We start from the raw sequence: 72,089 nt of genomic DNA, 5'->3' as shown, positions 1-72,089 counted from the left end.
CATACCTATCGAGCTCCATCGAGCTCACATAGAGCTAATCTCAAATAGTAAACAACAACCCTATTTTATCATCCCTATCGAACTATTATCGAGCTCACATCGAGCTAATCTCAACAGTAAACAACAACCCTATTTTAACATCCATATCGAACTATTATCGAGCTCACATCGAGCTAATCTCAACAGTAAACAACAACCCTATTTTAAAATCCCTATCAAACTCCTATCAAGCTCCATCGAGCTCACATCGAGCTAATCTCAACAGTAAACAACAACCTTATTTTAACATCCCTATCGAACTCCTATCGAGCTCCATCGAACTCACATCAAGCTAATCTCAACAGTAAACAACAACCCTATATTAACATCCCTATCGAACTCCTATCGAGCTCCATCGAGCTAATTTCAAACAGTAAACAACAACCCTATTTTAACATCCCTATCGAACTCCTATCGAGCTCCATCGAGCTCACATCGATCCTGGAAACTCCCATCAAGCTCCTATCGAGCTCATATTGAGCTATCATCAAGCTCATATCGAGTCAGTAAAAATAGAACATGTATAAATGGCTTACCCCATCATTGAGCCACGACTGGGGTGTCTTCCACTTCAGAAACCACATTGGATCGTGATTCACAGTCTTTACATCCCTCGGGGTCTTGTTGGGGATGTCTCCAAGAAGCCATTTGCACATTGTCCTATACTGTTTGGGATCTGGCTTCTTGAGAGGGTCCAGCACCTGTGTAGCCTCCTCTGCTGGTGCAGCTGCATCAGTGCGAGGTCTTTTCCTCGTGGGATCATTGTAGTCCTCAAATCAATCTGGCTTGCATCTTTGGCGTCTAGTCCTCTGAAACTGAACCCCAACAACATCCTCAGGGTTGACAATAATGACTCCCGGAGTCCCAACATCAGGTGTCACAATGATGGTAAGAGGCGTGGTTGGATCATCAACATAGTCTAGAGGAATATCCAATGACTCTGAGTCTGAATCTTCATTGGAGCCCCTCGGTTTCTCCTTAATAAATGTCAGGATCTGACTGACTACGTCCAAGATAACTGACTGGTTCTTCAGGAGGGTCTCCTGTCGACCCTCGACTCTGTCCAACCGCTCAATCAAGTCGGTGAGCTCAGGGGCTGAGGCTGAGGCTGGTGTTGGGGTTGGTGTTGGGGCTGACACTGAGGCTGGGGCTGATGTTGGGGCAAAGGCTGTGTTGGTTTTTATAGATCAAATCAGAGATTATACGCAGCGGAACAACAATCAAAATTGTTAATTTAATCCCACAAGATTTCAAGATCTACTTCTTCACATGCATATATATATATATTGAATCAAAGACATGAATAGAAAATTACCTCAGGTCCTTCCTTGCTGCTATCTTTTTGTATGGAAAAATCATTGAGATCTCACACCAAGATCTTCCAAAATGTTCTCAACACACAAAGAACGAATGTGGGCTCGCTATACAAAATAATAGGCAAAATCTATTTATCAGATATTCTCAACACATGAGATCTGATAAAGTTTGGACCTAAGTTTGTGAAGAACAGTGACCTATGCTTGTATCACTATTCTCTTTCTCTCAGAGAGATTTCAAGATATTTTTCTATCCCTGAAAAGTTACGTTCTGAAAAAACTGATATCCTATATTTAATATATCCAATATATTAAAAATAAAATATTAGTTATTTTAAAAAATTTGAAAATAACTAATCAGTTATCAAATTTTGATTAAATAATAATATTTTAATTATATTACAATATCTCATTATTTATTTAATATTTAAATAACTAAAATTGTGGAACCAAGAAACTACTCAGAGTGACTGTGCACAGTGACTTATGCGTGTAGCACAGTGACTGTGCACTGTGCTACACGTGTACGACATGCCAGGGATGACATGTGATTTTTCTCAATTTTTTTTCTTATTATTTAAATCCCAAAAATAAATTAATACAAAATTAATTATATTTTTGTTAAATCAAATAATTAATTAATTACACATAATTATACAATAATTATATTTGATGCATAGAAAAATATTTTACTTATCAAATAAGTCTTTTTGCCCATTTTTGTATTTACCTTTGTCAGTGTTTGTTTGAGCCATTTCAGGGACCATGGACCTATAACATTAAGTTCCAATAAATTGAAACTAAATAATTAAACTCTTTAATTATAATAGTTAATTTATTAATTATGATATTTCTCCACTATAAATTCAGAATTGCATTATTTATGTTATAGATATACTTTTACAGAAATCTTATCTTAAGTCGTCCATTGATATAACCATCTTACAATAATTCAACCCTCTAATTAATTAGTTCATAAATTAGAATGGAACAATTACCGTTTTACCTTTCTAATTCACTTCTTATTCCTTAAGTACCATTAATTCACTAGTGAATAATTAATCTATAATCTAATTATAGATTTGAGCTCAAAATCATTCAGTTCCATAATTAACCCTTAAGGGAACTAATATACGATCCGTTAGGAAAGATTAGATTCCGTATTGTTGATACATGTTCCCAGCCATCCATGATATTAAATCTCCAAAACAAAAGTCATTAGCCTCATTCTATGAAGAGACCTTAACGAATGAATCAAAAGATTTAATAAACATGAACAAGAGTTCATGAACACTCAGGATTTAGGTTGATCTATAAATGATCATCAGTTATGATATGAATTACAAGTCTTTATTGTTAAATGATTTTTGGATAAAGACTTTTATTCATATCGGTCCATGTCATATATAATCATATTATATAAAGCACCTTTATTGAGATGTCTTACCACATCAATAATCCGAATCTAGATTATTTGTATCAACATGATACTCAGCAAGCCGTACTTACAATCCCAATTAAAGAATTCCATAACTTTAATTTGTTGTTGTTGACTATTTTTATTTATTCATGTGATCTTAATTCTCTCGTACTAATACAAGATCACATCCTCAATAATGAATATGGAATTTTTCTGATATTTACAAAATTATTCAAACAATAATTTAATAATCTAAATATAACAATAATAATAAATCATTGTATTTATTTATTCACAGAAATAACAAATGTCTTTTACATGCTTTTAGGACACACTCCTAACAATCTCCCACTTGTACTTAAAGCAAGTGAGGCATTTCTCTCAATCCCATATTACGTACATGACCCTCGAATCGCTTTTCAGGAAGCGTCTTCATAAACAGGTCTGCCAGGATGTTTTCTAATATGACTTCAGAATGGACACATATCCTCTATGTACGATTTCTCTGATTAAGTGGTATTTGCGCTCTATATGCTTTTCCCTCTTGTGGCATCTAGGTTCTTTAGAATTAGCCAATGCTCCACTGTTGTCACAGTAAAGAACAAGTGGTTTCTCCACTTCTGGAACCACTTCCAGATCTGTGTAGAACATTTTCAGCCAAACTGCTTTCTTAGGTGCTTCACAAGCTGCTTTGTATTCAGCTTCCATGGTTGAATCAGCTATACTGGATTGATTAATGCTTCTCCAGACAACTGCTCCACCACCAAGAGTGAATACTGATCCAGAAGTAGACTTTCTACTATCCTTGTCAGATTGAAAATCCGAGTCAGTGTATCCAGTAGGTTCGAGGTCACTACCCGAATATACTAGCATATAGTCTCTCGTTCTCCTGAGATACTTGAGAATATGTTTCACCGCAATCCAGTGTTCCAAACTTGGATTTGATTGATAACGACTGACAATCCCTACTGCATAACATATGTCAGGTCTAGTACATAACATTGCATACATTAGGCTCCCTACTGCTGAGGCATAGGGATACTGTCTCATGTCTTCCTTTTCCTGAGGTGTTTTGGGACACTGCTCCTTGGAAAGGAATACTCCAGAACGGGTTGGCATATCACCCTTTTTGAAGTTTTGCATATTAAAGCATTCTAGCACCTTATAAGTATAAGGTACTTGAGACAGTGCCTAAGTATTTGTTCTGTCTATCTCTAAGAATCTTAATGCCCAGAACATACCTTGCTTCTCCCAAATCTTACATTTGGAATTGTTCAGCTAACTAGTTCTTTACCTTGATAATGATGTTACGTCATTTCCAATCAGTAATATATCATCAACGTAAAGAATGAGGAATACTACTATACCATCTTTGATTTGTATATAGACACAAGGTTCGTCAACATTTTGTTCAACAACCAAATGTTTTACTTGTGTCATCAAATCTAAGATTCCAAGATCTAGAAGCTTGTTTGAGTCAATGAATGGACCTAAGAAGCTCGCAAACATTTTGCTCTTGACCTTTTAATTCGAACCCTTCTGGTTGAGACATGTAAATGATTTTGTCAAGGTAGCCATTCAGAAAAGCTGTTTTGACATCCATTTGCCAGATCTCGTAATCCATGCACGCAGCTATGGACAAGAGTATACAAATGGATTTTTAGCATGGCTAATGGAGAAAAGGTTTCTTCATAGTCAACCCCTTCTTACAGGAAGTAACCTTTGGCTACAAGCCTTGCTTTGTAAGTCTCTACTTTCCCATCCGCTCCTCTTTTCTTCTTGAATATCCACTTGCAACCAATGGGTTTGATATTCTCAGGTCGATCTTCAAGAACCTAGACAGAATTGGAATACATCGATTCCATTTCTTGGTTCATGGCATCTTTCCATTTTTCCTTGTTAGAATGATTCATTGCATCTTCAAATGTCAATGGATCGTCTTTGTTTGTGTCAAACACAAGCATTTGAACTTCGTGTTCATAGTGCGTGGGTTACTTACTAACCCTCCCACTACGACGAAGTTCTCTACTATTCTGACTAGAACTAGCAGTTTCCTTTTTCCATTTTTCATTGGTTATTGCTGGTGACTTTGCAACTTCATTCGAGACCATCTCCTCCAGTACAACCTTACTGCGAGGTTTATGGTTTATAACATAGTTGTACGCCCTAAATATCCGCGAGTTATTAGCGAGCTGGAAAAGGGTATAATTCAATCCGCCACGTGTACATCGTCCACCCGGAGCTATTGTCACGAGTTTCCACCTCTCCAGCACGAGTTGATTAGAGAGTTAGCCGTTTACTAGAAGGCAGTGGGTCGGCAGTACGGATATCATGAGCTGGGGCTATATCAAGCTCGAGGTGCGGCATAGATCTGACACCCGAATCCTTGTAAAGGCTACGACGCAATGTAAACGTGCACATATCAGACATCACGTGTCTATTCCATTCCTGAATTCTTGGACACGCAGTATAAACGTGCGTGTTTAGACACCCGATGACTGGTTTGGGCCATACGACCCATTATCCCCCTTACTATTGATTAGACCACACCTCACTGTCAGGTTTTAGGAATTAATCATCAGTGTCACAGAGATGACATGATGGGTAAGAAGGTCACGGGATGACCCTCTTTACCAACGCCCAGGTATCCTCTCCCTATAAATACCAAGACCCTGGGCGTTGCAAGGGGTTGGCATATTTTTGTAAAGAAACACCCTGTAAGGAATAGTCAAGAGAGATCGATAATATTGACTAGTGCACTAGAGGGATTTTAACCTTCGAACCACCTAAAAGGAAAGAAGTGATAACCTTCCCACGATGCTAATTTTGCCAATTTAGAGTTACGTTATTTTCATATTACGGTTCACTATTTAGCACTAATCCATCCTATTTATTCGTATAATTATTTGTTGGCGAAGAACCGCCTCAACAGTTTGGTGCTTTCATTGAGAGGATTTAGATTGGTGCTATCGCAGAAACCTGATCATGGTGGTTACTCGTTCGAGACATGGTAACGAGGCGGATCAACATGATGGGTAGGAGGCCCACCATGCTGCCACATTCGATGAACAAAACCCCGAGGTCCAGCAGCGACCGAGAAAGCAGCTTATGGGTCAGGGCGACACCGGGAGTTCGGCACCCCAGCCACCGAATCCGAACCCAGATTTCCTAACGACGATAGAGATGGAGAACATACAGTTGAGGAGTCAGCTGTCAAGAGCAAACAAGAAAATCGAAGAAGTCTTGGCCCGGTTACCCCCTCTTACAACCAACGCTAACGTCGGAAAGAGGCAAAGTGAGACTCATAAGTCCCGCGGGGATAATCGGTCCAGGCCCAGCCGATCAGTCAGAGCCTCGACTCCGATTTCTACCCTCACATCACACCACCACCAGGAAATTGTGTTTGAGGAGTTTCCTAGGGCCAATTAGCAATTCAGTCGATCAGTTCGAACCTCAACTACTAGCTCGATTCCACCATCGAACGCACCCAGAAGGGCCCGAGGCAGCTCGCGGAGGAGATCCGGGGAGGGCTCGCGAAGACAGCCTGCTCCAGCCAGCCATCCCGCACCACGGTCAGACCACCGAGCGCAGGACGCGGGGGATGGTAGAGTGGAGCGGTCACGACCTAGCTTGATCTGCCCGGACGGGACTAGGATCGCATCACCAGTTAGGCATCCCCCATCGCCAATAAGATACCCATCTCCTCCCCGTCCAGTTCGGGGCATTCCGGCTCATGGGAGCAGCAGGAGAAATCCTCCTTCCACCGGTCCCTCCCGTCCCAGCCGAGCGCGCGGGGAAGTCCAGGCCCTTCACCCTCAGCAGCGGGCTCCAAGTTTTTCAAACGGGAGTTACTGGACTGGGAGCCACCAAAGTGGCTGGTCCGGTGAAGACCTGCGCAATCGTTTGAGTTCGGCGCAAAGCCCTCGGGCCACCCCGAGGGCCGACCTTCAAGATCGCCTCAACTCACAGAGGGGAGATCCAGCTAGAAATGGTAATCATGCCCGTCGAGGGGATGGGCTTTCGGAAGTACGTGACAGCGGGAGTGTCCCACCTAACCAAGCTCAAGCTTGGAGGGACAATAACCCGCCTAACATTTGCAATGGAACTGGAGGTGTTGAACAGCCCCAGAACAACCAAGGAAGTAAAGACCAAACCCTAGAGCGTTTAGCTCAGATGGAGGAGCTGATGAAGAAGCTCTTGTCAGACAAGGAAAAAGACAAATACGACTCGGGGGACAAACTCGAGCTCTTCGCCCCCAGCATAGTGGCCACGACGTATCCACTGGGTTTCCGGATGCCTCACTTGTCCAAGTTCGATGGAGACGGAGACCCGTCAGATTATTTGGGTATGTTCAACACCTTGATGATGGCCCACAACATCGGCCCCGAGCTAAGGTGTTTGATATTTCCTTCCACCTTGACTGGGCCGGGCAGCCAATGGTTCAAGCAGAGTAAAAAGCAGTCCATCAGCTCGTGGAAGACCTTTTCTGCTGACTTCAAGAGGGCATTCTAAGCTTCTCAAGCTGCCCGCGTCAAAGCCAGCACCCTGGCAAACGTGAAGCAGTAGCTCGAGGAACCCTTGAAAGCTTACCTGAGCAGGTTCGCGAATGTCGTGGCTCGAGCCAGGGACGCAGATGATAGTTCCAAGCTTATGGCCTTGAGGACCAGAATCCTCGTTGGAGGCGGACTATGGAAAGAGATACTGAGAAAAGGTGTCAGCACCGTGGATGAATTCCTAAACAAGGCCCAGGGATGGATAAACCTGGAAGAGGCGCAAGCATCGGTTGTGGGAACCAGCCAAGCCCCTAATTAGCCCATTGGAGTGGGAACGGATGTCGTGAAAATGACTCAAATCGTTACACAGAATAACCAAGGGGGTGGAGGCAAGAGAAAAGGGAGCAGCGAGGGCGGCCAGCACGGTCCGAAGAAGAATAAGCCCGTGGAAAAATTTAAGCCAGTCTACGCGACTTATACCGAGCTCACAAACACTAGGGAACACATTTTCCTATCCAACTCTGCCCGCCTCCCCTGGAAGAAACTGGAGCCTTTGAAGCACCAGAAGGCCAAGAGGGACCCTTCCAAGTTCTGTCGATTCCACAACGACATTGGCCACAACACTGACGATTGTAGGCATCTGAAGGATGAGATCGAGACTCTCATTAGAGCCGGACCTTTGGCTCAATATGCACAGAACAGAGTTCCCACCAGTCAACTGGCTCCGGAAGCTCCGGTGAATCAGGACACCCCTCCTCATGTGATAGGAGGAGAGATATCCACAATCTCCGGAGGCCCCCTTTTGGCCGGCACGAGTAGAGGTGCCCAGAAGAGATATGTCAATGAGTTGAAGGCTCATAACGGAGTGGAGTTCATCCCAGAGCAGCATCTACCCAAACAACAACAACTAGAGAGGCAACCAATCATATTCACCGAGGAAGATGCTAGTCACGTCTAGTTCCCCCATAACGATCCTCTGGTCATAACCACCCAGTTCGCCAACCAGAGAGTTAGGAGGATACTGGTCGATAATGGGAGTTCGGTGAACCTGCTGTTCCGGTCTACGCTGGAGAATATGGGGTTATCTGTCACAGAGTTGAAAGCCACCTCCATGATGCTGTATGGATTTTCCGAAGAAGGATTAGAGGCGATAGGGACAATCGAGCTGGTAATTACCTTGGGAGAGGGGCCCCGGACTGTCTCTAAACTCCTTGAATTCGTGGTCATCGATTGTCCCGCCTCCTACAACGCCATTCTGGGTCGGCCTACGTTGATAGCATTTGAGGTCGTAACCTCCATTCGCCACCTCGCAGTCAAATTCCCCTCTTCCACGGGGATATGCACGGTCCAAGGTGATCAGCTCGCTGCCAGGGAATGCTATAGCATTTCCATGAAGGGAAAGTCATAACCCGGGCATCAAACAATGACCATCCAGGGCGGGGACGAGAAATCTCAGGAAGTAGGATTTAGTCCGGAGATAGAAAAACCTCAGAATGCCAGTGGGGAGAGTATCATCTTGAATAATGATATCTACCCCATAATCGACGAGGATAGATCCGAGCTCCAGGCCATTGAAGAGCTCGAGGAGGTGAATATCGACCCACAAGACCCCTCGAAGGTGGTAAAGCTCGGGAAAAACCTGTGTAGCGAAAGGAAGGCAAACCTGCTTAGATTTCTACAAGAAAATCTAGATGTGTTCGCCTGGTCTCATGGGGACATGGTAGGGATCAACCCGAGCGTCATCATGCACACCCTCAACTTGGACAAGAACGTGCCTATGAAGTCCCAGAAACAAAGGCGCCTGGGCATCACCCGAGCTGAGGCCCTAGAGGAGGAAGTAGCTCGGCTCTTAAAGTGCGGCTTTATCCGCGAGGCAAAGTACCCGATCTGGGTCGCTAATCCTGTTTTGGTCCTGAAGCCCAACGGGAAGTGGCGGACCTGCATCGACTTTTCCGATCTAAATAAAGCCTGCCCCAAAGATTGCTTCCGTTTGCCAAGGATTGACCAATTGGTAGATGCCATGGCGGGGCACGAGCTCATGTCTTTTATGGATGCATACTCAGGCTATAACCAGATCGCCATGAATCCGGCGGACCAGGAGCACACTAGCTTCATGACCCCAACTAACATTTATTGCTACAAGGTCATGCCTTTCGGGCTGAAAAACGCAGGAGCTACATACCAGAGGTTGGTAAATAGGATGTTTACTAATCAGATCGGGAAAAATATGGAAGTGTATGTTGACGACATGTTGGTCGAGTCAAAAACTGCCGATAACCATGTCTCTGATCTGAAGGAATGCTTTAAGATTTTAAGAGAATACGACATGAGGCTAAATCCCCAAAAGTGTACTTTCAGGGTTGTGTCAGGAAAATTTCTGGATTTCATTGTCAACACCAGAGGAATAGACGCGAACCCCGATAAGATCAGGTCGCTACTCGAGATCATCACCCCGGTCGCGAAAAGACGTTCAAAGTCTGACAGGAAGGGTGGCAGCCCTTAATTGGTTCATTTCCAAATCTACCGACAAGTGTTTGCCATTCTATAACCTACTCCGGGGAAATAAAAAATTCGAGTGGACCGAAGAGTGCGAACGTGCCTTCCTCGACCTGAAAGCACATTTAGCCGAGCTGCCCGTGTTGTCCAAACAAACAGTAGGAGAGCCTCTTTTCCTTTACCTGGCTGTCATGGAAGATGCGGCTAGCGCTGTACTGGTCCGGGAAGAAGACCGGTTTCAGAAGCCAGTCTATTACATCAGCAAGAGGCTTCTCAGAGCTGAATCCCGATACCTGTTGATGGAAAAGATGGCTTTCTGCCTTATTACGGCCTCCTAAAAGCTCAGGCCGTATTTCCAGTCCCATTCAATACACGTCATAACCGATTAGCCTTTAAGGCAGGTTTTGCATAAACCTGAGGCATCGGGACGTCTATTGAAATGGGCTATCAAGCTTAGCCAATTTGAGATACTGTACGTGCCGCGAACTGCTGTGAAAAGCCAAGCCCTGGCTGATTTTGTGGCAGAGTGCATAGGATTCCGAGAAGAACCAGTGGAAGAACCGGTTTGGGCCTCGTGGAAAGTCTTCGTAGATGGCTCGTCTAACGAGAACGGTCCGGGGCTGGAATCATATTGATATCCCTGGATGGACATCAATTCCACTCCGCGTTGCGATTCAGATTCAAAGCATCCAACAACGAAGCCAAATACGAAGCTTTATTGGCTGGGCTAAGGGTGGCCCAGGAGCTGAAGGCCAGCTCCATCCAGTGCTACAGCGATTCCCAGCTCGTGGTAAACCAAGTATTAGGAGAATACCAAGCACAGGGAACCAAGATGGCTGCTTACTTGGCCAAGGTAAAGAAGGAGCTATCCGCATTTGAGCACGACTTAATTGAACAGATACCTCGGGGGCAGAATGCCAATGTTGATGCCCTGGCAAAGCTCGCCACCTCCGGGGAGGCAGAAACTTTGGGCCTGGTACCGGTAGAGTTCTTGGAAAGACCAAGCATAGAGGAAGTCGGGGCGGAGGTCGAGATGATCAACACCAGACCGACCTGGATGACTCCCGTAATCGAGTACCTCACAACAGGGAAGCTACCCGAGGAGCGAAACGACGCAAGGAGGGTACTTTACCAGGCTCTGAGGTATATAATGATAGACGGGATATTGTACCGGCGTGGCCTCTCTTCACCTCTTCTGCGGTGTGTTCTGCCAGGCGAGGCGAAGATCATTTTGCAGGAGGTGCATGAGGGATTTTGCGGAGATCACACTGGGGGGCAATCCCTGGCCTTAAAGGTGTTGAGGCAAGGGTATTATTGGCCCACTCTATCAAAGGACTCGATCTCTTATGTCAAAAGTTGCGACAGGTGCCAGCGGTTCGCCACGGTCGCCCAAGCCCCTCCAGTCGAGCTAAAGATGATCTCATCCCCGTGGCCGTTCATGGTCTGGGGGATTGATTTAGTTGGTGCCCTTCCCACGAGAAAGGGAGGAGTTTGCTATGTTGTGGTGGCTATAGACTACTTCACAAAATGGGCAGAGGTAGGAGCCCTGGCGACGATTACTTCAAAGTGGGTCCTCGACTTCGTGGTCAAGAATATTGTTTGCCGATTCGGGCTGCCAAAGAAGATCATGTTGGATAATGGAACACAGTTCGATAGCGACCTCTTCACCGAATTTTGCGAGAGGCACGACATAGTTAAAAGATTATCCTCCGTAGCCTACCCCCAGGCTAATGGGCAGGTCGAGGCTATGAATAAGACATTGAAAGCGAGCCTTAAGAAGAGGTTGGATGAAGCCAAGGGAGTTTGGCCTGAACAGCTCCCCCAGGTGCTGTGGGCGTACCGAACCTCGCACCAAGCTTCGATGGGTCACACTCCTTTCTCCCTGATTTTCGGGAGTGAGGCTGTCCTTCCCATCGAAGCAAAGATAGCCTCGCACAGAGTCTGAACATTTGACCAAGTCCAGAACGACAAATTGCTCTGCGCGTCCCTCGACCTAATTGACGAAAAACGAGAAGCTTCGTAGCTGCAGCTCGCGCATTATCAACAGAAGATCACTCGTTATTTCAACTCAAAGGTCAAGAAACGCATCTTTAGCATAGGCGACCTGATGCTCAGAAGAGTCTTCTTAGCCGGTAAGGATCCCAAGGACGGAGTGTTGGGGCCAAACTAGGAAGGACCCTATCAAATAATAGAGGTTGTGAAAGAAGGAACCTTTAAGCTAGCTCAGCTTAATGGAGAAGCAGTCCCACGAAATTGGAACGCTATACACCTGAAGAAATATTATCAGTAATACTTTTGTAAGGCTTAGTTAGAAAATCCGCCTTGCTTTATTAAATAATGAGATAGTTTCTTCGTATTATTGTATATTTTTGTGGACGTAATGTTAAAAGAGCACGTTTCAAGTAACCACGAAAGGTCCTTTCCTGGTTACTTGGGGAGCATACATCCTGGAAATAACCAGGTCCTAAAACTTAGAAGTTGATTCAAATTGGTTAATCGATGTTTTTCTTAAAAAGCACGAGATATCAATAAAGAATTAACGCGAACTAATCTTTTAAAATCAACGTCCTGGAAATAACCAGCTCCTAAAACTTAGAAGTTGATTCAAATTGGTTAATCGATGTTTTTCTTAAAAAGCACGAGATATCAATAAAGAATTAACGCGAACTAAGCTTTTAAAATCAACGTCCTGGAAATAACCATGTCCTAAAACTTAGAAGTTGATTCAAATTGGTTAATCGATGTTTTTCTTAAAAAGCATGAGATATCAATAAAGAATTAACGCGAACTAAGATTTTAAAATCAACGTCCTGGATACAACCAGGTCCTAAACTTAGAAGTTGATTCAAATTGATTAATCGATGTTTTTCTTAAAAAGCAAGAAATATCAATAAAGAATTAACGCGAACTAAGTTTTTAAAATCAACGTCCTGGATACAACCAGGTCCTAAAACTTAGAAGTTGATTTAAATTGGTTAATCGATGTTTTTCTTAGAAAGCACGAGATATCAATAAAAAATTAACGCAAACTAAGTTTTTACCAAATGCGCTAAAAATAAATAACAATAATGGTAAAAGTATATTAAAATGAAACTCGGGAAAACCAATTGTCTCAAGGAGAAAAACCTCGTGGTAAAAGATTACAAATAAATAAAAATAAAAATTCTAGGCCCCCCCAGGCCGTTCCGTTGAGGTCACCCCTTCGGTCTCCTGCTCGCCTGCAGCGGAAGTCTCCCTGGTCTCAGAGGGTGCCTCCTGTTGAAGATGAGCCTTGAACTTCTCGAGGAAGGGCTCCCACACCTCTGGCACCAGGAAGGAGAAATCGCCATCCTGGTTGAAGGCCCAGCAATGATAGAGCATGGCTTCCATGGAGGAGCTGGAAGATGCCCTCTCTGCAACAAGGGCGGCCTTGGCCTCCTCAAGCTCGGCCTTCGCAGCGGCCAAGGCAGCCTATGCAGCCTCGAGATCGGTTTTTGCCGCAGCCAAGGCGCCCTGTGCGGCTTCCAGATCGGCCTTCGCAGCGGCCAATGCGACCTGTGCGACCTTTTCGCTTTCCTTGACAGCCGTCAGGGCAGCCTTGGCATCTCGCTCTTGCTGTAGTGCAGACACGAGAGTGGCCTGAGCAGTCTAGAACTCTCCCTTGATCTTGTCAAACCTGGCCCTGGACCGAGCTATGCTACGGTGTAGAGTCAAAGCCGCCTGAAAAGGAAAAGATAGTAAGGCATGTGCTAAAGAGAAAGCAAAGAAAATTGACTAAGTTAACTAGGTAACCTTACCATGAGGTTCATCCCCAATGAAGACTCCATGACATTCTCGGGGCTCCTCGTCTCGATCTCCCGCAAGTCCCTCGGGGTGGCGTTGTAGTAATGCTCCACCGTATAGCTCGCGGTCTCGTAGACCGTCCCTCGGAAGGCCTCGGGGAGTTTCTCCAAAGCTTGAGTGCTAACCGGTATACGCACGTTGGGAGTGGGAGCTGGCGGGGTTCCATTTGGTGCCTCCTGATCCCGAGCAGGGACCAGAGGTCGTGGAGGAGGTGGAGGCATGTTCTCCATTGTTGCAGGGGCCTGGCTCCTCCCCTTAGAGGGAGACTTGGAGACGGGCCCGGAAGGAGTCTTCTTGGTAAACTGGGGCTTCTTGAACAGTGGCCCGGACGATCCGGAGGGAGGATTCCCCCCCTGGAAGATGGACCGCAAGACGTTGTCTCCGGGCTGTGCCATCTCTTCACCTGAAACAAAAAGAAGGAAGCGTTAGGACACATGTAAGGTTATTCGATTATAAGAAAAATCTAAGGATGTATTGAAAAGGTCCTACCCTCTGAGCTAGAGGAGGAATCTATTGCCATGACCTCCGGCCGCAGAGCTTCTATGGGGGACTCTAGGTTTATAACTTCGCTAATGAGAGGGGGCTCGGGGTCCAGATCAGCCTCAGGACTAGACTCCTCTACATACTGCCTAAGCCCCAGAGCGACTACACCCTCCAGAAGGGAGGGCCATGAACTAAGGTTGGTCCCATACTCCTCGAAAAAGGCTGACCTAAAAGTCAGGGTGTTGTCTACTGCTACAGTGCCCCTAGGGCGGCTCATGTCATAGGGTAGCACCAGTTGATCTACACACTGGAGTAGGGTTGTGTTAAGGTCTGGGTCATCTTGGTGACGATGTATGAGCTAGCTTGGGTTAAACCTAGCGAGCCGAAGGTCTATGGCAGCCCTGTCTAAGTCCCTAAATAGGTATGGGTTCCCTTGGCCAGAGGGGTCGGCTGCTGCCCCGGATTAGATCCGATTCGCGTCAAGGCCCTGGGCAACCTCGAGGGCCCGCTTCCGGCGCATGAGCGGCACCTCGTCTTCCTCGTCCTGCTCGTCATTCACCGTAGCACCCCCTTCGGGGATGGGCACCAACTCACGAGCTACTGGGATAGCCCGCGACCTCCTCAAGGCCAGGGTCTGGCCCAGAGAAATTAACTTGCACGCCAGCATCGTCTCATTAGACACGAGCTGGCGGTAGTCTTTTTCACTTGGTGGGATCCCCGCCAAGGTCTCATATTGACCCCTGAGGGTCACCGATTTGGCCATCCTCGCAAAAATGGCTGTGCGATGGTATTTAAGTCAATACACATGGAAAAAAACAAATCATTGTGATGATTTTTCAAGCTGAGGATAGAAAGAACTTACGAGGACGGTTGAAGTAGTGGTGATCGCAGTTGCGAAACCCCGTCGACATAAAGAACTGGTCCTTGAAGTCGTTGGGGTGGTTGGACAGCTTGATGACTGCAGCAGAGTTGGGAAAATGGGTCAGGTAGTAGAACTCATCACCTCGCCCCTGTTGATCCGGGCTGGCTTTGAGGCAAAGAAAATAAAGGATGTCCGCTGGTTTAGGGACCTCCCACTCATGCTTCAGGAAGAGGTACCTCAGCCCCGCCAACAGACGGTAAGATTTAGGGGGCGGTTGGAAAGGAGCCAGCCTCACGTAGTTTAGAAAGTCCACGAAGTACTGGTCCAAAGGAAGGAAGGCCCCGACCTTGAGGTGTTCGTCGCTCTAGGCCGCGAACTCCTCGTCGAGAGGCGTGCAGCTCCTCTTGCCCTTGAGGGGAGGTCGGGCAACAAGAGCGCCTATCCCAATTTTGATGTTATGGGACAGCAAGATCTCGTCGACCTTCCCTTGAGTCGTAACCTTCGAGACTATCCTCTCTTCCTCGAAGAAGGCGCAGGTCCCACCTCGACCTCTTTCTCCGGGTGGGACCAAAGTGGGGGATTGGAGATTCAGTGACTATCTCTTTCCCCTTGCTGGCCTGCTGGGATGACGAGCCGGCGGCGCTCTTTTTGGGCATGTTCTTCCTGGGCCCCATCTGGTCGCCTAGCGAACAAAGATGAAGAAAGTTTAGATAGGCGACCTAAAAATAGAAAAGGGAATCTAGCGCGAGAAATGATTTTCGTACACGGGTTGAGGTAATCTCAGCCCGCGGTGCGTGAGGCCACGCGATGCTGTGATCACGTGCCTATGTTCCCAATGGATCCCCGATTGCTCGGGATCTGTGTGTCAGGAGGGTTAGGATAATGCTTGCCTTGGAGGGAAAGTCTCAAAAAGCAAAACCACCTAGGAAGCGTGACCCCTAAGCTACCCGGTTTTGCACCCCAGAAACCTATCGCCTTCCCCTCTCCAAACAAGCATTCCGTAAGGCTACCCAGAAAAGCTACCCAGAAAAGTTACCCAGAAATTATCTTGTCCTATACATCACATTCCTAAACATGTTCTCATATGATCGATACCCCTAGGATAAAAACCTACGCACAAAACACCAGCCAAAAACAACCTACAGTGTGCGACTAAGAAAGAAGTTTACCTAACAAGAGAAATGGAAATATCAAAACGTGCAACAAGCAGAGGACTTACAGTGTTTTTGCCGTGTGAAAGTCGCAAGAAGCATAGGAGTCGGAGTCCTGGTGGAGCCTTTAGAACTGGAGTCATGGAGGAACTCTTGTGGCAAGAGCGTAGGGATCTCTGGGACGATAACCGGAAGAAGAAAGACTTCTGAGGCTAAAGAGGAGAGAAGATGAGGAAATTTTTTTCAAATAAAGGGTGGCTCATGGGAAAGGTGGCCAACCTTATATATACGCAAGAGGCAAAGGAACGAGGACCGTTCGATCGCATTAATGCGAGATACGAGGGTCATAACTCAAGAGGCAAAATGATGGCCGAAGATAGGCTAGGCCATTTAATGCAATTCTCAGAAGCCGGACCGTCGCCAACTGTGGTGCTCCACGTTTCCGATACCTGCACAGTGGACGGGACATGAAGAGTTGAAAAAGAAACCTAAAAGCCCCCGTTGTGGTAACAGATGATGTCATGTATCACGAGTAGGGGCTTGGGGGGCAAATGTACGCCCTAAATATCCACGAGTTATTAGCGAGCTGGAAAAGGACATAATTCAGTCTGCCACATGTACATCGTCCACCTGGAGCTGCTGTCATGAGTTTCCACCTCTCCAGCATGAGCTGATTAGAGAGTTAGTCGTCTACTCGAAGGCAGTGGGTCGGCAATACGGATATCACGAGCTAGCGCTATATCAAGCTCGAGGTGCAGCATAGATCTAACACTCGAATCCTTGTAAAGGCTACCACGCAATGTAAACGTGCACATATCAGACATCACGTGTCTATTCCATTCCTGAATTCTCGGACACGTAGTATAAACGTGCGTGTTCAGACACCCCACAACTGGTTTGGGCCATGCGGCCCATTATCCCCCCTTACCTATTGATTAGACTACACCTCACTGTTAGGTTTTAGGAATTAATCATCAGTGTCACAAAGATGACATGATGGGTAAGAAGGTCACGGGATGACCCCCTTTACCAATGCCCATGTATCCTCTCCCTATAAATACCAAGACCCTGGGCGTTGCAAGGGGTTGGCATATTTTTGTAAAGAAACACCCTGTAAGGAATAGTCAAGAGAGATCAATAATATTGACTGGTGGACTAGAGGGATTTTAACCTTCGAACCACCTTAAAGGAAAGGAGTGATAACATTCCCACGATACTAATTTCGCCAGTTTAGAGTTACGTTATTTTCATATTACGGTTCACTATTTAGCACTAATCCATCCTGTTTATTCGTATAACTATCCGTTGGCGAAGAACCGCGTCAACAATAGTCATATTCAAGAAAAGTTGCATTTGTCAATACAAATGTTTTATTTTCTTTTGGACTATAGAAAATTCCACCTCTAGTCTCTTTGGAATATCCCACAAACATGCACACTTTAGAGTGTGATTCCAACTTCCCGGTCTTTCCTTTTAAGCACGTGTGCAGGACATCCCCAAATTTGAAAATGGTGTAAACTAGGTTTACAAACATTCCATAGATCTATGGGTGTCTTTTGGATAGACTTATATGGAACGTCATTCAATATGTATAGAGCACATTGAATCGCATAGCCCCTGAATGACAGTGGTATTGATGAGAAACTCATCATTCATCTAATCATATCTAATAACGTTCTATTCCGTCTTACTGAAACACCATTTTACTGTGGCGTTTCAGGTGTAATGAGTTGGGATTGAATGCCATGCTCACATAGATGGTCCTCGAATTCAAAATCCAAGTACTCTCCTCCTCGATCAAATCGAAGAGCTTTTAGTGATTTACCTAATTGTTTTCAGCTTCTGCTTGAAATTCTTTGAACTTTCTAAAAGTTTAAGATTTTCTTTACATTAAGTGTAGGTAACCATATCTTGAATAATCGTCAATGAAAGTGACGAAATATTCATAACCTCCTCTTGCTTGTACATTAAGTGGATTGCAAACATCCCTATGTACTAGCTGAAGTGGTTCTGTGGCTCTTGAACCTTTAGCAGAGAAAGGTCTCTTGGTCATTTTGCCTTCTAGACAGGATTCGCAAATAGGGAGAGATCCAATAGATGGTTCTCTTAAAGGACTATCCTTTACAAGCCTATTTATTCTGTCTAGACCAATATGGCCCAATCTCATTGCTTCAGATATGTTTCACTATCGGAATCAGTTCAATAGATCTAGGATTAGCTGTTTTAAATAATTCAGAATTATAAAAAAAAAAGTGTCATTCATTATAAGTATGTAAACTTTGTTTATCCCAAAGCATTTGCATAACAAGTAAATAGATAATTTCTTTAAATAATAACTACTTTATTAATAAAAGAAATAAATGTTATGGAAAGATAGAAATAAGTTTCTAGACATTAATAATCAAAATTACTAATTATAAACTAAATTTCTAGACTGTAGTTTTCTTTGTTTAAAGAAATCTAAAATTTCTAAAACAAAATAAAGAAATTTAAATTGTTCAACTAATAATAAAATTACTAAATAAAAACTACTCTCCAACTCCTCCAGCTCTTTACTCGCTATCAAAATCCTCATCAGTCTCTTCCTCCTTTTCAGGGTTCTGATTCTACGAAAGGAAAAACAAAAGAAAAATATATTAGAGGCATATATTTTTGAATTTACTATCCAAAAATTTGAATATGATATTCATTGTATTTGAATCTACTATTCAAAGTTGAAAAATATATGTAAATCTTATTTACCTTTTTCGTTTGATATAAACGATGACACTCAGCAAAGACTTCCTCTGTCATTGCTCGCCACATCTCATGTGCTGAGTCATAGTGTATATATTTTTCCTTTGTTTCGTCAGGCATGGTTGAAAGCATGCAATAACGTGCCAACCGATCAGATTTCATCCAATTTGCATATTTTTCTTCTGCTTCATAGCTAGTAGCCAAAGGTGGTTTTGTTGGAGGTTTTTCACAGACTGTTGACATCATCTTCTTATAAGAAAAAAATGGTCAACATGCCTCGAAGCCAGTGTTGCATATTTTCAAGTTCAAAAACTAAGGATTTGAGAAAAGCATCGGTGTGTAATTCACCAATAGACATTTTTCCTGGCAATAAATATATACAAATAAATATTATTATATTTAGAAAAATAAATATCAAAGTTTTCGGAAATTAAACGTGATGCATGAGCACCATTAAAACACATAAAATAAAGATTAATTTCTACGATAAAATTTTCTAACAATTAAAGTGCCGCCTTAGGGTCGGTCAAATTAATCTTAGAGAATTTATAAGACATTCTTATCTTTATTGTTTAAAACTTAAAATAACTCTTTATTTTCTCTTTTAAACATTAAAGTACTGCTTAGTTTGGTCAAGTTATGATTATCCACTACAAAAGCTTAATCATAACTTTGTGAGTGTAACCCATTATTTCAGAGTTCATGACTTAACTTAGGACATGCCACCTTAGGGTCGGTCAAACCTAAAATACATCATTAGTTCCTATCTTTGTAAGAAATATAACCTTACTATTGATATGTCTAGATACCTTCCTTAGGGGGACGAAAACAAAGTTGTCGCGAGGCGCTATTCATATCTCACGGTGTTATATTAATAATGGAGACCATGAGTTATGTTGAGTTATCAACCCTCTCCCACTCACTATTTTGAAATAAGTGTTTTTAACCTAATTAATTCCAAATTAATTATAACATCTTTAAACCTTATGAACATAATTAAAATTGGAAAAGAAAGTGAGTTTCTAGGTCCATATCCAATTTTAAATTACCAATTATGTTCATCTAAACTTTACTAAAAAAATAATTTTAAAATAAAGTTGGTTCAAAGAAGTTAAGTCATAAAGACTTAAAATTCGGTGTGATATTTTACCAAGTTTTCAAAAATAAAACTAAGTAATTTAATGCAATTGGTTTCGCAAAACAATTCATATAAACATATAGGACAATCCTAATAATCATGTTTCCACTAATGAGATGCATGATTATGACTGTGTGGGTTTTTATGTATGACACAAAATGCATGAACATGTTATCAATCACATGAAAATAATTATTTAAATAAATAAACAATAAATGTTGAACCAGGTGCTTTTGGGTATTTCTAATTTTACAATCTCTTTATAAAATTAAAAAAAAAAATCGTCTTGATCTCCATCGAGCTTCTTTACTTTACTGTCGGTAGGATATGTGTCATTGTTAGTCCAGAATAATAATAAGAAAACAATTTTCTAATTATTTTGATTAATTAAAACAAACTTTTAAATAATCATTATTTTTATTTTTAATTAAAACAAGAAATTGAAATATTTAATTAAAATCTGTTATTTTTAAAATTAAATTTTGAAATAAGATTTTCAAAAAAATTTGTTAGGATAACAAAATTATCACATTATTTAAATATCAAATTTCTAATAAATATGATATTTAACATTTTAAAATTAAAAAAAAAATAACAGAATAATTTCAGAAAAAAAAAAAAAAAATTATGGACTAGCAGGACGAGGACACATGGCGTCAAACGGGACTGCCGGGGCCATTTTGTACGGAACCGTATGGATCAGTACGGACCCGTCTGTATGGACGTCCGTACGACGTCCCCGGCAGCGGCTCGGAGGGTGGCCTCGAAGGAACGGTGGCTGAATTCTAAATCCTGGGCTCCGTTCTGACTTTTGTGTAATCGAAATTACAATTTTATGGTGTCAAAAACCAAATAAAATTACAAAAATCCTATGCCCTTTAATGGCTTACACAATGATCTAATTATAAACAAAACCTAACCCAAAACACCATACAATTAACGATTCAACATTCCCATGCATTCAATCATATTAAGCCATCCCTTCATTCATCAAAAATAAATAAATGCATAAAATTAAACCCACACAGATTCAATATATATATATATATGCGAAGATGGCTCTGATACCATTTGTTAGTTTTTATAGATCAAATCAGAGATTATACGCAGCGGAACAACAATCAAAATTGTTAATTTAATCCCACAAGATTTTTAGATCTACTTCTTCACATGCATATATATATTTATATTGAATCAAAGACATGAATAGAAAATTACCTCAGGTCCTTCCTTGCTGCTATCTTTTTGTATGGCAAAATCCTTGAGATCTCACACCAAGATCTTCCAAAATGTTCTCAGCACACAAAGAACGAGTGTGGGCTCGCTATACAAAATAATAGGCAAATTCTATTTATCAGATATTCTCAACACATGAGATCTGATAGTTTGGACCTAAGTTTGTGAAGAACAGTGACCTATGCTTGTATCACTGTTCTCTTTCTCTGAGAGAGATTTCAAGATATTTTTCTATCCCTGAAAAATTACGTTCTGAAAAAACTGATATCCTATATTTAATATATCCAATATATTAAAAATAAAATATTAGTTATTTAAATTTTTTGAAAATAACTAATCAGTTATCAGATTTTGATTAAATAATAATATTTTAATCATATTACAATATCTCATTATTTATTTAATATTTAAATAACTAAAATTGAGGAACCAAGAAACTACTCAGAGTCTCTTATGCGTGTAGCACAGTGACTGTGCACTGTGCTACACGTGTACCACATGCCAGGGATAGCATGCGATTTTTCCCAATTTTTTTTCTTATTATTTAAATACCAAAAATCCCAAAAATAAATTAATTATATTTTTGTTAAATCAAATAATTAATTAATTCTCAAATAATTAATTACACATAATTATACAATAATTATATTTGATGCATAGAAAAATATTTTACTTATCAAATAAGTCATTTTGCCCATTTTTGTATTTACCTTTGTCAGTGTTTGTTTGAGCCATTTCGGGGACCATAGACCTATAACATTAAGCTCCAATAAATTGAAACTAAATAATTAAACTCTTTAATTATAATAGTTAATTTATTAATTATGATATTTCTCCACTATGAATTCAGAATTGCACTCTTTATGTTATAGATATACTTTTACATAAATCTTATCTTAAGTCGTCCATTGATATAACCATCTTACAATAGTTCAACCCTCTAATTAATTAGTTCATAAATTAGAATGGAACAATTACCATTTTACCTTTCTAATTCACTTCTTATTCCTTAAGTACCATTAATTCACTAGTGAATAATTAATCTATAATCTAATTATAGATTTGAGCTCAAAATCATTCAGTTCCAGAATTAACCCTTAAGGGAACTAATATACGATCCGTTAGGAAAGATTAGATTTCGTATTGTTGATACATGTTCCCCCAGCCATCCATGATATTAAATCTCCAAAACAAAAGTCATTAGCCTCATTCTATGAAGAGACCTTAACGAATGAATCAAAAGATTTAATAAACATGAACAGGAGTTCACGAACACTCAGGATTTAGGTTGATCTATAAATGATCCTCAGTTATGATATGAATTACAAGTCTTTATTGTTAAATGGTTTTTGGATAAAGACTTTTATTCATATCGGCCAATGTCATATATAATCATATTATATAAAGCACCTTTACCGAGATGTCTTACCACATCAATAATCCGAATCTAGATTATTTGTATCAACATGATACTCAGCAAACCGTACTTACAACCCCAATTAAAGAATTCCATAACTTTAATTTGTTGTTGTTGACTATTTGTATTTATTCATGTGATCTTAATTCTCTCGTACTAATACAAGATCACATCCTCAATAATGAATATAAAAATTTTCTGATATTTACAAAATTATTCAAACAATAATTTAATAATCTAAATATAACAATAATAATAAATCATTGTATTTATTTATTCATAGAAATAACAAATGTCTTTTACAAGCTTTTAGGACACACTCCTAACAGCCTGAGGCTGGGGCAACAGGAGGGGTGGGACTTGCAACCTCCTCCCCCGGGGCAGCATCATCAAATATCTTGGCTGCCTCGGCTGCCTGAGAAACTATCTTCGCGATTTTCTCAAAAGTCGCATCCTCCTCCTCATCAGCCTCCAAGGGATCCTGGCTAACCTAGGATAAAGGGGAAGATCTCCCTCTGTCAAAGATATATAATAATCTTTTTCTGCTGGTCGAGGCTTCAACATCGGAAGGACAATCAATTGCAAACAACATAAAACATTTGGTTAACTCAAATAATGATAAAAGATAAGCATATATATATAAAAAATATAACTTACATTCTTCTTCAATAACATCGGTGAGATGACGAACTTGGTGAAATCCTTGTTCCTCCGATGCGACCAACTAAGCATCATCGGGACCATGTTTCCCAAGCTCACAACAAGCTCTGTCGCAAACTGCTGGATAGCGTCATATGCCCAGTACTGTAAGGCCGGGGCATAACCATACATACCTTACTTGGACTCTTGCTGCACCTTAGCATCCTTCTTGGCCTTTTGCTTCACCATGTTCTTCTTACAAGACTACAATAGCCTCCTATAAGAGTACTTCCCCCATGGATAGCTGAAGAAGTACTCTACGTCGTAAACAATTTTCAGAATATCTCGCCAAATGTGCAACTTGCCCTCAATGGCATTCAGAACCCCCTCAACAAACAAACATAGACCAAGCTTGTACACATCTTCCACAACCGTACAAGTCTTGAAAGCATAGTCCACTTGTGAGAGCTTTACTTTCTCAGCATCATTGAAATACTCCTTTATCAACCGGTCACTGAGATTACGCCCTTCCAACTCTTCTAGTGATGGGAAGGTACTGAAATTCAACCCTGTCACCAGGGCAAACTCTCCCATGCCAAATCTACAAGGCTTCGACCCCAAGAAAAAATGCACCTCATCTTCGTTGTTGCTGGAGATTTTCCTCAGCAACGATTGATGCACCAAGACTCTGGAGAAATTAAACTCTGAAGCCAAAAAGAACTGCTTGAAAGGGGATTCCTTAGCCCTTTCAAGCAGCCCGAGCTCCACAAACCTAGTCTTAATGTGATTTAAAGTACTACTACCTCGATATGTCACTTGACCAGGAAAGTGATCACTAAACGGAGCAAGCAACTTAGGCATCTGCAACAACACATGAAAAAAAATTGGTAAGAAAACAGAATGTTAAACATAATCAGGAAAAAATTCAAAAAAATTTCATCAAAAAACTGAAATAAGCTGTCATCGAGCTCTATCGAGCTATAATCGAGCTGAAACATACACTATCGAGCCAGTGTCGAGCCTATCGAGATAAGCAAAATCTGTCTACATAAATAACCATTGAGCCTATTATCGAACCATTATCGAACCTATCGAGCCCTATTTATTAATACCACAGATCAATCGACCTACTGTCGAACCCTTATCGAACCTATCGAGCCCTTTTAACCTAATACCACAAATCCATCGAGCTCTTATCGATCCACCTTCGAACCATTCAAACTACCCTATCGAGCCTACTATCGAACCATAATCGAGCCTATCGAGCTAGTTTCATATATTACCCATGGATAACATCGAGCTTCTATCGAACCTTATCGAACCTATCGAGCCCTTTTAACCTAATACCACAGATCCATTGAGCTCTTATCGATCCACCATCGAACCATTCAAACTACCCTATCGAGCCTACTATCAAACCATAATCGAGCCTATCGAGCTAGTTTCATATATGACCATGGATAACATCGAGCTTCTATCGAACCTTCATCGAACCTATCGAGCTACTGGTTCAAACCCAGAAAAAACCACAGAAAAATCCAGACCAAAGAACTACCATACCCATTCCACACTACCAGATTCAAAGGGATCAAAACAACAAAAATAATCACGAGGGTTCAAGAATATACCTTAATGAGAAATGGATTCGAGGGGTTCGACCGGTTTTACGACGTGGGTTTCGAGCTTTGCTGTCACTGTTGGCTCGACAGGTTCAACAGGCCGACTTTGGAGAAGAGAAAGAGAGAGCCTGAGATCAACGGTGATGGTTATCGCAGAGGGTTTCCTTCGGTTTTTGGGGTTTTTGGGTTTCCTTCGGATTGGGTTTGGGTTTCAGGGATTGAGAGACTGAGAGAGTGAGAGAGTTTGTGTGGGAAAAAATTTGAGTGGAAAAAAATGAGAGGAGAATTTTTGGTACTTGGTGAAAGTTTAGTACCAATTTAGTGCTGATATTATTTAGTAATTATACCCACTATTATGCATATATAGTGAAATTTCCCTTCTAAATAGACACAAAAGTAGCAGAGAAAGAGGTTGGTGATTCACGCTTTTGAAAGAAAAGTGAAAGGCACGCTCCAACAAAAAAGGAGTAAATTATACAAACAGTTTGTCTACCAAAGCTTGAAGGAACCTACTTTGGAAAATTTAAGTGGCCCTCTAATTAAATAAAATGTCACTATACACACAGATAGCACACATATTTTTTTCACACACTGAGTTGGCATGCCATATCATATAAATTTTAAAAATTCCTTTATTTGCCTTATAACTCCTTAACTTTTAATTATTAATTTCTGTACTATTTTTTTTGCCACTAATGCACGAAGTGTATCCGTCTCTCTTGGTCTTCTACAATACTTTGTTTTATTGTGAAAAAATTACATATATCAGATTCATTCATTTGACGTGCTCATGGCATAAAATGCAATTGATTATCGCGTAGATGAAAATTTTCCACAATTGAATGCTGTTAAAGGTGAGTTTTCTAGTGATCTTTCTATGTTTCTTCATCTCTTCCTTTCTTCATTTTATTTTTATGCAAAACTTATATGGCTGCTGAAGTCATTAAGGATGAGAAAAAATTTAATGAGTGTTCTAAAAAAAAAATAGGAATGATAAGAATGAATCTGAGAAGAATGTATAAGATTAGATTTGATTTAACAAATTGGTTTAATAATTTTTTTCTTTTTTCAAAAAATCATTAAAAAAATACTGGGTTTGTTTTTCATCATGCACAATGTGGACGAATATATATATATATATATAATTTTATGTAAACTAAGACTAGTGCACTAAAAAAATAATAGAATATGTGTCAATAATCAAATCTTACTGAAATTCCGTTTTTATGATTACCAACTTAATAATTTAAATAAAATAATTAATTAATGTACTGTTACATAAATGTTTAAACAGGCACATAAGCTGTTTGAATAGAAACTAGATATGTTTAAACAGTTTATCAACAGAAGATAAAAATGAACATAAAGTAAAGAACACACAAAATTATATGTGGTATCAGCAATCTTTGCGGATTGCTACTAGTCCACGGGGCCACGCCCAGAGAATGAAATTTATTAGAAGAATATCTAAACGATTACACAACCAAATTGACTTATACAAATAAAGACCGCCTCTTGAATTTGTCGCAACTGTTGTAATCTAAACTCCTAATTAAATTTCTAAAGTGCTAAGATCTTGAACTCCCTTCAAATCATAACACTTGCACTTTTCCTCCCGGAAAGTGACTCACGAGCAAGATTTCTCGTGAAGCTTGATGAACGATGTCCAAGTGTGCTCAACCTGCACAATTGTCTCAAATAACACAATACAGAAGTACACTGTAATAAACCACTAAGAACTTGCTGGACTCAAGTTCTTCACACAATAAAAACTCTCTCTAAACTTGAAAAATATTTGGAAAATAATACACCTAGAGAGCTAAAGAAAAACCAACGACCTAAGGATGTCTATATACCATTTATATTCCCTTTAGGTCGTGGAAAACAAATCGGAAACCAATAAGCCAATAAATGGAAAACCTTCCCAAAAAGGAAAGTCAGAATCTGTTCAAACAGACTGCTAATCCATTCAAACAAATTCATTGAACCTGGACAGCTTTTAAACCCAGTTTCCTTAAATAAATAAGAAAACAATATATACATTATCTCTACAAGCTATACACGGTTTCTAGACAAACAAATCAGATCAAGAAATTAAAATAAATACAAATAGTTTCCATATATACAAAAGTCAAGAAAATATATTCTTTTATAGGAAATTATATATTTATTTTATTAACATATATAGAATAACCTGATTAAAAAATATTTCACAGCAAAACAAGAACCAAACAATTTCGAAAATACCACACAATATATTTCGAAAATATATCCATAATTAATTTTGTCAATTTTAGCAAATATGCCAATAAAGGATTTTATAATCTCCCCCTTTGGCAATTTGATAGAAAAAATTAATTCAAAAACCCGCAACACAAATGTTAGTGACAAGTAAAGAGAAAAACCCCCTTGCAAACATGCATTAACTTGTAACAAACATATAAAGAAACTAAGACTTAACTCCCCCTCAAAATAAGAAGGTCCAGAGTTAAACAAAACAACAAACAAAGCATGTTTTTGGAGGTATCTACTCTCCCCCTTTGTGTCTTTCAAAGAAGCCAAAGAATCATAGTGCAAAAATAAAGACAATAATCCTAAGACAAAAGAAAGTATCAATGTTCTTAGGACAAAAGACATAAAAATAAGTAAAACTAAATCGCTGGATCCTTGGACAAAGCTTTAACAGCATCCAAAATAGTACGTTGTAGTCCTTCAACTAACATCACTCGAGCAGCCAAAGAATCAAGAGAGGCTCGAACAACATCTAGCTCTGTAGCAACAGGTCCTGAATCTGTGGGAACATATGAGGATTCATGAGGAATGTCATCCGAGGCAAAATTCAGAGATTGAGGCTTGACTTTCTTGGATGATGGAGCGTCAGTAGCTTCAGTAGTTGGAGCAGATGCTTTGTAGGAAGCAGCAGTAGTGGGAGCCACCAAATCTTCTTGATCTCGCTTGAGATCTTTTTTCTGCATACTCAACACTTTATAAATAACTTGAGGAAAAGGAAGATTCAAGCTTCTCTTATTACCTTTTCGAAATCCAATGATTTGATCATAGATAAACATAGCCAAGTCTACACCAATTTCGGTCCCCAGTTTGTACAAAAAGGAAGCCATGTCAAATGAGATAGTTGCGGTATGAGAAGTCGGTTTCTAATTCGTTGTGGCAAACTTATGAAGAACAACATAAGTGTAGGTGAGATTGGTAACCGAGATGACTGTATTAGGTGGCCATACAATTTTTTGTCCCACTAGTTCAATGATGACCTCATCCTTGTCAAGAGAGTCAAGATCATCATCATTCTCAACATCAAGAGGAAGATACAAAGCCTGTGTAATATCTTGTGGAGAAAAAGAGAACCCCTAACTTACACTTTACAATACGAAGGAGATTTAGGTTCAATAATTTCATCAGTAATATTTGCATAGAATTCCTTGACTATTCTATCCACAAAACCAATAAATTTAACCAAAGAACCTGTCCATTTTCGATCTTGAAGCATAGTTAGCACTCCATAAGGACGATGATCACTCAAGACATAATTTTTCTCAATGAGAAATTTCCTTTGAGCATAGAGAACCATATCACGAGCATTGTCATTATATCAAAAAGTAGGAGAATGAGGTTTGAAATTAACACCTGAGAATCCTTGAGATGGTGTAGAATCAGAGATAGGTCTCTTGCCTTTAGCCTTGGACGACAATGGAGTTGCAACTGGCTCTGTGTCAGATTCGTCTTCTTGTTCAGTATGGACAACGTCTTTTTGTTCTGGCTCATTAGACTCAGCCTCTGATTCAGCATTGTCAGGAACAGATTCATCAGATAAGGTGGTATCGTGGGTTTCTTCAGACTCAGATTTCTCTTCCTCGGGTTCAGATTCAGAGGAAGACGAAGAAGGGGGATGAGCCTTCAATCTTTTCTTGGTAGCAGTCAAGGGGGATGAAGACGAGCCCAACACCAACTTTCTTTTTGGAGCCAAAGAGTTCTTCTTGGAATGGCTCGACTTCATGGGAAACTTGAGTAACCCAGTAGTAGCAGCTTTGGAAGAAGATGAAACAGACTTGGATTTTGCCCTAGCCGCCAGAGATGGTTCAATCGGAAAAGTAGATTGGTTCTTGGCTCGAGAGGGCACCACCACTTCAGTTGGTGGTGCGTCATCGACAATATCAGCCTAGATATCTGGAAACACCATGGGGTGTTCAGTAGAGAAAGATCATCCTCTTGCGTGCCTTGGATTTGGTAGTCCTCCCAACAGATGCCGCAGGTGCTGGAGCAAGTGGAGGCACTGCTAACACAGACGGAGGAGGCGACGGAGATGGCTGAGCAGAGGGCTTTCGGGATTGAGTAGCAGGGATCTTCTTAGAGGAAGCTCCATGAGTTTTCACCATTGTTCTTTCTCTGAAAATCAACAAACACTCACAAAAGCAATGAGAGAAGAAAAAATAAGAAGAAGAAGAAGAAGAGACTAAGAGGGATCGTGGGTGAGTGAGAAAATGGGTAGGTGACAAGCTTTTTAAAGACAAAGACTTTCCCATTTAAGACACACATGGAAAAAAGAAGTTTCTCTTTTTTTTTTTATTTAAAAAAAATAAAAGGAAACAAACCTATTACATAAGATCAGAGAAAAAACTTACCATTTTTTTTGTTTTTTTTATTTAAGGAAATAAAACAAATAGAGAATGCCAACACTAAAAAGGTAACCAAAAAACCCCACACGATCTTCCAATTGAACTTTTTCCTTTTTTTTTATATTTTTTTTATTAAATGAAAAGAGACAACTAAGGAGAATAAAAAAGACAAGAATGCAAAATCTACTCCTATACAATCAGATGTGATCTTTCCCAATTTTTTTCTTTTTAAAAAAAAATGCTAAACAAAGTAAAAAACAATAAAGAGACAAATCATGGTATTCCAAATAGAGTAAGTGGACAAAATAAATTCCTTGGAGACAAAGAATATATTAAATCACACAATAAATGCACAATTTCACATAATTGCCACAAAGATTCAATCCACCATTAATTTCCTTGTCAATCAAATATATATTTTTTAATATAAAAATGCACAAAATAAAATCCAACAAAAAATATCTGCTTTGATCAATGAGTGTCATCCTAAAAAAAATAGAATCAAGCAACTGAAAATAAGTGTTAGTGTATAACATGGATAAGAATACTTGTGAAAATGAAAAAATTAGAAAGAATATTCGAGAGAAATAATGCACAATTCAGTCACAAACACATATTCTTAAGTGAATCAATCAATATGAATTAGTCTTACACACATTTTTTTTTAGTATAAACTGTGTACAATTTTTCTTGCATAGTTTCAAGCATAAGTGTGTGACAGTGTATGCAAGGGAACATTGCCAATGACAAATAAGTCTTTTTCGAAATTGTAAATAATTGTAACCCATGAAGACACTGTCACACTACACCAGTGGTAGCCCTTTTCTATGGTAGCGTATCCTCTTCATAACTCCGAATTACAAAGTTTCAACTTACTCAAAAGACGACTTTCACACACTGATGTTGGTAGCTCTATTCTTACACAGGAGCTTGAAACAATGCTACACAAAAGGAAGCTCAAACAATAAACATTGATTGATTGACTAGAATATGCCTAGGAGGAATTGATTGTTTTTCTCTCAAGAATATACAACTAAAAGCTCATAAACACAAGTCAAATTATCTAGCTTGACACACAACAATTTTTTCAAATTAATTGACAATTTTCTTAAACTTAAACAACACACATTTGATCAAGAGTAACAACACAATAACAAGGAAATTTAAAGAGAACAAACCCCCAAAGATTTTCGGAGGAAATCAAAGCGAACCGAATCAAGAGCTTTAATGAAAATTTCAGCAATCTGCTTATGTGTTTCAATATATTCCAAGACAAGAACTTTATTTTCAACTAATTCTCTTATGAAATGATGACGAATAACAATATGTTTAGTACGTGAATGTTGCACATGATTTTTTGAAATATTAATTGCACTTGTATTATCACAAAAGATAGTTAAAATGTCAAGATCAAACTCATAATCCATCATCATTTGCTTCATCCACAAAAGTTGTGCACAACAACTTCCTGCTGCAATGTATTCGCCCTCAGCTGTTGAGAGAGAAATAGAATTCTGTTTCTTGCTGTGCCAAGAAACTAGATTATTTCCCAAGAAGAAACATCCTTCACTAGTGCTTTTTCTGTCATCAATGTTGCCTGCCCAATTAGCATCACTAAAACACACTAGATTAGAGTTAGTTTCTTTTGAATACCAAATACCACAATCAACAGTCCCATGAACATATCGAATGATTCATTTGACAGCTGCAACATGAGACTCCATGGGATTTCCTTGGTACCTGGCACACACACCAACTCTATAACTCAAATCAGGTCTACTAGCAGTGAGATAAAGAAGACTACCAATCATGCTCCTATACAGTGTAGGATCAACTTTGACACCATTTTCATCTTTGGATAGCTTCACAGTCATCCCCATCAGTGTTTTGGCAATCTTTGAACTTTCAAGTCCAAACTTTTTCACCAAGTTCTTAGCATATTTGCTTTGAGAAACAAATGTGCCTTCATCTAACTGCTTGACTTGAAAACCTATGAAATAGGTCAATTCTCCCACCATGCTCATTTCAAATTCCTCTTTCATTTGTTTCACAAATACCGGCACCTCATTGTCAGAAGTAGAACCAAACACAATATCATCAACATAAAATTGAGCAATAATTATGTTAGATTTAATATTTTTTATAAATAAAGTTTTATCTACTCCACCCCTTTTTGTATCCATGAGAAACAAGAAATTGAGTGAGTCTCTCATACCAAGCCCGAGGGGCTTGCTTTAAACCATAAAGAGCTTTCTCCAATTTGTAAACATGATCAGGTGCATGGGGATCTTCAAACTCTTTGGGTTGTTCAACATATACTTCTTCATTCAAGATCCCATTGAGAAATGCGAATTCGACATCCACTTGGAACAACCTGAAACCAATCAAACAAGCAATAGACAATAATAATCTAATTGATTCAAGTCTTGCAACATGTGCAAATGTTTCATCAAAGTCTATTCCTTCCACTTGTGTATACCCTTGTGCCACTAATCTTGCTTTATTTCACCCAATTGTACCAAATTCATCAGATTTATTCTTGAAAATTCATTTTGTACCAATAATATTGGTATACAACGGTCTTGGCACAAGAGTCCACACTTTGTTTCTAAAAAATTGTTCCAATTCCTCCTGCATAGCTTTAATCCAATTTTCATCAGTTAAAGCTTCTTTCACATTTTTAGGCTCAAGTAAAGATAGGAAACAAACAAATTGAACAACATCACTAAACCTTCTTCTTGTGACCATACTGTCTTTTGGATTTCCAAGTATTAAATCTGCTGGATGATTTAATTTAACTCTGGTTGATGGCTCCTTTTGGACTTCATCCGAAATAATATCTAGAAATTTCTTTTTTGTTTGTCCAGAATCTGTTTCATCAGATTCGTGATCTGTTGGAACAGATGGACCAGACGTTGCAACAGTAGTATCACTGATAGAAGCTTCTTCATGATTTTTAGTAGGTTCATCAATAAACCTATCAATTTCTTCCTCAGTAGAAAACTTAGAAAAATCCCTAGCATCATCAATAACAACGTTAGTTGACTCCATTACAGTTTGGGTTCTCATGTTATACACACGATAAGCCCTACTGTTAGTGGAGTATCCAATAACAGCACCTTCATCACTCTTAGCACAAACTTACCAAGATTTTCTCTATCTCTCAAAATGTAACAAACACATCCAAAAACATGAAAATAAGCCACACTTTGTTTCTTACCTTTCCAAATTTCATAAGATGTTTTAGATGTACCTGGACGGAGAAAAACACGGTTTATGATATAGCAAGTAGTGTTAATTGCTTCTGCCCATAACCATTTGGTCAGTTTTTTGCTATTTAGCATCACTCTAGCCATTTCTTGAAGAGTGCGGTTTTTCCTTTCTACAACTCCATTCTATTGAGGAGTTTTGGGAGCTGAAAATTTATGAGAAATACCTGTAGACTTACAAAAATAATCATAGACATAATTCTCAAACTCTTTACCATGATCACTTCTTATACGCACAATTTTTCCAATGTTGCAATCTTATTCAACTTTTAATTTCAAGCAAAGAGTTTTAAAAGCATCAAAAGTATCAGATTTTTCTTTCAAGAAATCCACCCAAGTATATCTAGAAAAATCATCCACACAAACAAAAATATACCTTTTCCCATTTAAACTCTCAATTTGAATTGGACCCATAAGATCCATGTGAAGCAAATCTAAAACTTTCGAAGTGTTTATGTTAGAAACACTTTTATGTGTAATTTTTAATTGCTTACCAAGTTGACAACTCTTGCACTTACTATCAGATTCTTTACCTAGTTTAGGTAAACCACGAACAATCCCTGCATGTGACAATTTTTTCAAAGTTTTGAAATTTATGTGACCAAGTTTAGCATGCCACACATCAGTGTTGTTACCCACAACAGATTGACACATAATAGAAGGAAAAATAGTATAGCAATTGTCATTAGATCTAAAACCTTCAAGAACATTCTCACCATTCTTGTTTAAAACAAAACAATTCTCTTTATCAAAGTTAACAGTATAACCTTGATCACAAATTTGACTTATGCTAAGCAAGTTAGCTTTAAGTCTTTCCACAAGGAACACTCTTTTGATTTTAGGTAACCCTTCAAAGTTAAGAGTACCCATTCCAAGAACATTACCTTCAATTCCATTCCCAAAAGTAACAGATCCACAGTGCATAGGTTTTATGTCTGTAAGAATAGACCTATCACCTGTCATATGTCTTGAACAACCACTGTCAAAATACAAAAAATATGAAGAAGCAGATCTATTATATTCACTAGTAAAACCAGCAAAACAATTATTCTTTTTTATCCATATTTTCTTTGATTGCACATTTTTCTTTTTTACTCGTTTGGAATTATCAAAATAATTGAATTTATCAAAATATTCATTTTTGGCAAAAATCATAAGAGTAAAACACTTAGGTCGAATATGACCCTTTCCACCACAAAAATGACAGATTGAAATGATTTTTTCGAACTTACCATTGGATTTACCTGTTGACTGTGTTCTTTCTGTTAGAACAATCCGAGTACTGGATGCAACATATTTTAGTGAAGATGACACAGGAACATCAGATGATAGCATTCCAGCTGAGATAAAGATAGTTTTCTTTGATTTTTGAGAACTTGAAGCACCAAGTCCCATATGACTTCTTTGACTTGCATTCTGTATATGCTCAAAAACAGTTGATCCGGGGTTAAGCATTCTAACATTTTTCTCAAGAGTATCCAAATCTTTAGACAACTTATTAATTTCAACATTTTTTAAAATTATTTCTTCTTCAAATTTTTCATTTAAATCAGTAAGTTGTTTAATTTCAAAGGATAATTCTTTATTTTTGCTTACCAATGACCGATTTTCAGAACACACTTTCACCCATGAACCATACATCTTTTTGTAAGATTCACTCAAAGACTCATCATTCAATTCACATTCATCACTATCATAAATTTTCTTCATCTTTTGGAACATTATTCAAGCAAACAATTTTTTCATTTTCAGATTTAGAAACAGGTAAAATAGAAGTGAAAGCAACATTACCTTCCTCATCTTCACTACTTTCAGAGTCATTATCACTCCAAGTAGCAATCATACCTTTTTTGTTCTTTTTCAAGGTGTTTGCACATTCAGACTGGATGCGACCAAATTCCTCACATTCCCTGCACTAAATACCCTTTTTATTAGTTTCAAAAGGTTTAAGAGAAGAAGGATTACCTTTTGATGGCTTGCCATTGAACTTCTTATTCCCTATCTTCTTTATATATTTTTGAAAGTTCTTTGTGAGCATTGCCATTTCATTATCACCATCTTCAACATCTGATGCTTCTTTTTCAGTACTTCTGAAAGCTATGGTCTTCTCTTTCTCTTTGGAAGTACTCGACTTGTCTTTTTGACGAATCTTTTGATTTAACTCAAAGGTACGAAGTGACCCCATAAATTCTTCTACTTTCATAGTACTGAATTTTTTTGCATTTTCCATAGCAGTGAGCTTAACATTGAACCTGTCAGGAAGAACTCGAACGATTTTTCTAACAATAACAGAATCATCAAGTTTCTCGCCAAGTGCAAAATACTCATTAGAAATATCAGATAATCTATCATAAAATTCAGATAGTGTTTCAGAATCAAACATCCTAAGATCATCAAACCTAGTTTGTAACACAATAAATCTAGATCTTTTGACATCTACAGTTCTTTCAAACTGAGTTTGAAGAATTGTCCAAGCATCTTTAGTCGAGACACATGTGGAAACAAGTTTAATAAAGCTTTCTCCAACTCCATTGAAAATGGCGTGAAGAACTTTATTATTATAACTGGATAATTTTTCTTCTTTTGTATCCCAAACAAGTTCAGATTTTACCGTTGTGCTTCCATCTCACCATTTTCGGTAAGAGGTGACCATCCAGACAAAATTGCTCTCCATGCTTTCTCATCTTGAGCTTTTATGAAAGCTCTCATCCTAACTTTCCAATATGGATAGTTTGAGTCATTAAGCAATGGAGGTCGAGACACCGAACCACCTTCTGCAAAGAAAGACATTTCACACAAAACAAATCAAACGGAAAATAACCACAAGATTGCACTAAGAGTTTAGTGAACTGCTCTGATACCAATTGAAATTCTGTTTTTATGATTACCAACTTAATTATTTAAATTAAATAATTAATTGATGTACTGTTACAGAAATGATTAAACGGACACAGAAACTGTTTGAACAGAAACCAGATATGTTTAAACAATTTATCAACAGAAGATAAAAATGAACATAAAGTAAAGAACACACAAAATTATATGTGCTATCAGCAATCTTTGCGGATTGCTACTAGTCCACGGTGCCACGCCCAGAGAATGAAATTTATTAGAAGAATATCTAAACGATTACACAATCAAATTGACTTATACAAATAAAGACTCCCTCTTGAATTTGTCGCAACTGTTGTAATCTAAACTCCTAATCAAATTTCATAAGTGCTAAGATCTTGAACTCCCTTCAAATCATAACACTTGCACTTTTCCTCCCGAAAAGTGACTCACGAGCAAGACTTCTCCTGAAGCTTGATGAACGATGTCCAAGTGTGTTCAACCTGCACAATTGTCTCAAAGAACACAATACAGAAGTACACTGTAATAAACCACTAAGAACTTGTTGGACTCAAGTTCTTCACACAATAAAAACTCTCTCTAAACTTGAAAAATATTTGGAAAATAATACACCTAGAGAGCTAAAGAAAAACCAACAACCTAAGGATGTCTATATACCCTTTAGAATCCCTTTAGGTCGTGGAAAACAAATCAGAAACCAATCAGCCAATAAATAGAAAATCTTCCCAAAAAAGAAAGTCAGAATCTGTTCAAACAGACTGGTAATCCGTTCAAACAGATTCATTGAACCTGGACAGTTTTTAAACCCAGTTTTCTTAAATAAATAAGGAAATAATATATAAATTATCTCTGCAAGATGTACACGATTTCTAGACAAACAAATCAGATCAAGAAATTAAAATAAATACCAATAATTTCCATATATACAAAAATCAAGAAAATATATTCTTTTATAGGAAATTATATATTTATTTTATTAACATATATAGAAAATCTGATTAGAAAACATTTCACAGCAAAGCAAGAACCAAACCATTTTGAAATACCACATAATATATTTAAAAAATACATCCATAATTAATTTTATCAATTTGATGAAATATACCAAATTTTACACTTACGATCTTAAATGTATATCTTTATTATTATGTGTGTTTATGCTTTTTCATTTTGGTTTCTTTATATATTGTTGATTTTGGTCACTAATATTTATTTCATTTCTTAGTCTATGGAATCTATGGATTTAGATGAATCATTGAAAGCAAATCATTTACCTATAAACTCTAATAATAGCAAGGAAGAAGAACATGCTGACATGTATTATGAAAAAATATATGATTATGAACAAACACGCAATAAGGAGGAGGTCAATGATAAGGTAGAACAACTGATCCATATAAACTTGTTTTTTTTTTCTTTTCAATTTTCTGTCTAAGAGATAATTTAAATATCTTATTTTTGTATATTTTCTGTGCTATATCATTTGTAAGTTTCTATTGACACATTTTAAAGTTAATTTTCATCTTAAGATCTTGAAATACTCACTACACCAAACACCCCTTTCCACAACACATCATTATAATACTATTTAAAAAGTATTATAATTAAAATATGGGAAAGTGCCAAAGTAAAAAAAATTGAAAGAAATGGCGGGCATCAAAATTTTTAAGCGGCAATGTTATATTTTTTTTTATGCGAAAGGTTAAACATCTTTTTTTTTCAATGGCTTTCCAACGCTATGTTATTTTCCTCACTCACTCTCTTTCTCTCTCTAAAACACTCTCTCCTTGGTTCTTCTCGATTGCTCTCTCTTCGTGGAGTACTCTCTCCGTCACTCTCTCCTTTGTAAATTCCACTCAATTTTTTTCTCTTCCCAGTGAAACCCTCTCCTTCAATTTTTCTCCCCAGTGGAAGCCCTCTCTACTGCTCTCTTCCTTGGGGATGCCCTCTCCCGTGCTTTCTCTTGGCAATGAAGCATCTACAAGAACAAAGGTAAAAGCACATGTGTAATCATAACTCTTCTACGCACCTTGTTTAAATTTAGATTTTTATGTAAAATTAAAATCTCAAGGTATATCTGGCCTGGGCCCCTCCTCCTTCTTCTCCTTGTTCGTGTTTTGCAGATCGGAGAACAGCTTCCTCATATAGATCGAAGCGTAGATCGAAGAGCATCTCTGCAGATCGAGCTCATTGCTCACCGCTGGTTTAGATCACCGTTCAACCACACCTCTCTTCTTCTTCGGTTCAGATCTAGCGAAGCTTCAGTGGTTACCAGAGGGGTTTCTACGTTACCAGAGATATGGGGTGGTACATTTTCTCCTACTCAAAATCTGGGCTCAGCTTCCGTTTCTGGGTCTCTCTGTAAGTATTTCTATAAATATATATATATATATATATATATATATATAATATTACAGGAATTAAATTGAATGCAGAATCATTGTACAAATCTTGGACACGCTTTGGGCACATATCTCCAATTTGTACAAGATTGCATTTTGTTTGAGTGTGAATCATTTGTGATTGTGTACTTTTATTTTATTGGGTAATTATTTGTTTTATGTTAGTTTTGAGTAAATGTGGGTCTCTGGATCATGTTTGTTTGCCATTTTTCATTTTTCCTTTTTGAGGAAAGATCGTCTTTGAAAAAAAGAAAAAAGTGGAGTAGGGAGATATTGAGATCTGGTTTGGCTTCATATACATAGATCTGTTAGTTACGTATTTGGTTTGAGAAGGGATTGTATACTGCCTTAATGGATTCAATCTGAATTACATTATTAAATTTGTTATTTTCCAATGCTCATATTGTATTTGTCGGAATGCCTGTTCTGGATTTTTCTTGAAAATGCAAGACTTTTTTTTCCCTTCTTCTTCATCTTAATTTGTTTTCAGTTGATTATAGATTCTGTGAATACATTTTGACATATCCTATCATTTCAATCAATTTTGACATATCATATGAGTTTGGGGTGCAAGTATTCTATTGGATTAGCATATAAATGTTAGGGTTTATTTCATATTGTTGATTTTATCCTAGGTGCTGATAAATTTTATCAATATATAGATGTTTTGGATTATGATATAGTTAATATTATTGGATAATTTGTTATCAGTTGTATTTCTCATGTACTGTTAGTTGTTTTCAGAGTTTTTCACAAGTGTTGGTGTTTTATTTTCCTAATTTGATATTCTCAGGAGGTGCCTGGTATATTTAAAAAATTCTTTGTTCTGAGATTTAGTCTTGGTTGTGCTTGCTTTATTTGCACTGACATACATATAAATATAATTAACTGATCATAATTGGTAACCATCCGTAGTTGTGGTGGAGTGATAAGAAGAGAAGGATTTACTATGACTGTATTATATATCGAGAGATTGAAACTGTACGTTAATTAATACAATGTGTAATTTTCAGATTGTTATCATATAGTACTAGCAACTCAATGCATGCTCTCCTAAGCTCATTAAATAAAATGGAAATGTAAGGAAAAGAACAAGAATATTAAAAAGACATGTATCCACCAGTGGAAGTATTCTACTGTTAAGTTGATTATATTTATTTATTAGTTCTTTGTATTCATTGGTTGTTGTCTTTGGGTTATATTTGGTTTCTTTTGTTAACCATTTGTTTAGTATCAATGTGTACATTTTCTCATTTTCTGTCTGCTGTGATGATACAATATTTATTTGGGTTTCTAATATCTCTGAATGTCATAGAATTTCAAGAACTTAGTTTATTAGTGCATACATTCTATTCTCTTAGCCTATTATTTTTAACAACGATGATGGATGTGCCTCCCAATTAATGTATGATGCATAATATATTTGAAAGCATTCGGGGATTTTGCATCTTTCATAGAGTAAATGAGTTCAGACTAAAAGATGACTGCATTTTAGAAACTTAAATGAGTTGTGCAATGATACCACTTCAGTCCTTCCCTTAGATAGACCCTATGGAGTTTTGGATTTCTAGAATGGATCAAATAAGGACAATCTTATTCCTAAATTGGATTGTTGGATAAATTTATCTTAAGTTATACACCATCTCTTTAAATTCCACTTAGTGTGGAAACTAAGCAGCTCAAATTCCTAGTTCCGAATTTAATTTTTTTTTGTTTTATTGTTATTATTATTATTACTGTTGTTGTGTCTGTGTTCATTGCCTTTTTAGGTATGCAATTCCATGTTTTGAAGCATGCATACAAGAAGTAGTGTAAACATTCAGGTGATTTACAGGTTTCATCACCTTTTATTTTGACTGCGAATATAAGAATCAAAATCTCTGAATATTTCTTATTGATTTTGGACTTCCTGTGTCATGTAAGAAGATTAGAATTTAGAGTGTGTGTTTAAACATTCAGGTGATTTATGGGCTTTATCACCTTTTGTTTTGACTTTGGATATAAGAACCAAAATCTCTGAATATTCTTTTTTGATTTTAGACTTCCTGTGGAATGTAAGAAGATTAGAATTCAGGATGTATGTTTAGTAGTGAAATTTTTCTTTGGAATGAGTTGTCCAATCCTCTCTAAGTTTTCTCTTTCTCTTTTTTCTTGCTTTATGTGTTATGCTCTTCTTGATGTGCTTAATAAGACTGTGTTGCTCTCATTCTAACTTCCTCTTTTGTTTTGACACCTTGCTGCAGCAGCATTTCTTTAATGTACATGAGTCTGCAGGCTTACACTTGTGTTTTTTTTTCAATCACAAGGTTGATTCTTTTGTGTTTAATTAACAGCTTTCTGACCTGTCATTTCTATTGGATTGCTAATTGGAATATCTAGGTTATTTGCAGTTTTTTATATTTGTTGTTTCTATTGTTTTAGAGCATGAAATTTAAGAATCTGATCCCCGACAGTGAATTCATGCCTATAGGACATTAGATTTGATGCCTACCTTCCAGTTTACTTGTCAATTTATAGGTCTTATCTTTGTTCCTGACTGCTCTTACCATCGTATATAGGATTAAAAGCCAAACGTTTTGTCTAATATCTTTAATAAGCAAAAGAAGAAAAGTATTGTAGGTCCATGAAATGATATGTAACTAATTTTATTACTACTGTAATTATTAGTTAGGAAGTATTATTAATTATTTGTAGCTATGATATATGAATGAACTTTATTAGGTTACCATAATAATTATGATCATGCAGTAGTGCACATCCAGGCAACTTATAATGTGGTTAATTTAAAAGACATTAAAAGTGAAATTGAATTAAGAGTACCACTTCACATGAGTATGAATATATGGAGTTTTATATTCTCCAATATTTGTCTTACACATCATACCCACCTTATAAATATTTGTAAATATTAGGCTGTGACAATTTTCTTTTGAGAAAATGCTACTTACTGATTGGGGTAACCCCACATGGGCCCACATAGGGCCCAATTCAATCAATGGTGAGCGTGTCTTACTTTGCTTTTTCTTTATCTATTTTCTTTATTTCTTTTGATCTTTCGTAATGCTAAGGTAATATTAACAACATATATATGACCCACAATTGTTGAGGATTAATTGATTATTGTCAATGGTGCTAGTTTTATATAATAATACTTTAGCTTAATATATGTATATAATTGTACTTGTAAATATTATTAATTGAAATCAATACGAGTTCAAAACATTCATGCTCAACTTCTTCTCTTGTTCTCAAATTCTTGTTTTCTCTGTTCTCAAACTTAATAATAATAATGATTTACTTTTTAAAGTTGAGTATTTTTTTTAAGGTGTGAAAGTTAAATACTCTACTTTCCTCAAAGAAGAAAAAAGAAGTTAAACACTCGACAACGTTCAACAAGTAAAGTCAATATTATTCATACCTAATTAAGAAGTTAAACACTGCCCTAATTAAGAGTTGTTGTGAATATAGTAACATTCCAAATTAAGAGATTCTAACGTTCTTGATTCTAACAACTTGTGTTTGTGGTATTGTGTCATAAAACCTTATTTATGCTTTTCCCCTTTCCCTCTTCAGCACCCCAAAGACAACTTGTGTCTGTTCTGAAATTGATGTTTCTCCTCGCCACTCCATAGACAGCTCACTGAAGTTATTTTCCTGAGACACGCAATCACGCACTCACACCTCTAGGCTTCTCCTCATCAGTCCCCGAACAGTTTAGACTTCAAATCTTTGGATGGTAAGTCTTCTACGCTTGCAGATTTTGCTTATATATATATAAATAATTCGTTAGTTAAGTTTTCTAAAGCATCTTTATTAATATGGATTTTGTTAGTTTTAAACACACTTTTATTCTTATTTTGCTAACTACATTAAACTACATTGGTTATGAGCTCTCTCTGTAAGGTAATAGATGATGCCCTCCAAGTGTTTGTGAAAATGATGCAAAGAAACTATAGATTATGATGCAAAGAAAAGTGTCAGTATTTGATCAATCTTTTTGTAATGTGGTTATTTTGATAATCATTATTGCTTCCTTTGATTCATTATTTTTTCAGAATAGAGATGAGCTTGTTCAGTGTTTGTTAGATTGATTCTCTTGTTTACATTTTAAATTATTTTTTTATTTTTCAGTTTATTTTAGAGTATTGTATGAGACAGTAATTTCATTATTCTTTCATCATGAAAATGAGTTATAATCCATATATTTCCTCAAGCATATGTATGCAATTGGCTAGTATAAAGAGGTCATCTTTTAAAACCAGGTAGTCATAAAACATTGTATATACACAGTACTATGTAGGGTATTGGCTAAATATATAATATTTTAGTTAAATTCAATACCATAAATATACCCTTCACTTGAGACAATGTAGAAAATAATGATCAATAGAGGTGGAAGAGGGTTGAGAGACAATGTTTTATGTGTTTGGTTTTAATGGTATCAGGAGAGTAGATATTCTCTGCTCTTTTCAACAAAAATTTGGGACTACTTGGTTAACAATCTAAGGCCTACATTTTGCAATACTTAAAAGAATCAAGGTACTATTTTTGAGATAAGCTAATGATCTTATGCTCTTTATTGTTTTCTTTATTATTTAAAAAGGCTTTTGTTTATGCTGACAAAGAACACATTCTGAATGATGATTCTTTATTTTTATTCAATACTGTTAGTTTCGACAATTCTTTTTTTTAGTCCCTATAATAATATGATAACCATATATACTCAAAAATTAATATATAAAAGAATTATTTTACTTATTGTATCATTTAATTTTAATTTTGTTTTAATCTTTTAGATATTTATTATATTCTTTAGGTTGTGTATCGAATTGGCAAGAAGTGTTGTAAAGTTAATTAATTTGATTGATAATTGCAAGAGGTATGAAAGTATGTTTTCTTAATTTTTTTTATTAATATCATACAAATGTTAGAGGAGTTTGAATATCTTAAATATTCATTCGTAGAGAAGTAGGTTCTGAGATTAAAACTGTGTGTTGCGGTGATAATGGAATGTTGAAAACTTGTGTCTTAGAGAAGTAGGTTTTGGAAACTTTGTTTGTGTGTTGTTTGAATTTTTTTACTTGGTATTGATAGATGGTTAGGTAACCTTTATATGGGAAATGATGTTAGATTTTATCTAGAATTATGTATTATCTTCTTATAAATAATTTGTGTTGGCTTGAAATTGTTTGATTATATTGATAGATATCTTGCCTGGGGTGTGAATAAGGGTAGTTTTCACGTCCTCAACCTTAGGGTTTGAATAATAAAACATTATACATATGAGTTGTGATTAACTTTTTTATAACTATGCTTATGATATGTAGATGGATAAAACTTGGATCCATCTTAACTATTTTAGATGAATGATATGATATTTCATGATCTCACTAGTTTTTCTTTTATGTTTTATTTACTAGATTCAACAAGTGAAGTGCAAAAGAAAATTTGATTTGAACGGCTTTGGTGTGCTGACATTTGGAAGATCATGAATTCCTACCTTTACTTTTGAATATGTAACTGTTTAAGATTATTTTGTTAACTATTCTGAGAATGTTTTGTTTATGTTAATTAGGCATTGTTGAATATTTTAAGACTTTTGGATTATTTTTTAGATAATCTTGAATGTATTTTGACACAATTATTTAGTTATATGTGTTATGAACCATATAATTGGTACTCAAAAATATATTTGTACAATGTTAAGAGTGTTTTAAGTATATTAAATGAAGCGGGTTTGAATTAAAGCAATAAAAAATAATTATAATGTACAGGTTTATATAATAATAATTCAAGCTTATCTAAATATTAGAATAATACAAAAAATGTGTTATTGTATCTTTTACAATAACACTTGTTTATAAGCATAAAATTATGTTATGCAAACTATTTTTTATAATGCAGAAATTGTGTTATTATAAAGTGTATTATAACACTACTTTATAAGTACAAAAAAATATTATATAATTTATTTATAAATAGCATAATGAAATACTTATTTAACTAATAAAATAACACAACAAAAGTGTTATCGTAGGTTATACCATAACACATGTCTATAACTATGGAAAAGTGTTTTGCAAAGTACCCCGATCTACTATAACACCGCTTTTCTTAACACATCAAAAAGTGTTATGGTATATATTTGATAATACTTTTTCGATCTTATTGAAAGTATTTTTTTTCTTGTAGTGACTATTTTTGTATTAACTAGGATGCTATTGAAATCAATGTGAATGATAAAGTTATTCAACCAAGTGTAGGAATGATGTTTAATTCAATTGATGAACTGTTAGAATACTATATAAATTATGGAAATCAATTGGGATTTTAAGTTAGTATAAGAATTTCAAACAAGGGAAATGATGGAGAACTAAAATTTGTTACAGTAGCATGCACACGTAATGGAAAGCCAAGACATAATAGTAGCAATCCTTTTAAATTGTGTCCATCAACAAAGACAGATTGAAAAGCTAGAATTAGAGTAAGAATATATGTGGTGGAAATGTGTTGCAAGTAGTTTCTATTGTGCTTGAGCACAACCATGAATTAAGTGCACAAAAGTTAGGTATCATAAGATGAATATAGATATCCAACCTTATGTGAAAAGAAAATTAGAAATAAATGATAGAGCTGGGATACGACCAAATAATAATTATAATTCTTTTGTAGTTGAAATGGGAGGACATGATTGTTAGGATTTATACTCTAAAAGTATGTAAATACATTTTATTGATTTAAATTAAACGTACAATTTTATAATATTTGAATGTTATAATTATTATTTGAATAATTTATATGAATATCAAGAAAATTTCATATTCATTTATGAAGATATGATCTTATATTAGTACGAGAGAATTAAGATCATATACAATTGATAAAATAATTAGTAATATATTAAAGTAAGAAATCTTTAATAAATGGTTACTAGTACGATTTACTAAGCATACATGATGCAATTAGTCTAGATTCAGATTAGTGATGTGGATAAATATCTTGGTAAATATATTGTATATAATAAAGATTATATATGACAAGACCGATATGAATTGACTATCTTTATAATCTTACTGTTTTCCATAAAGATTTAATTCTTATCATAATAGATGATCGTTTGTAGATCAATCTAAATCTCGAGCAGTCACGAACTCCTATTTGTGCTTATTGGATCTTTTGATTCATTCGTTAAGATTTCTTAGTATAATGAGGCTACTGAGTTTTGTTTTGGAGATTCAATATCATGAATGGATGGGAACATGATTTACAATAATGGAATCCACATTTTCCTAACATGTCAAATATTGGTTCCCTTAAGGGTTAATTCTGGAACTGAATAGTTATTGAGCTCAAATCTATAATTTGATTATAGATTAATTATTCGCTAGTGAATTAATGGTACTTAAGGAACAAGAGGTAATTAGAAGGGTAAAATGATAATTTTTGACCAGCTCTAATTAACAAATTGATAGTTGGAGGACATAACTATATTTATTGATTATATTGACAGACTACAAAGAAAACTCTATAAATACTCAGAGTGCAATTCCATTTTTATAGTGGAGTAATCATGAAATTAATAAATAAGATTATTAGATTAATGAGTTTGATTAATAATCTAATTTATTGGAGCTTTGTATTATAGGCCCATGGTACCTAGGTCACCTCTGTCCTACACTGTCAAGGGTAAGGATGTCATAAGGAAGATTTGTAGACAAAATTACTTAATTACAAAGGAATTAATTTTCTGGGGCGGAAATAATTATGTGATATTATGGGCAATTGATTAATTGAATTAATTAATTATTTAACAATATAATTTTTATTTTGAAAAACTATATGTTAAAATAAATATTAATCATGTTTGGATTAATATAGAGAGAGATTAATAATTATCTTATTATAAGATATTTATTTATTTAAAAATGATATTTTAAGATAAATTTAGTTTTGAATTAACTGATATTTATTTTGGGATAAATATATTTGTTATCCAAAAAACAGGCACGGATGACGTGGCAAGTGATTTCTGGACACGTGGCTGACACCTGGCGGAATTCTGCTAGGGTATCGACCAGTAAAAATATTGCAAGCAAAAGGCGGTTGAGTTTTCCTTGCGACAAGTATGGTCGCGCATTCCACGTATTTTAAGATAATTTTATAAATATCTTAGTCAATCCCGAGATTGTCTCCCATGATTTCCTGAGTATTCGATTATTTAGGAAAGAATATCTGTAACAAATTAATGTAATCTCCCTTGAGCCTATAAATAGAGAAAGATAGCTCAAGGAAGGGACTTTTGGGCTTTCGAATTATTGGAGATTAGAGTTTTACGAGTGTATTAGAACTATCACTTTCAATATATTCTTTTGTTCTTTAGAGTTTTGTGAAACTCATTGAACCCTAGTTCTTTGATCACTCCTTTGAATCCTACATCAATAAAAGATCTAGTGGACGTAGGTCATTACCAGATTCTGGGGCCGAACCACTATAAATTCCTGTGTGTTTTATTATTTTTGTCATCACATTCATTTCAATGTATTTGTCCACACCAAGCATATTTGACTCCGTGTTAGTTGGCCAAAATCAGGGTCAACATTCTGGTGCTTTCATTGTGAGCTTGATACAGTATCGTTGAAATATCAATGGCAAAAACTACCAAGAAAACTGGACAGGCGGCTGGCGTTGCACCATCTCACCCGCCTCCTCCTCCTCCAAACGTGACTGAGGATAAGCCACATTTGGAATTCGATGAGGAAGAAATGGATTTCGAGACGCTGAGGAATACCCTGGGGGTATTGCAGGATGAACTGGCCAATCTGAGGGCCAGCCAGGAAAGTGCTACCGAGGTTATGGCGCGGCAGCAACAAGAGATTGAACGACAGCGCCTGGAACTGAGTGAGAGGCAGGCGAAGATGGACCGCCGTCAGAGGGAGGCCATGGCATCCCTCGAAGCAGCCCTACAGCTGGCTAGGAACCAGGCTGCACCTGCCTCACAGCCTGATCAACCTACGAATGGGCTGCCCCAAAGGGGTCCTAATCCTAGTCCGCCTATCCAGCCCTCAAGCCCCCAAAGGCCCGAGCAGCCACCGGTGCCTCAGGATGATGTCCCGCTAAGGGACCCTGAGGCATAACCTCCATCCCAAGCTGGTCGCGGCAATCCCCCGCAACCAAGGCAGAATAGGGCCGGGCAGTCGCCTCGCAGTCCTAGACGCCATAGGGGCGACGAGCCAAACCCTCCGAGCAGAGGACAGCTTCCTCCTGGCAACAGAAGGAACTCAGAGTTAGGCTATGCGGTCCGAGGCCCCCCACGACATGATAATGCATGGGGACCTACCGACCAACGCAGGCCACCCTCTAATGCTCGGGAGGTTCCAGCCTGAGAAGGAAATCGAGGGAACAGCCGATCCCATCATATCCAATCAAGATTCAGAGATGACCATGATTATAATGAGGCCGACTCAGGCAGAGGAAATGCCGGTCGGAGAAATGAAGAAAGAGGTGGGGGCAGAAGCCTACCACCTAGGGATGACTAACTCGAAAGACGGGACGCTGGGGGGCAGCCCTGACAAAATAACGTCTTCAACCGGCTCGGAGCTAGCGAGCAGCGGAGGAGAGACGAAGATTTAAGAGACGTACTCAACGATCGCCGGGAACAGCACGACGAGTACGTTCCCCCAACACCAGAGGCCCCGGCGATTCCTGGCGCTGTGCAGGCCCAAATAGATGCCCTCAACCAGGCAGTGCAGCAGCTGGTCGGGGGAAGAACATCTTATATCGACCACGATAGGAGAAAGGACACTCCTTTCGTCCAGAGGATAGCTATGGCAGAAACTCCTAGCAAGTTTAAGATGCCTACGCTTCCGAACTTTGACGGGTATGATGACCCGGTATCTCACGTCAACAAGTTTGAGATACAAATGGACATTCAGAAAGTGTCCGAAGACGCTCGGTGCAGGATCTTCCCTGCAACACTTTCTGATGCCGCACAGGAGTGGTTTTTCAAATTCCCTCCTGCAAGTATAGTTTCGTGGGAAATGTTCGTGAAGGAATTTTATGGACAGTTCTATGCGGGTCGTGTGCACCCGACTGAGGCAAATCAGCTGGTCGAAATACGCCAGCAAGACGGAGAACCACTGAAGGACTACGTCCAGCGTTTTATGCGAGTAGCTGCTGGAGCAAAAACAGTGGGAGACGAAGGCAAGATGATGTCCATAACTGCATGGGTTAAGCGCCGCACGCCTCTCTGGGACAGCCTCAGAAAACATGGGGTCAGAACTACCCAGGAATTTTTGGATCGAGCTGATCGATATATCAAGCTCGAGGATGCCATCGCCAATGAAGGAAAGCCCCCAGGCAAAGATAAGGGGACTGTCGAGCCTGCCAAGGCCGCCAATGGGTCCAAACCCAACGACAACGATAAAGGCAACGGCAACGGAAATGGCAAGAATGGGGGGAAACGGCAACACAATGAGCCTTCCACCTCCGACAATAAACGAGCCAAGGGTAATCGTTATGAACCTCGGTTCACTAACTACACTACCCTTATTGAGTCTCGGGGAGAGGTTTATTAGGCCACGAGTTCCAGTGTGCCTTATAAGAAACCTGCCCCCATTCGAAAGGATATTTCGAGAAGAGACACTACCAAGTTCTGTCGTTATCATAACGACTACGGACATGATACCAATGAATGCAACCAGCTGAAGGATGAAATCGAGTTCCTTATTAGACAAGGACACTTGAGAAGGTATGTATGGGCCTTGGGAAATTCCCAACGAGAAGCTCTAGGTGGCAACGAGCAAGCGCCCACACGCCAACGCTCGCCACCTTTGCAGCCTGATCCCGTAACTGGCACATTGTTGACCATCTGTGGAGGCCCGCACCTCACGGGAAATAGTGGAAAGGCCAGGGAACGATATGCTCGGACTCTGCGCCACGACCAGGACATCGAGATGATGACTGTGGAGGACCGCGCACCAAAAAAGGCTCGGTCAGAAGAGGGTGAAATAACCTTCTCTGATGGCGACACTCAGCATGTCCAGTTCCCACATTCCGATCCACTAGTCGTGGATATCCAAATGGCCAATATGATGGTGAAAAGAGTGCTAGTTGACACAGGAAGTTCAGTGAACATCCTGTATAAATCTTCGCTGGAACGCATGAAGTTGTCCGTTAAGGACTTGGAGCCCTGTAACCAAACCATATATGGCTTTTCAGGCGAGGGACTCGCCCCGGCAGGGTCAATCAGACTTCCAGTCACGGCAGGTACAACACCTGCTACCAGGACATTACTCGCTACTTTTATAGTAGTTGATTGTCCTTCGGCGTACAATGCCGTCATTGGAAGGCCCATACTGGTTAAGCTACGGGCCGTCACCTCCATATGGCACTTGGCCATGAAATTCCCGACAGATGCAGGGGTAGGGCGCGTGTTGGGAAATCAGAGGGAAGCCAGGGAATGCTACAACGCCTCAGTCACAAAGGTGAAGAAGGGAACGTCAAAGAGCACTCCCCTAGATAGGTTGCAGATGGCTATTGATACACAAGCCTAATCCGGTGATGAAGTCACCAAATAGGGTGTTGCCCAAAGTGAGGATAGGGATTTAGATCCTCGCTTTGGGGATTTTGAGGAAAATGTTGGACCCGTTGAGGACCTGGAAGAGGTCCAACTTGACGAAAAAGACTCGACCAGAGTTGTGAAGGTCGGGAAAAACTTAGAGCCAACCACGAAGCATGCACTGGTGAAATTTTTGTGGAAGAACCAGGAAGTCTTTGCCTGGTCGCACAAAGACATGGCTGGGATAGATACTGCAGTTATCAGCCATGTCCTGAACATAGACAAGAGTTTTCCACCCGTGCAACAAAAAAGAAGGCTGCTCGATAAGGATCGGTCAAGAGCCTTAAAAGAAGAAGTTGAAAGATTAAAGGAGAATGGGTTCATCAGGGTGGCATTTTATCCATCGTGGGTCTCTAATCCAGTGCTGGTTCCCAAGCCTAACGGCAAATGGCGAACCTGTGTGGATTTCACAGACCTCAATAAAGCCTGCCCAAAGGATTGCTTCCCACTCCCAAGGATCGACCAGCTGGTCGATGCAACTGCAGGACATGAGATCCTCTCCTTCATGGATGCATACTCAGGATACAATCAGATTAGTATGCATCCCCCTGACGAGGATCACACCAGCTTTCAGACCGATACGGGGTTATACTGTTATAAAGTAATGCCCTTCGGACTGAAAAATGCAGGTGCGACTTACCAGCGATTGGTTAATCACATGTTTAAGGAGTTGATCGGAGTAAACATGGAGGTGTACGTGGACGACATGCTGGTAAAGTCGAAAAAAGCAGAAGGACATGTGGAGGATTTACAAGAATGTTTCGATGTGTTGAACAAGTACCAGATGAAACTAAATTCTCTCAAATGTTCCTTCGGAGTTGGATCAGGGAAATTTTTGGGGTTCATCGTTAATTCAAGAGGAATCGAGGCCAACCCCGACAAGATAAAAGCTCTGATCGACATGAAATCGCCAGAGAAAATCAAGGATGTACAAAGTTTAACTGGAAGAATTGCCGCCCTAAGTAGATTCATTTCCAAGTCGACGGATAAATGCGTCCCTTTCTTTAATCTACTTAGAGGCAATAAGAAATTTGAATGGACGGGAGACTGCGAGCAAGCCTTCCAGGCCTTAAAAGCCCATATGGTGTAGCCTCCTATTTTGTCAAATCCTATCAAAGGAGAAACTTTGTTCATCTACCTAGCGATCACTGAAGTTGCTGCTAGTGCGGTATTGGTACGAGAAGAAGAAGGTGTACAAAAGGCGATTTACTATGTAAGCAAGAGGCTAATCGGAGTAGAGTTGAGGTATCCTCCCATTGAGAGATTAGCCTATTATTTAATCTTGGCCTCAAGAAAACTACGTCCTTACTTCCAAGCCCATCCCATTACAGTCTTAACTGACCAGCCCCTTCGGCAAGTCCTGCAAAAATCGGAGGCGGCTGGGCGTTTATTAAAATGGGCGGTCGAACTAGGACAGTTCGATATTACATATTCACCGCGAGCAACAGTAAAAGGACAAGTCTTGGCTGATCTTATTGCAGAGTTCACTGAGCTCCCAGACAATGAGCAGAGCGAAAAGCCTAGTGCGCCTGAGCCCCAAGATGAAGCTCCTTCGTGGAAGTTATTCACGGATGGATCGTCCAACGAATCTCACACAGGAGCGGGAGTGATTTTGATAACTCCAGAAGGGCATCGATTTCACTGCGCCATTAGGTTCAACTTCGCAGCGTCAAATAATGAAGCCGAATACGAGGCACTCCTCGCCGGATTAAGATTGGCAAAAGAAATGAGTATAAAAGTGCTGTATATTTACAGTGATTCACAACTGGTAGTGAATCAAGTTCTAGGGGAATATCAAGCACGAGGCCTCAAAATGGTGGCCTACTTGAACAAAACTAGAGATCTGTTGGCACAGTTCAAGAAGTATACCCTCCAGAAAATACCTCGGGATCAGAATTCCAACGCAGATGCCCTAGCCAAACTCGCGAGCGCGAAAGACGTTGACACTTTGAATATTGTGCCAGTAGAAAGATTATGCGAGCTGAGCATATGAGCAGTTGAAACTAATATGGAGATCCGGATGGAGGATACATGGATGGCACCTTACTTGGAGTATCTTACGGATGGTGTACTGCCAGCCGATAGAAACAAAGCCAGAACCCTTCAGAGGCAGGTTGCTAGGTACATACTGGTCGATGGTGTTCTTTACCGAAGAGGATATTCCATGCCACTACTCAGATGTATTACACCGGAAAAGGCTAAGGAACTGATGAAGGAAGTGTATGAAGGCTTCTACGGGGATCATGCTGGGGGGCAAAGTTTAGCAAAAAAGATTCTGAGGCAAGGTTATTTATGGCCGACTATGAACGAAGACTCAGTGGAGTTTGTGCGAAAATGCGATAAATGTCAGAGATTTTCCAAAATCCCATGCGCAGCTCCCAACGAGTTAAAACAGATGTAGAGTCCTTGGCCTTTCGCAGTGTGGGGTATAGATTTGATTGGATCGCTGCCAACGGGAAAGGGTGGAGTGAAATACGCAGTCGTAGCAGTCGACTACTTCACCAAATGGGCCGAAGATGAGCCGCTCGCTACCATAACGACCAAGAAAGTTCTTGAATTCGTCATCAAGAACATTGTTTTTCGATATGGTTTGCCTCAAAAAATTGTCTCAGACAATGGCACCCAGTTTGATAGTGACTTATTCACAGACTTTAGCGAAAGACACGGGATCACTAAAAGCTTTTCTTCAGTCGCGCATCCATAAGCAAATGGGCAAGTTGAAGCAGTGAATAAAACTCATAAGGACACCCTGAAGAAAAGGCTCGAAGATGCTAAAGGAGTATGGCCAGAACAACTGCCCGAAGTACTCTGGTCGTATAGAACGTCTCACCGAACAGCAACAGGTCATACCCCGTTTTCCTTAGCATACGGGTATGATGCTATGTTGCCCGTCGAGTTAGATTTGCCCTCCCATCGACAAATTACATACGGCCAGGACCAGAATAGCCAACTGATGATGGAGTCCTTAGACTCACTTGAAGAGAAACAAGAAAGAGCCCAACTCTGAGTTACTGCGTACCAGCAAAAGGTCGCCCGGTATTTTAACTCAAAAGTGAAAGAAAGAAAATTCAACGTCAGAGATCTAGTACTATGACGAGTTTTCTTAAACGCCCGCGACCCAACTGCTGGAGTGCTCGGTCCAAACTGGGAAGGACCTTACCAGATTGAGGAAGTCCTTCATCCAGGAACCTACAAACTTGCACGCTTAAATGGAGATCTCGTTCCACGCTATTGGAACGGAGAACACCTGCGCAAGTATTATCAATAAACAGTTCTTTTTAAAGGACTGGCTTGTATTAATTTTTACTTTTTACAAGTTTCGAAAAAGGGTTAGCCACATTGTATGGCTAATCGCTTATAAGTGTAAGATCTTTTTAAGATCACTCGTAAAGACATGTTTAGTCCATTTTTAATACGAGATTATAAGGGACTGTGCGCAGCCAGTCATTCTTGCCAACCTTTGTGAATTTATTTTTACAAGTATTTGTTCATTACGTGTGTTGTTTTGCTGTATTATAAGTGTTACGTTTCCTCTCGAGCAGTAATATTCGAACAGGTCGTGATCAAGGCAAGTGACCAAGGACCTAAAGCTCCTCGATCACTTGGGGGCATACAAGGTACATCGATAGCAAAGCATACCAAGAGGTATGTAAACACATGAACAAAATAAGTGAAAGCATGCTACGGTACTTAGAGTATTTTTCAAAATTTATATTTTGCTAAATCAAGCCAAAGTACTATGCTAAGTTCGGTCATGCAAACAGATGTTATAATAGATAAAAATATTATAATATCAAAAGGCATTCTTTTACATCGCGAGCAATACTGCTCGGATGTAATTGCTTAAGTAAAAGGAAAGTTTGTTGCCCACGCAGCAAATTTAATTTTTTTTTTAGTCTTTACATCATGACCCGAGGGTCGTGTAATTAAAGAAAAGAGAAAAATAATAAAAACTTCAAGGAGCTTGGGGAGCAGGAGGATTTGTTGGAGCAGTTTCATCAGCAGCACCTCCTTCGGCTTCTCCTCCCTCCATTTCAGCCGCTGGCTGGACAATTGGGGAAGCAGGGACTCTGGCTCTTTCTTCATCAGCAGCTAACCGAGCAGCACAGCGCGCTAGCTCAGAATTTCTAGCCTCTTTTGGAAGGTTGCTGAAGTCGGAACCTTGGTTGTGTCTCCAAAAGTCATAGAAACACCGAAGTGTCGCATTCTTATACCTCTCCAAGTCCTTAGCGTTGGTGAGCTTTAGCTGCTCCACCTGGCTCTCAAGAACAGCTATGGTCTTGTCCTTAGCAATTTCCTCCTCCTTAAGTCTATTGACTTCACGATATTGGACTCGACTGGAGTCTTGATACTCGTCCCTCTGCTTCTTCAGAGATGCCTTAGCTGCTTCGGTCTCCGCCAATTTTGCCACCAAGGCATCCTTCTGCTGGGTGACCACCTCCAACTCCTCAGCATGCCGAGCTTCTACAGCCTGAAGCTCCTCGATGGCCTTCGCCTGAAACCCCTCGATAGCTTTCGCCCGAGACTGCTCGATGCTAGCAATAGCGCGGGTACGAGCAGTAGTTGCAGTCAACATGGCCTACAGTCAAAGGATAAAAGTTAGGATCTATTACAAGGAAGAAAAAACAAAAGCCAAAGAGGGAAAAAATGCTTACACTGGCTATTTCGTTTAGAGCCCTGTTAAGGATCTGGTCGACCCCCATATTCTCCGCCTCAGCCATCGCCTCCTTGCAATGGTCGTGCTTCAGGATATGTGCAAGGCGATCCTTTGCTGATCGCAAGGCGTGGTGTGAGAGTTTGGCCCCAGGAAGTTCAGCTTGCTGGGACTGTTCTTTCGTGGCTGCAGGCGAAGGATTTGTAGCAGCGGGCGGGGCCTCATTCTCAGCAGGGATGGAGGTGTGAGCAGAAGGCCCATCCTTAGGATATTCGCCTGTTCGACCCTTCTTGGCCGAAGGTGCTTGGCTGGACTCATCGTCCTGCCTCCTGGCCGACTTCTTCCATCGAACCAAGGGAACCTCCTCCTCCTGAGTTTGGTATAGGTCAAAAACTTTGGGGGAAGCCATCTCTGCAGATAAAGAGGAACATGCAGACGATCAAACAAAGGTACATAAAAATAATGGCAAAACGGGAAAAAGGTCACAAAGTTTAATACCCGAGCTACAACTACTTGTCGCTACACTACTGACTCTATTAGTCATATACTCACTATCTGGCACGAAGAAGTCTGGCCCTAGATTTGGAGTATACGAAAAATTGCCGTCCCCGTCAAACAAATGACAGGGAATTGACAAGCTATTTAAAAGCAAGATAAAAATACCATTTTCGTCAGAAGATTCATCCAGGTCTATAACAGACTCTGTTGCCTTTTGTTTCCCCTTGCCTTGGGGTGCAGAAGGCCTCTCTGCTGAAGGGGCGCCAGTGGGTTCCCTGATTGTAACCCCCGTTGACCTCCTTCGTGGAGGGGACGCCGGGGGTTACTGCTCGGGATCCCCCTCGGCCGTGGTATCTGCTACCACGGGTCCTCTTGTTTCATGGCGAGGAGCCAGGAGGCTAGATAACCTCAGATTTTCATCAATGACCAGGGACTTAACACTTTTTTCAGCGTCTGCCATCCTGGCCAGTGCGTTGGACCTCAACACCATGTCTGGTGTTGGGTTTGGGCGTAACCATGGTCCTGAAAGGCGCAGCATACTTTAGAAAAGTGCGAGAGAATTTATTAAGGAAAAGTAGCGACCAGTGAAAATAGCATTTACCTCCTCGAGCGAAGGCCAGGTTGTTCGTAGTCATGTCTAGCGTAAGGAAGTACTCTTTACTGTACTGCCCCATGTTGAAAATGTGGGTAGTGTCACTTAGGAACGTTCGGCTAGTTTCCTGGTGATAGAGATGGAAGAAGCCTGTCCCGTATTGTTGAGGGTTGGACTTAAGGTCGAAGAGAAAATTGACCTCGTGAGGGGTGGGTTCTGGCCATTTTTTAAATTTATAGAGGATATAGAGTGCGTCCAGCATTCTATATCTGTTTGGAGTAATTTGAAAGGGGGCGACATCGAAATAGTTGGCCACCCCCTGATAGAAAGGATGTAGAGGGAGGATAGCCCCCGCCTTTATGTGGTACCTGGACCAAGTGCTATAGACATCCCCTGGCAGGTTAGCTCTTTGGTCAGCAGCAGGGATTGTGAGATTAGCCCCTGTAAGAGGATACTTCCTGCGATAATTGGCAAGCATCCGGGGAGTCACTTGGCTGGTAGGGGAAAGATACCACTCGACATCAGGAAGGTTTTGATGCCGAAGGAGGGCCCTAACTTGAATACGAGGGTCTGGGGCAGCATTTTCTCGACCACTGGTCGAGGGAACCCTAGCCTATGAATCAGGCTGGGCAGGAGAATTTGGACTGTTTTTAGGGTCAGGTCTTTTCTTGCCTAAAGACTTAGAGCGGACCATTTGAGGTGGTGATGGATGAGGTCTAGAAGAAACTCTGGAAAATGGAATCTCGTGAACTCGGTCGACCGGTTGTTCTTTGCCTTCAAGTAGCTGGGTAAGAAGATCGTCGTCGATGGGCCGCTCACCTCCCCATAAATCTGGCATTAAAATCTGCGAACAGAAGAATGGGGAGGTGAGGATGAAGAATTTTGAAAGTTTTTTAGAATAACGCTGGTCGAGTATAAAAGTTTAGCTTTTATACAACATCATTCTAACAAAAAACTAAAATTTTTGCACAAACAGTTTGAGAAACAGATCAAAAAGTAAAAAGCAAAAAGTCTTTGAAAAAGCCTTTTCAACTCCTTTTAGGGCGGGAAAAACTTGGTTTTTCAGCTTGCATAAAAATCGAATTTTTACTTCGGTTTTACGTCCTAAAGTCGTGATCTCAACTAACAAACTAACTCATAACTCCTTAATGGCAGAGAAATATCATTCAAAATAGTATCACCCATTAAACCCCCCTACTGACATGCATCTTAACCCGGAAACGAATGAATTCAATCGTCAGTCTACAGAAGCATTCACAGCAAAAATATAAAGCATAAGAGTCCAGAAACTTACCAGGATAAAGATCGTGGAGATTTGAGAAAATTTTCGGGCGTCAAAGAACCCACGGACTGGATCTTGAAATGCCGAAGGACGGTCTCCAGAAGAAAACGGGAGCTCTGGTGTTAGGGTTTCTTGAAAGAGTAATGGCTTGCGTAAAAAGAAAAAGGAGACTGTGAAGAGACTATATATATATTTTTGTCCGTAGCATTAAAAGGAAGTAATCATCAGTTTCCCCTTTTTCGAAGCATGGGGAAGGGTGATAGCCGTCGAAAGGTTACTTGGGAAGTGAAAAGCCGTGATTAGACAAGGGTAGGTTGCTTTTTCCAAGATTTCACGAATTGTTCTGACAGGTCTGGTGGGGTAACCGAAGGGTCGTTTCCTCAAAAGTTTACTTATTGCTCGTAATAAATAAACTTGGGGGGCAAATGTTATCCAAAAAACAGGCACGGATGACGTGGCAAGTGATTTATGGACACGTGGATGACACCTAGCGGAATTCTGCTAGGGTATCGACCAGTAAAAATATTGCAAGCAAAAGGCGGTTGAGTTTTCCCTGCGACCAGTATGGTCGCGCATTCCACGTATTTTAAGATAATTTTATAAAGATCTTAGTCAATCCCGAGATTGTCTCCCATGATTTCCTGAGTATTCGATTATTTAGGAAAGAATATCTGTAACAAATTAATGTAATCCCCCTCGAGCCTATAAATAGAGAAAGATAGCTCAAGGAAGGGACTTTTGGGCTTTCGAATTATTGGAGATTAGAGTTTTACGAGTGTATTAGAACTATCACTTTCAATATATTCTTTTGTTCTTTAGAGGTTTGTGAAACTCATTGAACGCTAGTTCTTGAACGCTAGTTCTTTGATCACTCCTTTGAATCCTACATCAATAAAATATCAAGTGGACGTAGGTCATTACCAGATTCTGGGACCGAACCACTATAAATTCCTGTGTGTTTTATTATTTTTGTCATCACATTCATTTCAACGTATTTGTCCACACCAAGCATATTTGACTCTGTGTCAGTTTGCCAAAATCAGGGTCAACAATATTATCTTAAATATTAATTAAACAAACAAATGAGAAAATTGGGAAATCCCTAATGTGGCTCATGCCACTCACTGTATTGTACAGTGAGTGGCGTCACCCAGGAATATTTTCTATCCCTAGGATTTGAATTTTGAATTTCAAATAATTTATTTATTTAATTATATTTAATTATTCTTTTTAAATATGATTTAAAATTAAATAATTAAATTAGATGTATCTGATAAGTTTTATTTTAAATACAATAAGGATTAATTAAATTAGTTATTTATCTTTATAAAACTGAAAGAGGCGATACTTTTAACGAAGAAGTTTTTAGAAGTTGTTTTGACTATCATACTCTCTCTCAAGAAAGGAAACGATAGAATTTCCTAAACCTGAAATTCTAGAAATTTCTATAGCCCCTCTCTTCTCAATCATCTCTAGATTTCATGTGTTGAGTACTTCTAGAGAGTCTAAATCAACCTTTGAATCCTATGTGCCTACACACGTCCTTGTGTGTTTGAGGATTGACTTGGAAGGCTAAGGTGTGAGCTTTCAGAATAAGAATAGGAAGATCGTTGATATATACAAATTCAATGATACTTGATAGGCTTCAAGAAGTAGTCTTTTATCTATTTGTATGTGGTTTCATATATCTATATATGTATGATCCTGACTGGTATTAATAGTTTTAAAATATATCATTCCGCTGCATATTCTGATTTACATATTTAATACTGGGGTAAATACCATTTTGGACCCTGTGTTTTGTTAAATGACAATTCAGACCATGCGTTTTGCAAAATGGAACAAATTAATACTCTGAGCCAGATTTTGGTCAAACTATTTTTAAATATGACCAAATTTCTCTCATATTTTATTAATTAGTAAATTCAATAATATAAAAAACAAATAAAATAAAATTTAAAAATAAAATTTTAATTATTAAATACATTTTAATGAATTAAAATATAAATATAATTTTAATGAATTAAAATCAAAATTAAACATATTCTGAACTTAAACACTTAAATGTAAATCAAATAAACAAAAACATATTTAAAATTAAAACTAATCTAACATAATCATATTTAATTAAAAAAAATCAAATCGTCTCTTCTTCTTCTTCTTCTCTGCAAGTTGTTCCTTTCAACCTAGATCTGGAAAAATACACCTAACCCAGCCCAAACCCAAGCTTTATATCATTTCCACGACCTCATCGATTGTCACACACCTGGGCAACCCCGACCTCGGCATGGTTGAAGCTTCAAATTTGACCGTACTCAGCCCAACCAAGGAGATTGAAGCTTCAGATCTTCTCAGCCTAGCCTCGCATCGAATCGTCTAGCACTTAGCCCATCCTCATCGTAGACGCATTCTATCACCGTCGTCACACACCACTCATTTAAAGCTTCATATTTGACTGCGCCTAGCCCAGCCAAGGAGATCGAAGCTTCAGATTTAACTGTGCCTAGCCCAGCCAAGGAGATCGAAGCTTCATATCTTCTCAGCCTAGCCTAGCATTGAATCGTCCAGCTGAAAGAGGCCGACGACCATGAAAGAGCCCGACGGGCTAGGAATGAGTTTCAGAAGAAAAAGAAGAAGGAAGCTTTCAAGGTTCCTCCATGAATCTATACTCAGTACAATTCTATTAAGTCTTCCTTATCAGGTGTTGTTTATGATTCAATAACAAAAAAAAAAAAATTGAGGAACAATGGATTGAAATCATTAAGCAATACGAGCTTCATGCTAATGAGTGGTTATTGGGTCTTTATGCAGAGAGGAAACGTGTTGGGATTAGGCTTCACAAACCTTTGTTTGTATTACAACTCAATGACAAAATTATACAAGTAAATCAATCTCGTAGAATAGTTAAACACAAATTACATAAATACAATGGATAAAGTTTAGAGTAGACCTTCCTTGAAGAAGAAACCCTAGGGACATAAAATCACAAGTTATGATTTTATGTGAGACACAAAAGTGACAAGGCTTGACACAAATGAATATTTGTTGTCCAAAAATCTCTATGCCTAGCCTTCCTTTGAAGATGCTTGAAGCTACAACTAGTGGAATGAGATTAGGATTCACAAGCCTTGTATTTCTATGCAATTCAAGCTTTCTTGATGAAGATCTTGGAGAAAACTAGTAATCTTGGAGGTAGAGAGAGAGAGAGAGAGAGAGAGAGAGAGAGAGAGAGAGAGAGAGAGAGAGAAAGAGAGTTCTTCTTTAGTGAGAGAAAGAAGTGAGTGATCAAGTCACAAATTAACTCATTTAAACACCTTAAATAGTATAGGATCCTCATTAGACTCAACCAATGAGATTAGAGCATTTAAATTTAAGTTTTGGAGCTAAAACACGTAACCGTACGGTCATTCCGTAACAGACCAAGCGAAGCATCGCCTGCCAGGCGATACGTCGCCCTATACTAGGCGACATGTCACCTGGTGTTTCTCTCTCTAGGGTTTTGAGACTCCAGGTGACGCATCGCCTCCTAGGAGGTGACGTATCGCCGATGCCTCTGTAATACGACTCCACGGGGTGTCTCAAAACACCTCCAAATGCTCCCAACAATTTGGGTACTCTTATACTCCAAATAAACATTCTGGACCCAAAAGTTTGATTTTAAAAAATGCCTATACTCAAAGTCAACTTTCACATGTTGACTTTTGTGATATTGTTTTAGCACCTCTTCGTGCCTAAACAATTCCACCATGTATTTAATCAATCTCAATATTCCTCCACTTGGTTAAATACATCATCTCTTTTCTAGCCAACGATATTAGCGCATAAAGTAAAGTACCTTTGGGTTTGACCTTTACCTTAGTGAAAACACTACACAACTTAAATTGAAATGCTAAGGTATTCTTAAAAGATTGAATCTAACATTCCTAGTGATAAAAATCGGTAATGTCTAACACGCCTCTTTCTGATTACTTATGTATTTCCCACTGGTCGCACCCAACACTATTAATGGCCTTGTGCTTGATCCATCCATGAACCATTTAGAGAGAAAACTCCTACTCTCTTGAGAGGCGACCCACCTTTAGGTTAACATAGGTAAAATTCTTACAACATCTTTGCTACCTTTAGAGATGCTTGTTACTCTTAACTGGATTTCATTAAAAGTCTTAGCCTTAACCCTCACTTCGGTAGCAACCAACATTAACTCACCCTTGATGAGACTTTAAATTGTTAATGTTGAAACTATTCCCTTATCAAATGGCTTGTTCTTACCTATAGAACTCTACACTTGATGCAAACAAGTTTTGAGTTGGGTTGTTGTCCTTGGGGAATCTATATATCAAGGAGTTTTAGTCCCATCCCTTTATTTGTGAAACTAACCAAATCTCTCCCAAGAGGTTTGGTAAATGGATCCGCTAAGTTCTCACATGATTTCGCATATGAAATTGATATGATACTCTTATCAATCAATTCCTGCACATAGTCATGTCTTAGACTTATATGTCTAGACTTCCCATTGTAAATCTTGTTGTAAGCTTTAATTGAAGTAGCTTGATTATCACAATGTATCGAAATTGTCGATACATTAATCACAGTTCTTGGTATCTCCAACATGCGATCTCTTAACCACTCGACCTCTTTGTCAGTTGCTGCTAGAGCTACAAACTCGAATTCCATGGTTGAGTGACATATGCATGTTTATTTCTTAGAACTCCAAGAAACCGCAGCCCCACCAAGGGTGAACACCCAACCAGTTGTGGAGATATTATTTCCTACACCGGATATTCAACTTGCGTCGGTATATCCCTCAAGTACCTTAGGAAACGTAGAATATTGGAGGCATAACATTTTGGTCATTTTAAGGTATCCAAACACTCTTTCAACCACCTTCCAATGTAAGATACTTGGATTGCTAGTAAACTTACTAAGTTTACTAACCGCAAATTGCAATGTCCACTCTAGTACAATGAACGACATACACCAAATTCCCAATTGCTCTTGCATACTCTAGTTGAGCTACCACTCTCTCTTCATTCTACTCAAGCATTAGACTTGAATCGAAGGGTGTATTTGCCTCTTTGATATTGAGATGATTAAACTTGTCAAGCATTTTCAAAATATAAGAAGCTTGACCTAAGACATATCCATCAACACTCCTTCTAACTTTAATAACTAAAATGGTATCAACCTCTCCAAGGTCCTTCATCTTGAAGTTAGAAGACAAAAACCTCTTCATTTCTATTATGTCTTTCATGTCATTACTCAATATCAACATATCATCAACATATAGACACACTAAAATGACATAGTCATCACAAGTCTTAGAATATAAGCACTTGTCATCACTATTGTGTCTAAACCCATCCAAAATAATGACCTCATCGAACTTCTCATGTCATTGCTTAGGTGATTGCTTCAAACCATATAATGATTTGACAAGACTACACACCTTATGTTCATTCCCCTTTAGAACAAACCCTTCCTGTTGTTCCATGTACACCTCCTCATCGAGGTTACCATTTAGGAATACTTTCTTAACATCCAATTGCTTAACATATAGGTTGTGTATTGATGATAAAGCAAACAACAATCTTATAGATCTTGTCCTTGTTGGGAAAACTTATACATGATCTTATTTATTTTCATGTAAATCATATATTAAACAAATTAATATAAGAAAAACATGTTTCTATAATTGAATTTAAACAGAGATAATGATAAGAACACTTACATTATGCACAGCGGAATAAATAAATCCTTCATTCAGTTTCTCTAACCCTTGTATCATTTCTGTCGCAAGGTATCACCAAGAAACTGAACCGATCTTCTAATTTCTTCACAGTCTTCCAAAGTATCCTTAGAATCACCTAGACTAGAGTGGGCAATTCTCAACACATGAGATAGATACATAGAAAAGAAGAGAATATAGAGGCTTAGAAAATGACTTTTGCTGTAGAGAGAGTCTAAAACCCTAAAACAACAAAACTATATCTTTAGATCATCATCATTTCAACTCTCACTCAGCATTCCTTTTATAGACTCAATCATGTCACTTATTTAAATTAAAAATCAATAAAATAATAGGTAATATAAGCCATTAGGTTGAAAATATCACGGGCTTTAGGCCCGTGAAAATTTTCCATTTAATTGTAAGCCTGTTGGACTTAAAATCTAGGCCCGTATTATTTTCTATCGATTAATTAATTAAATAATTATTTAATTCCTTTATCAAATTAATTATTTATAATTTGAACCTTGATTTAAACTTATTTATTAATTTAGACACCAATTTATCATAATTAATAAATCTTCCCTAAAATCACTTTTCTTATCTAAATTGCATAACTCTGTGAAACTATCAAGAATTGATCTTGTCAACTTTGATAATTCTAATTGATAATTAAATCAATTAATTGAGACTATCTAGATGATTTTATCCAAGGTACAGTGAGGACCATGGGCCTATGAAATCAAGCTCCAATAAGTTATCATAAATTTAACAAATAATTTAGTAACTTATTAATTTCTCGTGACTCCACTAAAGACTCAGAATTGCACTCTTGAATTCATAGAACGCTCTATAACAAATATAGATAAGATATTAATTATCCATTGTTACAACCATAATTGTCACTCAATCCTCTATAGACGGTCTATAATGAGATGGGACTAAAATACCGTTTTACCCCTCATTGTATTTTATCCTTAAAACACTTAGTTCCTTGTAAATGATATTTCAGTAACTAATATTAATTACTGAAATGAGATTTCTATCATTTAGCACCTTGAACCAAATTAAAATGAAACCATCATTTCACTTCTTCACTAGAAGCTATAGATATTCATATCTATGATTAACACTCCCACTCAATTATATTACCGAGTTCCCAAGATGTAAGTATGGGCTAGTGCGTAGGGTAAGCAAGTAACGAACAAGTCAAAGAACTCAAATAATACAATAAGTTAGAATACTAACCACTCAGAATTGAGATTGAATTGACCTATGGTATGCTTACTTATCCTATCAACTGTTAATATCGGTCCAGTCCGATGTAACAATACATCCGATCTTATCTACTTTGCTAATGTTCTGGAAAGAACATAACACTACAATGTATAAGTAGATTATATCGTAGATTGGCAAGTCACTGTAAATCATGTGTATTGACTAATCTTAGGACTAAATTATTTTGAACATATAATCATATTTCTATTCCATTGTGATTACGTCACTATAAATATGATTAGCTATATCCTCGGGATTTAATAGAAGTTTATATTAAACAAATAATTATGAAAATAAAACATGTGAGCACATTGACCAAGTCAAAAATTATTTTTGTACGCCCTGATTTTCCAGTGGGCTGTTAGCGAGCTGAAATGTGGCCTAATTATATCAGCCACGTGGATACCCCATGACTGGAGCTTCCGTCGTCAGGTCCTACCTCTTTAGCTCGAGGTAACCAAAAGGTTCGTCAAGATTACTCAAGGGCCGAGTCAGGACTATGAAGGCCGCAGGTCGAGAGGGCATCCAGCTCGGGGTACGAACTGGAGTTGGAAGCTAAGACCTTTTCTAAAGTCAACCACGCAATGTAAACGTGCATATATCAGACATCACGTGTTTGACATATCCCTGAATTCTTGGACACGCAGCATGAACGTGCGTATTCAGACACCCACGACTGGGTTGGGCCGTGCGACCCAATATCCCCCTTTCCTGTTGATTAGACCACACTTCGTTTGTCAGGGTTTAGGAATTAATCATGAATGTCACAGAAGTGACATGATGGGTAAGAAGGTCACGGGATGACCCCCCTTACCAACTTCCAGGTGCCCTCTCCTATAAATATGGAGACCCTGGGAGTTGCAAGGGGTTGGATTCTATTGTATAAAAAAATACCCTGTAAAGAATACCGGCATATGGCAATAATATTGGCTGGTGGAGTAGAAGGATTTTAACCTTTGAACCACCTAAAAACGTAGTTGTGTCATCAATCCATAAAATGATCATTTATCGATTTCGGTTCATTATTAAGCACTAATCTCTTTCTCTTATTTTCTTAATTACCTGTTGGCGAAGAACCGCGTCAACAGATTGGTGCTTTCATTGAGAGCTAGTTAGATTGGTGCTATCGCAAACATCCAACTATGGTGACCACTCGATCAAGACACGGTAACGAGGCGGAACAACATGATGGGCAAGAGGCTCATCATGTCGCCATCTCCGGTGAGCAAAATCCTGATGTCCAGCAGCGGCTGGGCAAGCAGCTGATAGGCCAGGATGACACTGGAAGTTCGACACCCCGGCCACCTAATCCAAACCCGGATTTTTACACGGCGGTAGAGATGGAGAACGCTCAGCTGAGGAGCCAACTGACGAAAGCTAGTCAGCAGATTAAGGAGGTGTTGGCCCGACTACCCCCTCTTACAACCGACGCTAATGTCGGAAAGAGGCAAGGCGAGACTCGTAAGTCCCGCCGGGGTAATCGGTCTAGGCTTAGCCACTCAGACAGACCTCCGACATCCAACTCTATTCCCTCATCACACCGTCGAGAGGAAAACTTCGAAGAAATACCTAGAGCCAAACGACAGTATAGCCGCTCGGTCCAAACTTCAATTCCTAGCTCACAGCCAGCCTCGAGCGCGCCCAGGAGGGCTCGAGGGAATTCTAGAAGGAGATCTGGGGAGGGCTCACAGTACCAGCCCGTCCCCACCAGCCGTCCTGCGCCTCGTCCAGATCACCAGGCGCGGGGCCCGCAGGTTGGCAGGGCCGAGAGGCCCCCACCTAACTTGATCCGCCCTGACGGAACTAGGATTGCATCCCCGGTCAGGCATCCTCCATCACCAATAAGATATCCATCTCCTCCTCGGCCTATCCGAGATATTCCAGCTTATGGAAGTAGTAGGAGGAACTCGCCATCCACAGGACCTTCCCGTCGTAGCAGGGCGCCCAGAGGGAGCCCGGATCCTCTCCCCCAGAGGCGGACTCCGAGTTTCTCTAACGGGAGCTACTGGACCGGCAGTCGCTGGAGTGACCTTTCTGGCGGAGACCTGCGTCAGCGCTTAAGCTCGGCGCAAAGTCCTCGGGCCACCCCAAGGGGCGACCTACGAGATCGCCTTAACTCTCATAGGGGGGACCCGGTAGGAGGTGGCAGCCATGCTCGCTCAGGGGGAGACCTTTCCGACGTACGTAACGACGGGAATGCCCCAAATAACCTATCTCAAGATAGGAGGGGCAATAACCCACCAAACGTATTCAATGGATCCGGAGCTGTTGAACAGCCCCGGAGTGACCAAGGAAGTCAGGACAAAACCCTTGAGCGCCTGGCTCAGATGGAGGAGCTAATGAGGAAGCTCCTGTCAGAGAAAGAGAAAGACGAATATGATTCAGGGGAAGAGCTTGAGCTCTTCGCCCCCAGCATAGCAGCAATGGCATACCCACCCGGTTTCCGTATGTCGCACCTGTCCAAATTCAACGGAGACAGAGATCCGTTGGATCATCTGGGGATGTTCAATACCCTGATGATGGCCCACAACATTGGCCCTGAGCTGAGGTGTCTGATATTTCCCTCCACACTGACTGGACCTGCCAGACAGTGGTTCAAACAAAGCAAGAAACAATCAATCAGCTCCTGGAAAGCTTTCTCTGCTGACTTCAAAAGGGCATTCCGAGCCTCCCAGGCTGCCCGCATCAAGGTCGACTCCTTGGCTAATGTGAGGCAACAGCCCGACGAGCCTTTGAAGGCTTACCTGAGCAGGTTCGCGAACGTTGCTGCTCAAGCCAGAGACGCAGATGACAGCTCCAAGCTCATGGCTTTGAGAACTGGAATCCTCGTCAGAGGGGGACTCTGGAATGAAATACAAAGGAAGGGAGTCAGCTCAGTAAACGAATTCCTGAATAGGGCCCAAGGATGGATCAACTTGGAGGAAGCACAAGCCTCAGCTGCAGGGACCAGCCAGGTCCCTGATCAGCCCGCTGGAGTGGGAACGGAGGTCGTGACATCGACCCAGAACGTTACACAGAATAACCAGTTCGGTGGAGGCAAAAGAAAGGGGAACGGCGAGGGCAACCAGCACGACCCAAAGAAGAATAAGTTCGTAGAAAAATTTAAGCCAGTCTACGCGACTTATATAGAGCTCACCCCCTCTAGGGAGAACATCTTCCTAGCGAACTCTGCTCGCCTCCCCTGGAAGAAGTCGGAGCCGTTAAAACACCAGAAGGGGAAGAGAGACACCTCAAAGTTTTTCCGTTTCCACAACGACGTTGGCCACAATACCGATGATTGTAGGCATTTGAAAGATGAGATTGAAACTCTCATCAGAGCTGGCCCCTTGGCTCAGTATGCGCGGAACAGGGTTCCAACAAGCCGACCTGCTCCGGAATCCCCGGTCAGTCAGCCCGGGTCTCGGGTCGATCAAGACGTCCCTCCTCCAGTGATAGGAGGAGAGATATCCACAATCTCGGGAGGTCCGCATTTGGCTGGCACGGGCAGGGGTGCCCAAAAGAGGTACGTAAACGAACTCAAGGAGCATAATGGAGTAGAGTTCGTCCCCGAGCAGCATCTGCCGAAGCAGCAGCGATTGGAGAGGCAACCAATCATTTTTACTGAAGAAGATGCTAGCCACGTTCAATTCCCTCATAACGACCCTCTGGTCGTAGCAGTGCAACTTGCTAATCGGAGGGTCAGGAGAGTGCTGATCGATAATGGGATCTCGGTAAATCTTCTATTCCGGTCCACACTATAGAAGATGGGTTTGACTGTCGCCGAGATGAAAGCGACCTCCATGATGCTGTATGGTTTTTCGGGAGAAGGATCAGCGACTATAGTGACGATCGAGCTGGTGATCACTTTGGGAGAGGGACCCCGGACAGTCTCAAAACTCCTTGAGTTCGTGGTCATCGACTGCCCCGCCGCGTACAATGCTATTTTGGGTGGCCCCACACTCATAGCTTTTGAGGCCATCACCTCCGTTCGCCACCTCGTGCTGAAATTCCCTTCTTCCATGGGAATATGCACGGTGCGTGGCGATCAGCTCGCTGCCAGGGAATGCTACAACATTTCCATGAAGGGAAAATCGAAACCTGGGCAGCTAGCAATGACCATCCAAGGTGGAGGAGAGGAATCTCAGGAACCTTTAACTAATCCTGAGATTGAAAAACCTCAGAGCGCCGAGGGGGAAAGTATCATCCTAGGTGAGGATAAGTCCAAGCTCCAAGCTATTGAAGAGCTCGAGGAAGTAAACATCGATCCACAAAATCCTTCACGGATGGTCAAGCTCGGGAAAAACCTCTGTGGAAAGGAGAAAGCGGAGCTGATCAAGTTTCTGCAGGATAACCTGGATGTGTTTGCATGGTCACACGAGGACATGGTGGGAATTAGTCTAAATGTCATCATGCACACCCTTCATCTGGATAAGAACGTCCCTGCAAAGTCTCAGAAGCAGAGGCGCCTGGGAACAACTCGGGCTGAGGCCTTAGAAGAAGAAGTAGCCCGATTCAAGAGATGCGGCTTTATCCGTGAAGCCAAATTTCTGGTTTGGGTCGCCAATCTTGTGTTGGTCCTGAAGCCCAACGGGAAATGGCGAACCTGCATCGACTTCTCCGACCTGAATAAAGCCTGCCCCAAAGATTGTTTTCCCTTGCCAAGGATTGACCAATTGGTGGACGCCACGGCGGGGCATGAGCTCATGTCCTTTATGGACGCGTACTCAGGCTACAATCAGATCGCCATGAATCCGGCGGACCAGGAGCACACCAGCTTCATGACCCCGACTAACGTCTATTGTTACAAGGTCATGCCATTCGGGTTGAAGAACACCGGTGCTACACACCAGAGGTTAGTAAATAGAATGTTCGCCAACCAGATCGGGAAGAACATGGAAGTGTACGTTGATGACATGCTGGTCAAGTCAAAGACTGTTGATAACCATGTTTCCGACCTGGAGGAATGCTTCAAGATACTACGGGAGTACGACATGAGGCTTAATCCACAGAAGTGCACTTTCGGGGTCGCGTCTGGAAAATTCCTGGGTTTCATTGTCAACACTAGAGGAACTGAGGCGAACCCCGATAAGATCGGGTCATTGCTTGAGCTTCCCTCACCCAGGTCGCGTAAAGATGTCCAAGGCCTGACAGGAAGGGTGGCCGCCCTAAATCGGTTTATTTCAAAATCCACCGACAAGTGCCTGTCATTCTACAACCTGCTCCGAGGAAACAAGAAATTCGAATGGACAGAGGAGTGCGAAGGTGCTTTCCTCGACCTGAAGGCACATCTGGCCGAACTGCCCGTATTGTCCAAACCAAAGGCAGGGGAGCCCCTTTTCCTCTACCTAGCTGTCACAGAGGATGCAACTAGTGCCGTATTGGTCCGAGAAGAAGACCGGGTTCAGAAACTAGTTTATTACATCAGCAAGAGACTTCTTGGGGATGAATCCCGATATCCGTTGATGGAGAAATTGGCGTTCTGTCTTATCACGGCCTCCCGAAAGCTCAGGCCGTATTTCCAATCCCACTCAATACACGTCATGACCGATCAACCTCTAAGGCAGGTTTTGCAAAAACCTGAAGCATCGGGACGCCTGTTAAAGTGGGCTATCGAACTCAGTCAGTTCGAGATTTTGTACACCCCACAAACTGTTATAAAAAGTCAGGCCCTGGCCGATTTTGTGGCAGAGTGCACAAGATTCCGGGAGGATCCTGTAGAAGACTCACCCCAAGTCACCTCGACCCAGACGTTGTGGAAGATCTTCATGGATGGCTCATCCAATGAGAACGGCTCCGGGGCTGGAATCATTTTGATATCCCCTGAGGGACATAGATTCCACTCGGTGCTGAGATTCAGATTCAAGGCCTCCAACAACGAGGCCGAATACGAAGCTTTGCTAGCCGGGCTAAGAATAGCCCAGGAGCTAAAGGTGAGCTCCGTTAAGTGCTTCAGTGACTCCCAGCTCGTGGTAAACTAGGTGCTAGGTGAATATCAAGCACGAGGAGCTAAGATGGTCGCTTACCTGGCCAAGGTAAATTTGTTCGAACTTCTGCGTTCGGGTGAGGCTCAGTTGAGCAGATACCTCGGGAGCAGAACGCCAACGTAGACGCCCTCGCCAAGCTCGCTACCTCCGGGGAGACGGAGACGCTGGGGTTAGTACCAGTGGAATTCCTGGAAAAACCAAGTATAGAAGAGGTCGGGGCGGAGGTCGAGATGATTGACGCCAGACCGACCTGGATGACTCCCATCCTTGAGTACCTCACTGAGGGGAAGTTACCCGAAGGACGTAATGACGCACGACGGGTACTGTACCAGGCTCCAAGGTATACAATGATAGATTGGGTGCTGTATCGATGTGGGCACTCCCTACCTCTCCTACGATGTGTTCTGCCAGGCGAAGCAAAGGCCATCCTGCAGGAAGTGCACGAAGGTTTTTGCGGGGATCACACTGGGGGGCAAAAGCCTGGCCCTAAAAGTCTTAAGGCAAGGGTATTATTGGCCCACTCTATCAAAGGACTCGATCTCGTATGTCAAGAAGTGCGACAAGTGCCAGCGATTCGCCACAGTTGCCTGAGCTCCCCCCGTCGAGCTGAAGATGATCTCCTCCCCATGGCCATTTGCAGTTTGGGGAATCGACTTGGTTGGCGCCCTCCCCACTGGAAAGGGCGGGGTCCGCTACGCCGTGGTGGCTATCGACTACTTCACGAAGTGGGCTGAGGCTGAACCTTTAGCAACAATAACTTCCAAGAAATTCCTCGACTTCATGGTCAAAAGCATTATCTGCCGGTTTGGGCTACCGAAGAAAATCGTATTTGAAAATGGGACTCATTTCGACAGCGACCTCTTCACCGAATTTTGTGAAAGGTATGGAATCGTGAAAAGTTTCTCCTCCGTGGCCTATCCTCAGGCGAACGGTCAGGTCGAAGCTGTCAATAAGACGCTAAAGGCAAGCCTTAAGAAAATACTAGACGAAGCCAAGGGGGTCTGGCCAGAACAGCTCCCCCAGGTTCTGTGGGCATACCGGACCTCGCATCAGACTCCTACGGGTCATACTCCTTTCTCTGACTTTTGGGAGTGAGGCAGTCCTCCCCGTTGAGATCAAGGTATCTTCGCATCGAGTCCAGGCATATGACCAGGACCACAACCACGAACTACTTTGTGCCTCTCTCGACCTGATTGATGAAAGACGAGAAGATTCGCAACTTCAACTCGCGCATTACCAACAAAAAATCACTCGTTACTTCAACTCAAAGGTCAAAAAACGCGCCTTTAGCATTGGCGACCTGATCCTCAGGAGAGTCTTCTTAGCTAGTAAGGATCCCAAAGATGGAGTATTGGGACCGAACTGGGAGGGGCCATATCAAATCACCGAAGTCATTAAGGAAGGAACTTACAAATTAGCTCGGCTCAATGGAGGGGCAGTCCCACGAACTTGGAACGCCATCCATTTTAAGAGATATTATCAGTAACCCTTGTAAGGCTTAAAAGCCATTTCCTTTTTTTTTTGTTAAGCAATGAAAATTAAATATTTGTTTTTCATTGTGAATATTTGTGGGTATAATCTCAAGTAACCACAAAAGACTCTTTCCTAGTTACTTAGGGGGCATATGGTGCCTGGATATAACCAGGTCGCCTTAAAGGCTTAGAAGTTGATTCAAATCAAGTGATCCTTGTTTTTCTTAAAAAACACGAGATATTGATAAAGGATTAACGCGAACTAAGCTCTACCCTGGATATAACCAGGTCGGTCCAAAACTTAGAAGTTAATTCAAATTGATTGATCGATGTTTTTCTTAAAAAGCACAAGATATTAGTCAAGAATTAACGCGAACTGAGTTTTCAAATTAACGTCCTGGATATAACCAGGTCCTAAAAACTTAGAAGTTAATTCAAATTGATTGATCGTTGTTTTTCTTAAAAAGCACAAGATATTGATAAAAATTAATGCGAACTAAGTTTTCAAACTAAGGTCCTGGACATAACCAGGTCATAAAGCTTAGAAGTTAATTCAAATTGATTAATCAGTGTTTTTCTTAAAAAGCACAAAATATTAGTCAAAGATTAACACGAACTAAGTTTTTCAAAGCAATGACCAAAATGCATAGAGGCAAAAGGAAATAAACCAATTAAAAGTAAAAATTGATAAAACCAATTGTCTCGAGGTGGAAAAACCTCATACAAAAGTTCCAAAAAATGATGATGATAATAAATGAGTGGGTGCGAAAAAGAAAGGCCCTAGGCTCCACCGGGTTGCCCCGTGGAGGTCGCCGTCTCGCCCTCCTGCTCGGCTGTTGCGGAGGCCTCCCCGGTCTCAGAAGGTGCCTCTTGCTGGAGGCGAGCTTTGAACCCTTCCTGGAAGACCTCTCAGTCCGCTCCTAAGAAGGAGAAGTCGCTGTCCGAGTTATAGACCCAGCAGTGGTAGAGCATGTCCTCCGTGGCAG

The 72,089-nt window shown here is 39.8% G+C and overlaps 2 protein-coding genes across 4 annotated transcripts; one reads left to right on the top strand and one right to left on the bottom strand.

Annotated features, from left to right (window-relative positions):
• Positions 1–28,474: 28,474 nt before the first annotated feature.
• On the bottom strand, positions 28,475–29,258 carry LOC133805972 (uncharacterized). Its single transcript, XM_062244116.1, has 2 exons — positions 29,124–29,258; positions 28,475–29,041 (listed from the first exon to the last, which is right to left on the bottom strand). The coding sequence occupies exons 1-2, from the start codon at positions 29,256–29,258 to the stop codon at positions 28,475–28,477; spliced, it is 702 nt and encodes a 233-aa protein (XP_062100100.1).
• Positions 29,259–37,224: 7,966 nt separating this feature from the next.
• Positions 37,225–43,758, top strand: LOC133803327 (uncharacterized). Of its 3 annotated transcripts, XR_009877907.1 has the most exons (5): positions 37,288–37,612; positions 37,744–37,981; positions 40,266–40,328; positions 41,596–41,758; positions 43,443–43,742. XR_009877907.1 is itself a non-coding variant. In XM_062241325.1 (4 exons), exons 1-3 carry the CDS (start codon positions 37,313–37,315, stop codon positions 41,652–41,654), a joined length of 597 nt encoding a protein of 198 aa, XP_062097309.1. In that variant the 5' UTR covers positions 37,295–37,312; the 3' UTR covers positions 41,655–41,758; positions 43,443–43,736. The 3 variants fall into 3 exon arrangements, 1 of the variants encoding a protein (XP_062097309.1); XR_009877906.1 differs by having other exon boundaries at positions 37,225–37,612; positions 40,266–41,758; positions 43,443–43,758; XM_062241325.1 differs by lacking the exon at positions 40,266–40,328 and having other exon boundaries at positions 37,295–37,612; positions 43,443–43,736.
• Positions 43,759–72,089: the final 28,331 nt, after the last annotated feature.

The sequence above is a fragment of the Humulus lupulus genome, chromosome X, assembly GCF_963169125.1.
Source record: "Humulus lupulus chromosome X, drHumLupu1.1, whole genome shotgun sequence".
NCBI classification, from domain to species: Eukaryota; Viridiplantae; Streptophyta; class Magnoliopsida; order Rosales; family Cannabaceae; genus Humulus; species Humulus lupulus.
This window is presented reverse-complemented; position numbering and strand designations above follow the sequence as displayed.

Bases quoted from the DNA above. Each gene is read 5' to 3' on its own strand.
- LOC133805972 (XM_062244116.1), bottom strand. From the start codon at position 29,258: ATGGTGAAAACTCATGGAGCTTCCTCTAAGAAGATCCCTGCTACTCAA. The intron at 29,042-29,123 runs GTTGGGAGGACT...CCAGATATCTAG, and splicing joins CTCCAGCACCTGCGGCATCT to GCTGATATTGTCGATGACGC.
- LOC133803327 (XM_062241325.1), top strand. From the start codon at position 37,313: ATGCGAAAGGTTAAACATCTTTTTTTTTCAATGGCTTTCCAACGCTAT. The intron at 37,613-37,743 runs GTAAAAGCACAT...CGTGTTTTGCAG, and splicing joins AAGCATCTACAAGAACAAAG to ATCGGAGAACAGCTTCCTCA. The intron at 37,982-41,595 runs GTAAGTATTTCT...TTCCCTCTTCAG, and splicing joins TTCCGTTTCTGGGTCTCTCT to CACCCCAAAGACAACTTGTG.